General features: G+C 45.6%; 2 protein-coding genes and 1 long non-coding RNA gene across 4 annotated transcripts; 1 reads left to right on the forward strand and 2 right to left on the reverse strand.

The window, feature by feature from the left end:
- Nucleotides 1-1,232: 1,232 nt before the first annotated feature.
- On the reverse strand, nt 1,233-7,398 carry LOC121232901. The gene is made up of 3 exons (XM_041121409.1): nt 7,103-7,398; nt 2,428-3,693; nt 1,233-1,455 (listed from the first exon to the last, which is right to left on the reverse strand). Exons 2-3 carry the CDS (start codon nt 3,547-3,549, stop codon nt 1,267-1,269), a joined length of 1,311 nt encoding a protein of 436 aa, XP_040977343.1. The 5' UTR covers nt 3,550-3,693; nt 7,103-7,398; the 3' UTR covers nt 1,233-1,266.
- A 32,387-nt stretch (nt 7,399-39,785) lies between these two features.
- LOC121232911 lies at nt 39,786-50,265 on the forward strand. The gene is made up of 2 exons (XR_005931759.1): nt 39,786-39,818; nt 48,681-50,265. It is a non-coding gene; the product is annotated as an uncharacterized LOC121232911 (long non-coding RNA).
- Nucleotides 49,797-58,996, reverse strand: LOC121232903 (purpurin-like). Of its 2 annotated transcripts, none has more exons than XM_041121414.1 (6): nt 58,883-58,996; nt 57,854-57,971; nt 55,138-55,274; nt 54,212-54,324; nt 51,978-52,191; nt 49,797-50,290 (listed from the first exon to the last, which is right to left on the reverse strand). In XM_041121414.1, exons 2-6 carry the CDS (start codon nt 57,968-57,970, stop codon nt 50,281-50,283), a joined length of 591 nt encoding a protein of 196 aa, XP_040977348.1. In that variant the 5' UTR covers nt 57,971; nt 58,883-58,996; the 3' UTR covers nt 49,797-50,280. The 2 variants fall into 2 exon arrangements, with proteins under 2 accessions (XP_040977348.1, XP_040977347.1); XM_041121413.1 differs by having other exon boundaries at nt 49,797-50,292; nt 51,980-52,191; nt 54,212-54,339.
- Nucleotides 58,997-71,703: the final 12,707 nt, after the last annotated feature.

The raw sequence follows: 71,703 nt of genomic DNA on the forward strand, positions 1-71,703 counted from the left end.
TACTAGGCCTAGTGTCAGCCTCTGCATCAATTCCCCCCTTTTCTTTATGCTTAGGCGGATTCTTCCGCCTGTCACAGATTTTCATCTTCTTTGAAAGATTCAAAGTATTTCCCTGTTTCTAATTGGTGTCTTATTTTGTTTCGTTTCCAATCTTCATAGCTTTTTACAGTATTTTGACAGTGCCACATAAAGCATTTTATCATGATACAGATCAATACTCCCAATGCCAAAAGGACAATGATCATAACAAAAATTTGCTTTAACCAACCAAAATTAGGCAACCATGATGTTAATTTGTTCCACATCTCTTCAAACCCCCATGTTAGGTCATCTCTCGTTACCTCGTGTAAACTGCAGTTTGTTTCTTAATCTCTTCCAGGTCTGTAGAAATTCTTCCACTTTGATCTATATACATACAACAACTAGCATTTACAATCGTACATACTCCACCTTGGGAGGCTAACAACATATCTAATGCCATTCTATTTTGTAACACGACCTGAGACAGGCTAGATACCTCTAGTTGTAGTGCTTTTATCGCATCTATTGTCCGATTTTCGATGTTCTCTATTACTGCTGATATATTGACAATGGCTTTTTCCAGTTCACTTACTCCCAACCATGGAAGGAACCACCGGGCAAAACTATGGAAGGCAGTGGGCCTTCTTACTAAAGGATTTTCAATATCTCGTTTAGCCCTTAGGAGAGGTGTTCCTTTTAGTGGGGAATTATGTATAGTTATATTTGGAATCACTGCTCCCAAGGTACATGTTCCCATCCAATCTCTAGGTAACACTTTCCGAGCAGTGTCGTTGCATAGCCAGTACCACCCTCTCCCTTCCGGCACTGGCCATGCTGTAGTATTAACAGAGATTGAAGTCCCAATGTCTATTGTCTTATTATAAACGGTATGATTCCCCACATATGTTCCACCAATACAGTCAATCTTCCCTTGTCCCTTAGGGGGATTACATCTCCGTATGCATGTACAGTAAGGTTCCAGTGTCTCAGGGCTAGTTATTTCTAACTTCCAGATCTCATCATTGTTAGTATTCCATGAAGTATTTTCCCAAAGACTCGCCCAGGAATGATCCTTTGGTACCGGAATACCAATTAAAGGGAGTCCTTTTCCTCCGTATTCTGGCAAGTGAGTACATACCCAACAATCAGTTTTGTTCAGAATCCTAGAGATATTCTGGGTTAAAGCGAAATGTGTATTTGAGTACCATCGAGCTCCATTTGAGCCAGGTAATGCCTCCATTACCATCATGATTTGGAGAACCGCAGAGTTGTGGGCCCTGTAGGGACGACCGTCCATGGTTTCTCGGGTGCTTTCTTCACTCTCGAATAGTGGATCCAGGCAGGCTGTTCTTTGATCCTGATAGCAGTGAAAGTCGTCAGTAAGACTTGATAAGGTCCTTCCCACTTCTCCTCCAAGGGTTGTCCTGAAAAAGTCTTTATATACACATAATCACCTGGTTTAAAGGAATGAATTGGTTGATCTAATCCTCTAGCTCTAGCTCCTAAAACTTGCTTGTTTATTTTCTCTAGCTGCTTTTGGAGGGAGATCATATAATTATATATATATCCTGTACCTTGCTGGGTTATGTCCTCCCCTGTAAACTGAAACAAGTACGGTCTTCCATACAGTATTTCAAAGGGACTTGAATTGTCCTTTGTTTTTGGTTTCACCCTCACTCTAAGCAGTGCCAAGGGGAGAGATTGGGGCCACGTTAAGTTAGTCTCCTGACTGATTTTTGCTATTTGTTGTTTGATTAAATGATTCATTTTTTCCACTTGCCCACTTGCCTGAGGTCTATATGGGGTATGCAATTGCCAATCTATTTTTAGGATCGTACTTACTTGTTGTACTATTTTGGCACAAAAATGAGAACCCCGATCAGAGGATATCGTGGCAGGAATTCCAAAACGAGGAATAATTTCATTCAATAATATTTTAGTTACTTCTCTTGCTTTGTTCGTTCGGCAAGGGAAGGCTTCTGGCCAGCCAGAAAAGGTGTCAGTCATGACTAATAGATATCGATACCCCCCTTTTCTAGGGAGCTCTGAAAAATCAATTTGCCACTGTTGTCCTGGATAATTTCCTCTGGCGATCGTTCCCAATTTTACTTTATTGGTCACATTGGGGTTATTACATAGGCAAGTTTCACATTGTTGGGACACCTGTTTCACTATAGTATATAAATTTCGCCCTATCAGTTTCTGATTTAAGCTCTTATACAAGGCATCTGACCCCCAATGTGTTTTATTATGTTCAATTAAAACTGTGGGCCATAATAAGTTAGATGGTATTATGACCCGACCATCTGCTATATGGACCCACCCATTCTCTGCCATTTTACCTTTTAAATCTTCAATTAACTTCAAATCTTCCTTTGAGTAGTTTGGTTTCTGATTTGTACTTACAGTTTGGATTTTACCGTCTGGTATTAAGGATAAAACCTTTTCTCCTGATTTCGCCACTCTCCTGGCTTCATAATCAGCCAGACGATTTCCAATTTCCGAGTCAGTATTTCCTTTCTGATGTCCTCGGCAATGCATAATGGCCACTCTCTCCGGTTGTTGTACAGCCTCTAATAGTCTTAGGATTTCTTCAGCGTGTTTTACTTGTTTTCCTTGGGCAGTCAGTAGTCCTCGCTCTTTCCAAATGGCCCCATGAGCATGTACTACACCAAACGCATATTTAGAGTCCGTCCAGATGTTTATCCTCTTCCCTTTTGCTAGCTCTAATGCCCGAGTTAGAGCAATTATTTCTGCTTTTTGGGCCGAAGTTCCCGAGGGTAATGGTTGTGATTCAATTACCTGTTGAGTTGTTGTGATGGCATACCCAGCCTTACGTTGTCCTTGTTGCAGGAAACTGCTCCCGTCTGTATACCAGGAGTCCTCTGCATCCTCCAAAGGTTCTTCCTTAAGGTCTGGTCGGCTTGAATAAGTGGCTTCCATGGTTTCAATACAATCATGTGTCACTGGCTCATCTAGAGTCCCACTGAGGAAAGAGGCTGGATTGACAATATTAGTAACCACAATTTCTATATCATCTTGTTCTACCAATATTGCTTGATATTTCAGAAACCTTTGGGGTGAGAGCCAATGGCTCCCTTTTTGTTCTAGGACCGCTGATACCGTGTGAGAGACTAGTACTGTTATTTTCTGGCCCATAGTAAACTTTCGGGCTTCTTGGATATTAATTACAACTGCTGCAACAGCTTGAAGGCAGCTTGGCCAGCCTTTGCTTACTTCATCTAATTGTTTAGAGAAATAAGCCACTGCTCGTTTGTAGGGACCAAGTCTTTGTGCCAACACTCCTAAAGCAATTCCTTGTCTCTCGTAGGAGAACAACCAAAACGGTTTGGAGACATTCGGTAACCCTAGGGCAGGGGCCCTCATTAGTTCTTGTTTAAGCTGCTTAAATGCATTTCGTGCTTCACCTGTCCAAACTAATTTCGACTGATTTCCTTTTATCAGTTCGTACAGAGGTTTGACTAACATTCCATAATTGTATATCCAAAGCCGGCACCAACCTGTCATTCCCAGAAAAGTTCGCAACTCCTTTACCGTCTGTGGTTCTGGAGTTCGACAGATGGCCTCTTTCCGTTCAGGTCCAAGTTCCCGTTGTCCTCCGGAGATTTCTAGTCCTAGATAGGTCACGCGTTGTTGGACCAGCTGGGCTTTCTGTTGAGAAACTCGATATCCATTTAAACCCAGAAAATTAAGAAGGCTTATAGTCCACTGAATACAATCTTCCCGAGTTTCTGTAGCTACTAGGAGGTCGTCTACATATTGCAACAAGACTCCCTCTCGGCTGGGCGGTTCCCAGGTTTCGAGCTCCTTTGCCAATTGATTTCCAAAAATGGTAGGGCTATTTTTAAAACCCTGAGGTAATACTGTCCATGTTAATTGAGTTTTTCTTCCTGACTCTGGATTTTCCCATTCAAAAGCAAACAAATTTTGGCTCTCAGTGGCTAGGGTCAGGCAGAAAAAGGCATCCTTCAAATCCAGCATGGTAAACCAAATTTGATTATCTTTTAATTTTGTTAGTAAAATATACGGATTTGCTACCACAGGATGTATATCCTCAGTAATTTTGTTTATTGCTCTCAAATCCTGAACTAGCCTGTAACTCTCTCTGTCAGCTTTCTTAATTGGTAATATTGGAGTATTATATTCTGATTCACATTCTATCAACAGACCATATAGTCGGAATTTGTCTATTATTGGTTTTATCCCTTTTCTGTCTTCTAGTTTCAAAGGATACTGTTTAATTTTGACAGGTTCCTTTCCGCCCTTTAATCTTATCACTATTGGTGCTGCATTCTTTGCTCTTCCCGGGACTTCAGAGGCCCACACGCCAGGGTATACTTGATTAACAATTTCCTGAGGAGTATTTGTATTACATTTCACTTGGGCTTGTAAGAGGGCTAGGCTTAAGACATTAATCAACTGATTTTCCTTAATTCTCAAGACCATATTTCCTCTATCAAAGGTGATTTTTGCGTCTAGGTGTTCTAATAGATCTCGTCCCAATAGAGACTGTGGGGACTCCGGTAAATACAAAAATTTATGTATTCCAATTTGTTTACCTAATTTGTATTTAAGTGGTTTTAAAAAGTATGCTTTTGTTTGTCGTCCAGTAGCCCCTCTTACTGTTACGAATTCGGTGTCCTCTGGTATTAACTTTTGATTTAACACTGAGTATGTTGCCCCTGTATCTATTAAAAAGTCTATTTCTTGCTCCCCCATCCCTAGCTTAATTTTAACCAGAGGGTCCGCTAGGGTGGATTCCTCCGGTTCCCTTCATGCTTCGGAGGTAACATTGGCAACGACAGCACGATTCTCTAATTTAGGGCATTCTCCTTTCCAATGACCCGTTTCTTTGCAATAGGCACATTGATCTGATTTTAAAGGCTGTCGAGCACCCCTTCGATTCCCGTTTCCTTGACCTCTCCCATGAAGCAAGTTACCTTGTCGTCCCAGTGCAGCCACAGTGGCTATGGCAATTGCCGTCCCCAGTTTCTGTTTCTCATCCCTTTTCCTGTTTCGATATGCTTTCCAGGCTTCCTCCATTAATCTCTCTAAGTCTCTAATATCCGGCTCTTTTAATTTTTGGAGTTTTCTTCTTATGTCCTCTGAGGATTGCCCAAGAAATAAGGACACTAATTGCTGTCTCCCCACGTCAGATGAGGGGTCTAAAGTGGTAAATTTTCGCATGGCTGCTCTTAACCGATCCAAAAATTCTGTTGGGGTCTCTGTCTGACCCTGTTTTACGGCATACAGATTCGACCAATTCACTGCTTTTGGTATTGCATTTTCAATACCTAATTTTATCCATTCTTGGTATCTTTTCAAAAGCTGATAATCAGTATTATCATTCGGGTCCCAATTGGGATCCGTTCTGGGCACATGATTATCTACTGTGCCTGGTAAGGTTCCAGCAGTGATTTGAATCTGAACTTGTGTTTGAGCTGCTCTTATTACTAGTTGTTTTTCGGTCTCGGTTAGAGCATCCAACATTAAATCGATGTCTTTCCAATCTGGGTCCTGATTTTTAACAATCAGTTCAAATCTTTTAGCAATCCCTTCAGGATCATCACGGTATCCTTTTACCACTTCTTTCCATGAATCCAAATCATTCATAGTGAAAGGTATTTTAATTCTAGTGGGGCCTGCCGTTCCCATTGCTTGTCTTAAGGGGGCCAGAAGCACCGGTCTCGTCTTACTCTGAGTACGAGCTGTAATCGGAGTAGAACCCCGGTCTTCAGAGTCCTGTTCGATGTTACCATTGCCCGCACTTGCCCATGCCCCTTCTCCTTCTCCTCCAGGAGATCCTTCCATTATTGCCGGGACTGGAGGTGGTAATGGTGGGGAAACAAAATCCTCCATTCTCTCCTCAATTTCTCTTAGTTTTAAACACCTCTGCCCTATGTTACAGGCTGAACAACATCTCTTCAATTTCTCAGAATCTCTTTTTTCCTTTTCCATTGCTAGCACAAGTGGGTCTTGCGGAGCTATATTAACTCCGCACTCTCTTTGCCATTCTGGATGATTTCTCAAAGTGAAAAACATATCTGCATATATAACTTCATCCCATTTTCCCTCCCGCCTTAAAAATAACATCAGCTGTAGCAATGTGTTATAATTCAAAGTTCCATTAAAAGGCCACACTTCGCCACTGTCCAGTCTATATAAAGGCCACCACTGATTGCAATATTTAATTAAGGTCTTTTTGTCCACGCTTCCGCCTGGAGGTCCCCCGATTTCCTTCCAATGTGCCAGGATACAACCTAAGGGGCTCTTTTTCAATATTCCACCGCTCTGTTTCCCTCCCATATTACTCGCCCTGATTTCTGTCTGCCCAACCACAAATTATTTCCACTACGTACGTAGCTCTCTCCCTCTTGTCCCAGGAAGTCCAGACCCAACACTTAGGGCAGTCAATATCCTTTCCACAACCTATTTGCAACCTTTGTTTACACCACACACACTCCAGGATATATATAGATCTACACTCGTTTCCCGGATGCAAAAGACACCATTCATATATCCACATTTATATAATACACCAAACAGGGAATTTCTTACAATAACAACACCACAAGACAAGTAAGACAATCAAACTCAGACTTATAACTAAAATAATAATGTACGAGTTCACATCCCAAACCATCAGTGAATCAATCACACCTCATTCGTCTCCGGCCGTACCTCCCACGGAGTTACGAACTGCGGATCGGAATTTCACACACTCCCTGCAGCTGCTTCTCACTCACTCACTCATTCAATTTACCGTTTCGACACAGTTTTAACTCAGAACTCACAAACGATATCCATAATCCAATTCCGATGGTTGTTTACCACATTCAGTTAGCCGAAAGATCAAAACCAAAAGTACATGAGTGGGCACCAAACCAAACCTAAAGCGCACAAAGTGCACAACAAAAGTGCCCAAACACGTATCAAACCAAATGCATACCAAGAGCATCGGCTACCTGGCATACGCTGTCCTGCATAAGTTAGTCTTATGACTTATGGATAGCTTTACAAATGACCGGTCCCAAACCCAAAGATACAAAATAAAGAATACCTCACACTCCTTTAGATGGTGTCCTTGTCTGCTCCCGCAGTGATCCGAGTGAGGCGAGGAGTCCCTCCGGGAAAATCCCGGGGGTACCCTAGGGAGTCCTGTTCTCAGCGGGTCCTGCAGCCGAGCAGAGCAGGTCCCATCTGGGTCGCCAGATTGTTTCACAAATTGAACATTCGGTGATGGAGTTCAGTATTCTTTATTGCAGCGCTGGAAGCACGGGGGATCGCTCCTCCAAACGTGCTTAACCACGAGCTTAACTGTATGGGTTAAATACATGCCTTACATACATATTCACTAGATTTCCGAGAAATGTTATGCATAGTCATTAGTTATCCGAAAAGCTATTAGCATATGTAAATGTCCTTTACGCAAGTGCACTGGAGGTCTCTGGTGGTCGTCCGGAGTCCTCTGGTGGTCGTCCATAGTCTTCCTCACTTGTCCACTGTTTGACCCTTGTTGTATGAGTTTGCGCAGTATGCTCCTCTTCTGGGCCTCACAAACAACTTCTCTGCTTATCTCCTAACTTTAGCTCAGACATCACAAAAGACAGAACATCTCCCCTTATCACACAGGATACCTCCACAAACAAGACATATCATTACATACACAGGCTTATGTCCTTGGCTTGTCTACGTAAATCAACTTATGAAGACAGTTGTTAATCTTCTAACAAATTCCGAAGTCCTTTATCTGACAATACACTGAGTCAAAGCATACGTTCTATTTCTGCATCTACTAGGCCTAGTGTCAGCCTCTGCATCACCACTGAGCAGAAACACCTTGAGTGGAACAAGGAGACCGAACGAGCCTTTGAGCTACTGAAAAAGGCTTTGATGTCAGCCCCGGCCTTAAGACTCCCAGATCTTCTTTTCTCAGCAGGAACACAGGAGAACCGGTACATCATGACTGTTTGGAAACCATCGAAGCAACATACGCAAGCCGCCCAGACCTGAAAGACAGCCCCATGGAAAACGGGGAAACTTGGTTCACAGACGGAAGCAGTTACGTCCTAAATGGTAATCGACATGTGGGATACGCCATCACCACCAGCCAAGAGACTCAAGATATGCTTTTGGAGCTGTACATGCACATGGAGCAATTTGGAAGGAGAGAGGACTATTGAATTCCCAGGGGAAAAATATCAAACACGCAGAAGAAATTCTGAAGTTACTGGAAGCTGTCCAGCTCCCTGAGAAAGTAGCAATTATGCATATTAAGGCACGCCAGAAAGTGAGCTCAGATTTGGAAAAAGGGAATGAACTGGCAGACAGAGAGGCAAAACAAGTGGCCAAAAGAAAGGTAAAAACAGAAGGGGCTTTAATTCCGGATAGGCAGATCTCCCTAGAAGGTAAGCCAGAATACACCAGGGAAGATCAGAAGCTTATTACAGGTTTAGAAGGGTCATATAATGAAGAGGGGCGGGCTCATACCCCACAGGGAAAACTAATCATTCCCTCTTGCCTACTGTGGCATTTGATACGGGAGGAGCATAGGAAAAGTCATTGGGGAACAGAGGCTCTGTATAATCATTTGATAAGAGAAATTGGTGGCTAGAAATTTATATACCACGGTGAGACAGGTGACTCAACAGTGTGATCTTTGCCTTCAGACTAATCCTAAGAATACCCCCAAACTAGAAATGGGCCAGATTGGAAAAGGCAATGGGCCTGGACAACAATGGCAAATTGATTTTACAGAACTTCCAAGAAAAGGGGGGTATCGATATTTATTGGTATTAACTGATACCTTTTCAGGTTGGCCAGAAACATTCCCAACAAGAACGGCTAAAGCTCGGGAGGTAACTAAAATATTAGTGCAAGAGATAATACCACGTTTTGGGGTTCCAGCAACCATGTCATCTGACAGAGGACCACATTTTGTCTCAAAAATAGTACAACAAATTAGCCGCTATTTGGGTATAGATTGGCAGCTTCATACTCCATATCACCCCCAGTCGAGTGGTCAAGTGGAAAAAATGAACCACTTAATCAAACAGCAAATTGTGAAATTAGGACAAGAAGCAAATCTGACATGACCTCAGTCTCTCCCTTTAGCCCTTTTGCGTATACCAAGGGCGAGGGAAGGACTGAGCCCCTTTGAAATGTTGTATGGACGACCCTATGAAATACAGAAAGGGGTGTCTGTGCAAGCTGGGGATGAAATTGTGACCTCTTACATGGTAGCATTGAGTAAGCAGCTCAATAAAATCAGGAAGCATGTGGCTGGGACTCGAGGGAGAGGTTTGGATGGATGTGTACATAATATACAACCTGGGGATTATGTATATGTAAAGTCTCTTACAGAAAAAAACCCTGGAGCCACAGTGGGAAGTGATGTGCGGAAACGGACTTCACAATCAGTGAGATTGTAAAGTAGGTATGTTTATTCAGCGCTGGGCAGCACGGGGGGTAGTCCCACCAAAGTCGTGCGCGCCCGACTCGGCAGTTAGTTTCAAGTTTATACAGTCAAGTGTTACATATTCACAATACGCCTATACATATGCATGACCTGTCCCCGCTTCATATTAAAATTAGCTCCGAGAGGTCATTTCCATAGTCTCCTCTCAACTGCGCTTGCGCAGTGCCTCTTTATGGTGGTCGTCTGGTGGTCGCAGAGATGAAGATAGATGACTCCTCTTCGTCACCGCTAGTAACCTTTCTTCTTGCGCAGGCTCAGTGATTTCTTGGTATTCACCCAAGCCGCAAGACCAGTCTTAGCTGGCTCTTGGGGCCTGCTCCTGCTTCTTATCAGGAACTGTCTTTACCTTATTGGCTGGTTCTTAGGACCAGCTCTTCTTATCAAGGACTGTCTCTATGTCAGCTAATTTCAACAATGTAAGCGCTAAACATCATCTTTTCATCCCCCTTTATTATGTCTACTGAGATTCTTTTGATTCCCCTTGTCTCAGTCCCCCCTTTTCTAGAAAATAGTAAATCCTTTTACTATATCTAATCCTAGTACTTCTAATACATTATCTCCCTATCTAGCATCTTCTCAAAGTATTTGTTGGTCTCGAGTTTTCGTCGTAACTGATTCTTTTTCCATTCACTGTAAGAGACTCCTGTACTCCTACAGCACAAAAAGCCACATCGAACCACTATGCCAAGAACCACAGACAAGAGAATAATGATTATTATAGTGACAAACAATTGCTTCAACCATGTCAAATCTGGCAACCAGGAGGTTAATTTTTCTAATATGTCTGTCAAGTCCCAAGAAGTGTCATCTTGGGAAGCTTCATGTAGTATTCTAGTCTTTTCCCATATCTCTTCAAGATCTGTTTCAATTCGTTGGTTTTGATTGATATAGGTACAGCAGGTTTGGTTTATAACTACACATAAGCCCCCTTCTTTTGCTAAAAGCATGTCCAATCCCATTCTATTTTGGAGTACTACTTTACTTAGGGATTGTATTTCCAGTTGCAGCCCTTGAATTGCATCAATTGTAGCTTTTTCTATAACCTCTAATGTAGCAGATATATTCACGATAGCTTTCTCCAACTCGCTTACCCCTAAAGAGGGGATTAGCCATCGGACAAAACTATGGTACCTAGTACCTCGAATAATTAGTGGGTTTTCAGTCCGTTTTACACGGAGCCAAGGTGTTCTCAAAAACCCTCGGGGAGGCGAAGCTCCCTCGAATATACTGATCTGAGGTGCAAGGTACCCCCGAACACAGTGTCCCTTCCAGTTCTGGGGTAAACTCTTTCTGGCCCTGCCATCCTCACAGAGCCACCAGTATCCGGGCCCTGTGTTGCATCTTGGACCGAGATGTGTCTCCCTTCTATCTTGTTCTTGCCCCTTCTTTTCTGGCCCCCTCTTTGGTTTCCGGATATAATATAAACTGATAGTTAAGTTCAGTCCAAGACGTTCTAATTTTCCTTTATCAAAAGTTCCCAGATTTTCTGCAAGGCTACAATTATCCATGTCTCCCCAAATATTATCAGTAATATTTAAGCAATGGCCAGTAATTAAGACCTCTTTAGGGTCAGGTACCTCCAGATCAAAGCTGGGTCCCCGCTGGGTATTTCCCTTTCCATAAAGGCATAATCCATTCCTGTCTGGCCCATCTTTAATAAGCGATGTCCAGTTTGTGGTTGGGACTCCTAGAAAGGGGAGTTCCATGTTCCCCTGAGGAAGGGGATTACATACCCAACAATCTGATAAATTTAGTATTTTTGAGATACTCTCTGTCATATTTAAATAAGTATTTCGATCCCAAGCCTGCCCCTTGGGCAAGGTCCAACTGAGGAGCATGACAATCAATGTCTTACAAATTTGAGCTTCAAAGGTCCCTTTTCTTGTGAAGTCCATTGTCCTTTGGGTGCCTTCTTCACCCTGGTGTGATGGATCCAGGCGCTCTGTTCCTTGATCCTAATCGCGGTGAAGGAGGTAAGTAATACTTGAAATGGTCCTTCCCACTGCGGCTCCAGAGTTTTTTCTGTAAGAGACTTTATATACACATAATCTCCTGGTTGTATATTATGTACAGGCCCATCCAAACCTCTCCCTCGAGTCCCTACCACATGCTTCCTGATTTTATTAAGTTGCTTACTCAATGCTACCATGTAAGAAGTCATAATTTCATCCCCAGCTTGCACAGACACCCCTCTCTGTATCCCATAGGGTTGTCCATACAACATTTCAAAGGGGCTCAGTCCTTCTTTCGCCCTTGGTCTTGTTCGTATACGCAGAAGGGCTAAAGGGAGAGACTGAGGCCATGTCAAATTTGCTTCTTGTCCTAATTTCACAATTTGCTGTTTGATTAAGTGGTTCATTTTTTCCACTTGACCACTCGACTGGGGGTGATATGGAGTATGAAGCTGCCAATCTATACCTAAATGGCGGCTAATTTGTTGTACTATTTTTGAGACAAAATGTGGTCCTCTGTCAGAGGATATGGTTGCTGGAACCCCAAAACGTGGTATTATCTCTTGTACTAGTATTTTAGTTACTTCCCGAGCTTTAGCCGTTCTTGTTGGGAATGCTTCTGGCCAACCTGAAAAGGTATCAGTTAATACCAATAAATATCGATACCCCCCTTTTCTTGGAAGTTCTGTAAAATCAATTTGCCATTGTTGTCCAGGCCCATTGCCTTTTCCAATCTGGCCCATTTCTAGTTTGGGGGTATTCTTAGGATTAGTCTGGAGGCAAAGATCACACTGTTGAGTCACCTGTCTCACCGTGGTGTATAAATTTCTAGCCACAATTTCTCTTATCAAATGATTATACAGAGCCTCTGTTCCCCAATGTCTTTTCCTATGTTCCTCCCGTATCAAATGCCATAATAAGCAAGAGGGAATGATTAGCTTTCCTTGTGGGGTATGAGCCCACCCTTCCTCATTATATGACCCTTCTAAATCTGTAATGAGCTTCTGATCTTCCTTGGTGTATTCTGGCTTACCTTCTAGGGAGATCTGCCTATCCGGAATTAAAGCCCCTTCTGTTTTTACCTTTGTTTTGGCCACTTGTTTTGCCTCTCTGTCCGCCAGCTCGTTCCCTTTTTCCAAATCTGAGCGCACTTTCTGGTGTGCCTTAATATGCATAATTGCTACTTTCTCAGGGAGTTGGACAGCTTCCAGTAACTTCAGAATTTCTTCTGCGTGTTTGATATTTTTCCCTTGAGAACTCAGTAGTCCTCTCTCCTTCCAAATTGCTCCATGTGCATGTACAACTCCAAAGGCATATTTTGAGTCTGTATAAATGTTCACAACTTTGCCCTGGGCCAACTCCAGGGCGCGGGTTAGAGCAATTATTTCTGCCTTCAGTGCGGAAGTGTTCATGGGCAAAGCCCCTGATTCTATTACCTCTTGGCTGGTGGTGACAGCATATCCCGCATGTCGATTACCATTTAGGACGTAACTGCTTCCGTCTGTGAACCACGTTTCCCCGTTTTCCATGGGGCTGTCTTTCAGGTCTGGGCAGCTTGCGTATGTTGCTTCAATGGTTTCCAAACAGTCATGATGTACTGGTTCTCCTGTGTTCCCGCTGAGAAAAGAAGCTGGGTTGACAATGTTAGTGACTACAATCTCCACATCATCCTGCTCTACCAATATAGCTTGATATCTCAGGCATCTTTGTGGAGAGAGCCAATGTCCACCTTTTGCTTCCAGTACTGCTGATACTGTGTGAGACACCAGAACAGTCATTTTCTGGCCCAGAGTAAACTTTCGGGCTTCCTGTATATTCAGTATCACAGCCGCAACCGCCCGCAGGCATCCAGGCCAACCTTTTGCAGTCGTGTCTAACTGCTTAGAGAAGTAGGCAACTGCCCGTCGATATGGACCCAGGTTTTGTGCTAATATTCCCAGGGCAATGCCCTGCTTCTCATGGGAGTAAAGAAGGAATGGCTTACTCACATCTGGGAGTCCTAAGGCCGGGGCCGACATCAAAGCCTTTTTCAATAGCTCAAAGGCTCGTTCGGTCTCCTTGTTCCATTCAAGGTGTTTCTGCTCAGTGGCTGTCAACGCATACAGTGGTTTAACAAGCAATCCATAATTATAGATCCACAATCGGCACCACCCTGTCATTCCCAGAAAAGTCCGTAACTCTTTTACTGTCTGAGGTCTCCGAGTTTGACATATTGCCCTCTTTACGGGCCTGTCCCAAAGTTCTTGTCCCGCACTAATTTCATAGCCCAAATAATTCACTTTGCGTTGCATTACCTGTGCCGCCTTCTTGGATACCCGGTACCCCTGGAGTCCCAGAAAATTCAACAGACTCACCGTCCACGTCATACAATCTTTCTCTGTTTTGGTGGCGATCAGGATATCATCCACATAATGCAACAGCTTCCCCTCCTCAGACGGGGCTTCCCAGGATTCTAAGTCTTTCGCAAGCTGATTGCCAAAAATGGTAGGACTATTCTTAAATCCTTGTGGCAACACCGTCCAAGTGAGCTGGGTCTTTCGACCACTTTTGGGGTTTTCCCATTCAAATGCGAATAATTTTTGGCTGGCTTCATGGAGAGGGAGGCAAAAGAAAGCATCCTTCAATCTAAAACAGTAAACCAAGTCAATTCAGGTGTTAATACAGTCAACAGGGTATATGGGTTTGCCACTACCGTGTAAAGATCTTCAGTTATCTTATTCACCGCCCGTAAGTCTTGGACCAACCGATATGACCCATCGGGCTTCCGAACAGGTAATATAGGGGTATTGAATTCAGACTCACATTCTTTTAATAATCCCAATTGCAAAAATTTTTCTATCACCGGCCGGATTCCTTCTCTGTCTTCCTTCTTTAGGGGATATTGTTTAATTCTTACCATCTTTCGGCCTTCCTTGATCCTAACTTCAACAGGTGGAGCACTTTTCGCTCTTCCAGGTGCATTGGTAGCCCATACCCCTGGGTACACTTGGTTTAAGATGTCCTCGTTAATGCTTCCTTCTAGGGGGAGACTGGTTAAGGTTAGGCTCAATATTTGAACATATTGCTGATCTTTTACCTCCAGAGTAATTTCTCCCTTTTTGAATACAATTTTTGCTCCCAATTGTTCCAACAAGTCCCTTCCCAAAAGTGCCTTTGGGGAGTTGGGCATATATAAAAATTTATGAATGCCCCACTGTTTTCCTAATTTATATTCTAAAGGTTTACAAAAATATGCCTTTTCACTTTGGCCAGTCGCTCCTTTCACCATGACATAATCATCTCCCAGAGGCATCAAAGCTTGATTCAGAACCGAGTATGTTGCTCCTGTATCTACCAAAAATTCTACCTCTTGTTGTGTTTTCCCTAGCTTAATTATAACCAGTGGATCCGCTAGGGTAGATTCCCCAGGTTCCCGTCAATCTCCCTTCACATGGGCTACCGTTCTTCCTGTTTGAGCCCTCTGATCCTCCTTGTTCCTTGGGCATTCCTTTTTCCAATGACCGAATTTCTTACACAAAGCACATTGATCCTTGCCGAGTCGGGGCAAGTCTCGTCTAGGCCCTCTTCCTCTTTCTTCCTGGATAACAGCCAGTAATTTCTTTTGCCCTTGCCTATATCCTTCCTCTCTGTTACTAAATACTCTCCATGCTTCATCCAATAATATTTCTAAATTCCTACCCTCTGTAGGGCGTAATTTCTGAAGTTTACGCCTTATATCCCTTGTAGATTGACCCAAAAACAGGGAAACCAATTGTTGTATTCCTACCTCTGACCCAGGATCTAGCGGTGTGCTGCGGCGCATTACATCCCTCAGTCGATCCAGGAATTCAGATGGAGACTCGGAAGGACTCTATTTAACTGCATATAAAGCTGACCAATTTATAGTTTTGGGGATTGCCCTCTCCATTCCTTTTGTAATTCACTCCTGATACCCCTGCAATCTTTCCATATGTGCAGATCTATTAACATCCCACTTTGGGTCTTGGAGAGGGAAATATTCCTTAATGTCCCCTCCTGTGATCTTATGATGATCTTCAGCTAGGTTCCCTGCTGTTTTTAAAATCAGCTGTTTCTCTGTCTCAGTCATATATTCCAGTAATAGCTGTATATCCTTCCAATCAGGGTTATGCTGTTTTACAATAAATTGGAAATGCTTAGTTACACCTATCAGATCACTCCTATAATCTTTTGCAACCTTTTTCCATTCCACTAGGTCAGCAGTAGAAAAGGGTACTTTGATTAACATCGTCCCACCATCCGGCCCCCACCACCCCTCGGAGAGGTGCTTGTAAAGCTGTTGAGGTAGTTTTCTTCCTAGTACGGGAAGATACAGGGCTGTTTGGGGGGGTTGGAGTTCTATCCGAGTCTGCATCCTGTTCCTGTGATCGAGGGGGAGGCTTAAACAAATCAGTTAGATCTTGTTCTGGTACCTGATGGATTTTATTTGCCTTAGTACATCTTTGTCCAATACTACATGCCGAACAACACCGCCTCAGTTTACCTCTAAGCTCCTTGTTGTTTCTCTCGCTCAAGTGCAAGCACCATGGGGTCCTGTGGGGATACCATTCCACAGTACCTTTGCCACTCCGGATGGTTTCGGAGGGTGAAAAACATGTCTGCATACGAAACCTCATCCCATTTTCCTTCTCTCCTTAAAAACAGCATTAGTTGTAATAGAGTATTATAATCTATTGACCCATTAAGTGGCCACTTAGCATCACCTTCTAACTTATACAACGGCCACCATTGATTGCAGTATTTAATAAGGTTCTTTTTACTTTCCGTACCTCCGGTCCCAACAATATCTTTCCAGTGGGCAATTACACAACCCAAAGGACTCTTCCTCAATACTCCTCCTTGATTGTTTCCCATCATAGAAGTGTGGAATTTGGGAAAACACTCAAGGCAGTCTGGTTTCCGTCTGTTAGATGTACAGTATCACCTCCTCCCACAAGATTACACTTCAACAAAACCCAAGCCAGATGCTAATTGCTATTATATAGTCCAGTTGCAAGCCCACATACAAAACAGGGAATCACCCCTATTAAGACGTAAAGACATTCACACATTAACAAACATACATACACCTATAAATTTCAACATATCATTTCCACACACCCACACAAAATCATAAACTTCCAAACATTCACATCATACAATCATCGCTCCAGTTGACAACCTTTCAGCAGCTGCAAAAGTAAACCAAGCGCAATTGCGAGGGGGTCCGCTTACCCTTCTCCTGCCTCTTATATACCAGTCATCGACAGGTCCGTCCTGGCTCCCGATACTGGGATGCAGCGGTCACCCCGGATTTGCTCGATCTACCTCCAAGATCGCTAGCGGCCGCTCTATCGGTCAGCAAATCCCCCCTTTTTTACGATACAGGGTACCCTCCTCCCATACGGGGACTCTGCTGCACGCCAGACGTCTCTGTGCGATTTACCAGCTGCCCCGGCCTGTACCTTTACAGGCTCCCTCTGTGAAACATACCGTTTGGTTCCGCGGCTTCAGGAGGTCATTGTCTGCTCCCGCGGTGAGCGGCTGGCAGCGGAGGCCCCTCCGAGGAAAGTGCTCGGGGCGCGCCGAGGGGCGTCCGCTCCGCAGTCGGTCCCGCAGCCGAGCAGAGAGTCTCCTGGCTGGCTCGCCAAACTGACGTGCGGAAACGGACTCCACAATCAGTGAGATTGTAAAGTAGGTATGTTTATTCAGCGCTGGGCAGCACGGGGGGTAGTCCCACCAAAGTCGTGCGCGCCCGACTCGGCAGTTAGTTTCAAGTTTATACAGTCAAGTGTTACATATTCACAATACGCCTATACATATGCATGACCTGTCCCCGCTTCATATTAAAATTAGCTCCGAGAGGTCATTTCCATAGTCTCCTCTCAACTGCGCTTGCGCAGTGCCTCTTTATGGTGGTCGTCTGGTGGTCGCAGAGATGAAGATAGATGACTCCTCTTCGTCACCGCTAGTAACCTTTCTTCTTGCGCAGGCTCAGTGATTTCTTGGTATTCACCCAAGCCGCAAGACCAGTCTTAGCTGGCTCTTGGGGCCTGCTCCTGCTTCTTATCAGGAACTGTCTTTACCTTATTGGCTGGTTCTTAGGACCAGCTCTTCTTATCAAGGACTGTCTCTATGTCAGCTAATTTCAACAATGTAAGCGCTAAACATCATCTTTTCATCCCCCTTTATTATGTCTACTGAGATTCTTTTGATTCCCCTTCTCTCAGGAAGGACCATTCCAAGTACTACTCACCTCCTTTACTGCAATCAGAATCAAGGAACAGGACGCTTGGATTCATCACGCCAGAGTGAAAAAGACACCCAAAACTCCATGGAAAGTCACCACAAAAACCCGATGGACATTTAGTTTTTACGCGGTAATATGGGGAGTTGTGGGGACTCTGTGTAAGGCATGGGACGAAAACCTGTTTGTCAGATATAACCAGGAGCTAGCAAAAGATATTAATGTATCAAGCTGTTGGATGTGTACCTTAGTACCCAGACAAGGAGAAACCTTCCCGTTTATTGGTGTCCCCCTCAGAACAAACAGCACTAAAAACACTATTGAATAGAACTGCCAACTATACTTGTTTATATGGAAATGGTTCCAGAACTATAGTGAAGTATAAACTTGATCTGGATAGCAGAGACCCACATGATAATGATCGATACAATTGGTCTTGGAGATTAAAAGACATGGAAAGAGGCAGAGGGGGAGACCCCCGTAATGATGCGCCCCCATTATGCCAACACTTCTAGTTTTCTTGGGACACTGAATGGAACTTGCTTTCGATGTAATGAATCACACTCTACAGGGACAGCTAATACCGGATGGGGAAATCTAACAGGGAGTTGTTCTCTTCCTCCTCCTCGGGAGCCGTCCAATTGTAATCTCCCTGACGGGCGTTGGCACCTTTGTGCAAACGGGGAGCCATAAGAGTTTACCTATCGATTGGTGGGGAGAATGCACAGAGGGAATAATAATCCCACAAACACTCCCTATCTTAGGAAAATTACAGGAATATTCCGATCCCCATGGCACCACACGAGGACTAAAAGAACCTCTAACCCTAGGCACCACATTCCACAGTGGTGGTACGATGGCTTTTCCCAATGCTTGCAGTATCTGAATTGGAAAAAGCAATAGTCAATGTATCAGCGGTGGTTGAGACTTTAGCCAATACTACTGCTGACGCTCTAGGAAAATGACAAGCCAAAATTGATTCCTTGGCGAAGATAACGATACAAAATCACCTTGCATTAGATATGTTAACCGCAAAGGAAGGGGGGGTGTGCGTACTTATAAATCAAAGCTGTTGTGCTTATTTAAATGAAAGACAGCAAGTAGAGACAGATATTGGAAAGATTTGGGAAATTTCTAAGGAGTTACATCTTATCACTATGGATGACACATCATGGGGATTTTCTGAGATATGGGAAAAACTAACTTCCTGGTTGCCAAATTTAACATGGCAAAAACAACTGTTTGTGACAGCAATAGTAATCATTTTCTGCTCATAATCTTTTGTATAACAATTCGATGCAGCTTATGGTGTTTCCAAAGCACAGGAGATTCCTACAGCGAATGGAAAAAGAATCAGTTGCGACGAAAACTCGAGTCCAAGAAATATTTTGAGAGAATGCTAGATAGGGAAACAATGCAATTAGAAGTACTAGAGTTGGATATAGTAAAAGAATTTACTATTTTCTAGAAAAGGGGGGACTGAAATGGGGAGCCAAAGGAACCTTAGTAGACTACATGGATGTAGATAAGAACTGTTTAATAATTATCTAGCTTATAATGAAGTTAAAGAAATTTCAATAGAGGTAGACATGGCCCAAGGAGGATGAGAAGTGGTGCTTAACGTTTGCATTGTTGGCCCAAGGGGATGAGAAGTGATGCTTAACGTTTGCATTGTTGAGGCTGGCTGGGGCAGGAGATAGTCCCTGATAAGAAGCAGCAAGTCAACCCCAAAAACCAGCCAGACCGGCCTTGTGACTTTTGGAACTAATTTTAAATATGAAGCAGGGATAGGTCATGCATATGTATAGGCGTATTGTGAAACTCCATGTATATGTAACACTTGATTGTATAATTTGAAGCGAACTGCCTGGGTGGGACTACCCCCCCCCCCCCCCCCCCGCCCCACGTGCTGCCCAGCGGTGAATAAACATACCTACTTTACAATCTCACTGATTGTGGAGTCTGTTTTCCGCATGTCAACCCATTCACCTCAGTTGCCACCCAGGCCACTTAATGTCTTCACCAGCTAATCTGACTTGATCTTCACTAGCAGTGACACCTCACTCACACACCTGCACTCACTTCCATTGCTGGCAACCACAGACCCATGGGCCCTCTGACTTGAGGTCTGACTCAAGCTGGTGGCACTCAGACCCCCATACACACACATGCACACAGAAACAGAGCGCCACTCACCCAGGAAAGAGTTAGAAAGGAATTTAATAAGAAGATAGGACAGACTGCTGATCAGACGCAGGGCATGACCAGACGAGCATACTGACCAGCCAGCTACACTCGACTGGCCCTTTTTATCCCCTTACCTCTCTATTTTCCCACTCTTGTTCCTCCCCAAATCACCCAAACCCCTCCCTTTTCCTGCCCTAACATCCATAGTAAGTCTTGTGTGATCCTGTGAGATCCCAAACTGCTTTTCCTCCCCTGCATCCCATAATGTGTCCCATACTCCTAGGCAGCACCCCTTTAGTTCGAAAGGTGATCCATAGAGCTGCTCCTGATGACTCATGGCATTGATTCACGGCTGGACAATTGGGCTGATGGCTTTGCTGCGCCAGCCCTGGGAGGGGGCCCGGACAAGGTGTTCATTCCTTCATGAGCCCTTGATTTGGGGTGGGGCACCTGTCCCTTTTTATCTTGGATAAAAGTTTTATCTATACTACTTCCAGGGTTACTCAAATGCTTGTCTTATTTAATTTCATTTTGTTGCTATGTCTTTTCTTAACCCCCTAACAATGTATCTGAAATGGAACAAATAGAAATTGAAATGATTGCCTTAAAATTAAGTTCAAGTTTTATTAAAAATTATACACATAGTTATAGTTCAATAAAACCCTAAGAGCCTATTGTTATAGACGCTCGTGAACAAATTGGGAGGAGCCAATCTGTATTAAATAAAAGATCGAATTTATTAGCAAGCGATAAAAGAGCAAAACAGCGCTGGGCGGGCCGGGGAGACAGTGCTCCGCCACAAGCTCGCACCCAAACAGGGGAAGAGCCTCTTTATTTATACAGTCTTTTTAGTCCCTGGTAGTGATGGTTGGCTTGGTATCTTCTGGTATCTTGTGCCATCAGGTGTTAAGTGGTCGTAATTTGCCTTTAGGTGGTTGTTGGGATGAAGGGCCGAAGTCTTCCTCAGCTGTTCTTTAGGTGACTCAAGTCCCATTCATGCTCTGTAAACGTCGGTACTCATGGTCTTAGATAAGTGAAGAATATTCCTTCCTCCACAATGCGATTTCATGAACAAAGTTAACCCGTTCATTACAATCCCCCCTTTTCTATTTTATCCTGATTTTTTTCATTAAATCGATCTAATACTTCTTTTGGCCCCGCCCGAGGATAGGATTAATTCCTTCATCCTCTATTTGTTCATATTGTTTTTCGTAACAGCATTAAGTGTGCAGCTTCTAAGCGCCCTTTAACAATAGTGATCAACTTATTAAAAAATGCAATGGCCCGAAAGTCAAAAATAAGATCAACAAGATAAGGGGTCCTAATAGTTGACAATGGGTGGTTAACCAGGGTGAATAATTAAACATAGACTCATACAGCTCTGTTGTGCTTCCCTGTCTTTCTTCCGTTTTTCTAACCCCTCCCGTAGCTTGGCCATTGTATCTCTAACTACTCCAGTATGGTCAACATATACACAAACACTCCTTCCCGTAGGGGGCCACATAACCCCCCCTGCTGCATGAACATTAGGTCTAAGCCTGTCTGTTTTGAATACTACTTCTGATAAAGACCTAACAGACTGTTCTAGGGCTGTATGGCTTTTTCTATCCTAGCCAATCTCGTCGACTGCTATTCTTAAGTTGAAATTTTTGATTTTGTTGTTACGAGGGAGGTTATTCCTGTACCAGCTCCAGCAGCTCTGACTGCTATGAGGGTTGCTACCGTGAGGGCTGTCAAGGGCTCAACGTTTTTGTATGTGATGGGCCTGAGTAGTTTGATAGTCATAACAAAATTCGGGATGGTAAATAAGCTAGGTATTACAGCTACTTGTATACAATATCAGTTATCCTAATTAAAACCTTTAGGGATATACAAGTGTAACCCAGTTTGGGAACAAATCCACTTAGTATTACTCTGCAGGAATTAACCACTCAGCTGTTATTTCTCTTGATTTGTGAATTGTGTTACACAGGTGTGTTTGTCTTTTGGGACATTCCCTATACATCTTCCTTTTCCTGATACTTGGGACATTGTTATCCCTTGCTTACGTCCAGTATCCTTATTCCCATAAGCACTGAGCTGGGTTTGTTCCATTGCCTTTTTTAAATTCTAATGTCCACCCCAATAGCTTCATAAAGGGTGCTGACGAATGCTGTAACATAACCAACAATGCTCAGTTATATTAGGGTAGGTGGCATATCAGTACTGATAACTGGCTTGGAGAGCATATCCCACCAATGGGCTGACTTCGGGTGTAGAAGAGTCGAGGGTTTGATTTTTGTTGATATGCCTGGGGTGTTATTTTCAGTTGATGTTTATATTAGGAGAGATTGTAACATTATGTACAATACTGTTACTATCATCTTCCTCTGCTATGACTGGATTTGGTCCTACACCAGAGGGTTCATTGGGCACCGGCTCCTTTTTTATTAAAATTATTCCCGCTGTATCAGTGCCTGGTCCCAAAACCTGATTCCCCAAGTTCTCCCTATAGTCCATCCTAGATCTTCAGGTTTCGAAACGTTAAGATAAATATGCAACATGTGCTCTCGAAACCGAACCCTGAGGTCCATAGGTGGGTTTTGACATCCTGGCGGTCCATCCTACAGTTAAAATTGGTTTTCCCTCCCCCTGTCCCCAAAACCACTTTCTCACCCCCCTCCACCCCTTCCCCCGCATCCTCCCACAGTATGTAGGGGTTTTGTTTGGGCAGGACCAGGACGGTTAGCAGATCCTCTGGTGTTAACTAGCAAGTGGCTTCTGCTAAATTTGTATCCCAATGCTTCCACGCCCCATTGCCTAGCGCTCTCAACATAGTCTTCAACAGTCCATTATATCTCTCAATTTTTCCAGATGCTTGCGGGTGATAGGGTATGTGGTACCACCCACTCAATGCCATGTTTCTTTGCCCAGGAGCTTATGAGGTTATTTCGGAATGAGTCCCATTGTCTGATTCAATTCTTTCTGGGGTACCATGTCGCCATAAAATTTGCCTTTCGAGGCCTAAGATGGTGTTTCGGGCAGTGGCATGGTTTACAGGGTACGTTTCTAGCCAACCAGTAGTTGCTTCCACCATCGTGAGTATGTAGCGCTTGCCTTGGCGTGTTCGTGGCAGTGGTCCAATGTAGTCAATTTGCCAGGCCTCGCCATATCGAAACCCAGCCAGCGCCCTCTGTTCCAGGGAGACTTTACTCTGGTGGCTCGTTTGATTGCAGCACATGTTTCACATTCATGAGTGACCTGTGTGATGGCTTCCATGGTCAGGTCCCACCCTCGATCACAAGCCCATCTATATGTTGCATCTCTCCCTAGATGTCCCGATGTCTCATGGGCCATCGAGCTACAAATAGCTCACCCTTACGCTCCCAGTCCAGGTCCACCTGAGCTACTTCTATTTGGCAGCCTTGTCTACCTGTTCATTATTTCGATGTTCTTCAGTGGCACGGCTTTTGGGCATGTGAGCATCTACATGACGTACCTTTAAAGTCATGTGTTCTACATGGCAGCAATGTCCTGCCACAATGCTGCTGCCCAGATGGGTTTACCCTGCGTTGCCAATTGGTCTTCTTCCATTGCTGTAGCCACCCCCATAGGGCATTAGCCACCATCCAAGAGTCGGTATAGAGGTAGAGTACCGGCCACTTTCTCGTTCAGCAATGTCTAGGGCTAGTTGGATGGCTTTCACTTCTGCAAACTGACTTGACTCGCCTTCTCCTTCAGTGGCCTCAATGACTTGTCGTGTGGGACTCCACACAGCAGCTTTCCACTTCGATGGTTTCCCTACCACACGACAGGATCCATCAGTAAACAAAGCATAACACCTTTCGTCTTCTGATAACTCATTATATGGTGGTGGCCTCTTGGGGCACGAGGTACCTCCTCAGGCGTTGCTCCAAAATCTCTGCCTTCTGGCCAGTCCATGATCTCTCCAGAATTCCTGGGCGGTTAGATTTTCCCAGTCGAGCCCGTTGCGTGATCAATGCTATCCACTTACTCCATGTAGCGCTGGTTGCATGATGTGCAGAGGGGATGTTTCCTTTGAACATCCAGTGTAGCACAGGCAATCGTGGTGCCAAGAGGAGATACGCTTCTGTACCAACAACTTTGGAAGCGGCTCGAACCCCCTCGTATGCTGCTAGTATTTCTTTTTCAGTCGGGGTGTAGTGGGCTTCTGATCCTCGGTACCCCCGGCTCCAAAACCCTAATGGTCGACCTCGGGTTTCTCCTGGAGTTTTCTGCCAGAGGCTCCAGTTGAGACCATGCTCCCCAGCTGCAGTGTAGAGTACATTTTGTACATCTGGTCCTGTCCGGACAGGCCCAAGAGCTACTGCACGAGCTATTTCCTGTCTGATATGCTCAAAGGCTTGTTGTTGTTCAGGGCCCCATTCAAAATAGTTCTTTTTCCGCGTTACTCGATAGAGAGGGCTCACAAGCTGACTATAACCTGGAATATGCATTCTCCAGAACCCCACAAGGCCTAGGAAAGCTTGTGCTTCCTTCTTGTTAGCTGGTGGAGACATAGTTGCTATCTTGTTGACCACATCCATAGGGACATGACGGCGTCCATCCTGCCATTTTATTCGCAAGAAACTGAATCTCCTGTGCAGGTCCCTTGACCTTGCTTTTCTTTATGGCGAAACCAGCTTTCAGAAGAATCTGAATTATTCTTTTTCCCTTCTCAAACACTTCTTCTGCCTCGTTGCCCCACACGATGATGTCATCTATGTATTGTAAATGTTCAGGGGCATCGCCTTGTTCCAGTGCCGTTTGGATTAGTCCGTGACAAATGGTAGGGCTGTGCTTCCACCCCTGGGGCAGTCGATTCCAGGTGTATTGGACACCTCTCCACGTGAAAGCAAACTGTGGCCTGCACTCTGCTGCCAAAGGAATGGAGGAAAAATGCATTGGCAATATCAATTTTAGCATACCACGTGGCTGCCTTGATGCCAGTTCATATTGGAGCTCTAACTGTCTGGTACAGCAGCACTCAGTGGCGGTGTCACTTCATTCAGGCCGCGATAATCTACTGCTAACCTCCACCCTCCATCAGACTTTTGCACTGGCCATATAGGACTATTAAAAGGTGAATGAGTCTTGCTGATGACTCCTTGGCTCTCTAGTTGATGAATCAGCTCATGGATGGGAGCCAGGGAGTCTCGGTTTGTCCGATATTGCCGGCGGTGCACCGTCCTGGTAGCAATTGGCACCTGCTGTTCTTCAACTTGCAGCAATCCCACAATGAAGGGATCTTCCGAGAGGCCAGGCAGGGTAGATAGCTGTTTGATCTTCTCTGCGTTTACAGTGGCTACACCAAAAGCCCATCGGTACCACCCTTTGGGTCCTTGAAGTACCCTCTCTTGAGGTAGTCTATGCCAAGGATACAAGGGGCCTCTGGGCCGGTCACAATGGGGTGGCTTTTCCCACTTGTCCCCTGTCAAGCTCGCTTCAGCCTCCAATATAGACAATTCTTGGCATCCCCCTGTCACTCCAGAGATCCAGATGGGTTCTGTGCCCCTGTACCCTGATGGCACCAGCGTACACTGTGCACCAGTGTCTACCAAAGCCTTATACTTCTGTGGGTCTGATGTGCCAGGCCCATCGAATCCACACAGTCCAGTATATCCGGTCATCCCTTTCCTCCTCCTGGCCGAAGGCAGGGACCCTCTATTGCTGTTCCTCGTCAGAGTATTCACTGTCTGACCCTTGCGGTGCCAGACCAGAAGTCCCCTCACCAGAATCAAGGGAGGTGGTTTCAGTTCTTTTATGCCTGGAGGATCGCTGATTGCTTTCTTGGGCCTCTACAGCAACTACGCTGACAGCCTTCTTCTTGGGTGACCCCTTCTTAACAGCTGCCCTCCCTCTCAGTCACGTACGTGGGCTTCCAGCTTAAAGGTGGGTTCACCATCCCACTTCCTCATGTCCTCCCCTTGGTCACACAGGAAGAACCAGAGCATACCACATGGCATACGCCTTGGGCTCCCTTTCCCTCTGACTGGGGCAGGAGAGGACTGATTTCTTGGAGCATCCCTAACAGCCAAGGCACTGTCCTGTAGGGATGAGGAGACACAGAGATTTTCTTCAAAGTTTTGGAGCCAAGATGACACTTTCTCCACAGTTGGTGTTTCCATATCTGGGCAATACATTGCTGCCAAGCTGTTAGAATACGACGCTGGGGCACCTTGAATCACCTTTCTCCACATGGCCCGTGTGCACAGGACATCCTCTGGATCTTTTGAGACTTCCTCATCATCTAGATCACTGTAGATGACTTCCACCATTGCTAACTCTCTCAGGTACTGGATGCCTTCATCTGCGGTAGTCCACTTTTCCGAGGAATTCACAAGATCTTCCTTGAATGGATATCTTGCCCTCACACTTGAGAGGAGCCGGCTCCAGAGACTGCAAATTGCTCCTTCTTTTCCAATTCCTCTTTCAATTCCCCGGTTTCTAGCGAGGGATCCCAGCTGTTGGGCTTCCTTGCCTTCCAGTAGCTGACTGTCGGCCCCATTATCCCAGCATCGGAGCAGCCAGGCAGCGATCCGCTCACCTGGCTGGCGGCTGTAGTCTTTCCGCAAGTCCCGAAGTTCTGAGGACGTCAGGGACCGGGTAGTTTCCGCTTCCTGTTTAAGTTCCTTCACTCCTTCCTCCAATTTCTTTATTGAAGGACCAGGTTCTAAATTAAGGCTTTCCTCTTCTTCTTCTTCCCTTACTAATCGATGGTATGGACCTGTTGATCTCCTTATCCATTGTTTCCTTTTCACTACTGGGGCAATTACTGTGGTGGTTGTTGTTGTTTGGGTCCCTATCTCAAGCATGGTGTCCTCAGATGCAGTCTGGGTCCCTGCCTCAACCGTGGTCCTCTGAGAGTGTTGAACTATGGCTCGGTAGGCATAGGCCAAGCCCCAGTACAGTGCGAGAAGCTGCTGGTTTTCATTGGGATAGGCAAGGCACCCTTCTATCAGCTGGCGCGCCAGTTTGCCAGGGTTACTTGCCTGTTCAGGTGTAAAGTCCCAGATTATGGGAGGTGATAACCGTCCTAGGAATCTGCCCAAATCCTTCCATATACCCTGCCACCCAGGGACCGGTCGCTTGAGGGCACATTTCAGTATTGCCTCACCCGAAACTTGTCTTCTCTTATACCAGGATGAGACCAGATTCCACAATACCCATAATACACCACCAGTATTAATTATTAGTATTGAACAACTCACATAAGGGTGAACAAGGACCTCAGGAGCCTGCATAATAAAACCATTCACATCAATGCCTGGTAGGGAGAGGGAGATGTGTTCCCTCATCTCCTCCACAAGATAGCTTCCACAATACAGCAAATCCATCAGTGCCAGGACAAAGCACATAGATATTATTTGAATTAGCATGTTCCCGAGTTCCTTCATTCTCCCCACAAGATAGCTCCCGCAGCACAAAAAAAACCATCAGTGCCAAGGCAAAGCACACAGCCATTATTTGCATTACCATGTTCCCAAACTCAGCAAGATAGAGATAAGCAAGCAGCCAACAAGCTCCGTGACCTGCACAGGAGCTTGCCACTTAATAACTAGCTAAGGCACGCTTAATGCAAAACTGCCGTTGTCTTGCCCCACGTTGGGCGCCAAAAAAGGACTGTGGTGGGTTGACCCTGGCTGGGTGCCAGGTGTCCACCAAAGCCGCTCTATCACTCCCCCTTCTTAGCTGGACAGGGGGGAGAAAATATAACAAAAGGCTCGTGGGTCAATGTCGTGGTTTCAGCCCAGCCGGTAACAAAGGACCACGCAGCCGCTCGCTCACTCCTCCCGCCCCCTCCGGTGGGATAGGGGGGAGACGGAGGAGAGAAAAGAAAAAAAAACTGGAACCTCGAGGGTTGGGATAAGGGCAGTTTACTGGGACAACGCAAAAAAGTTACAACAACAACAACGGTACTAATGAAAGAGTATACAGAAAAGAGTGATGCACAGTGCAACTGCTCACCACCCGGGACCCGACGCTCCGCCACTTCCCCCACCGAAAGTCGAGAGCAGGAGAGCCCTCCCCCCGGCCCACTCCCCATGTATATACTGAGCATGATGTCACATGGTATGGAATAGCTCCTTGGCTAGTTCAGGTCAGCTGCCCCGGCTATGCCCCCCCACCTCCCAGGTTCCTGTAAAAATTAACTCTATCCCAGCTGAACCCAGGACATTATCCACCCCTTATTCTATACCATTTACATCATGCCCAGATCCTACATTTTCCAATCAACCGCTACCACTTTCCTTGTCTTATATATAGATATATATGTATATGGACACCCCCCCACACACACACACACACATACAAATAGTATTCCCTTAGTCAATGGGTTATCCCTCCAATGTGTCCATCAATTTTATTTAGTCCATGACTTTGAGGCTCCACCTGTTGTAACACTTCTACAGGATAAGAGAGATGGTGTGAGGTGTTGGGTTGTTGTATGCTGTCTCTGGAACTTCTGGCTGGTACATTTGATGCAACCCACACCCTTGGTCTGCAAGTCGAAGATGTTGATCTTGAGGAAATTGCTGGGCGCCAGTTCAAGTTCTATCACTGTTGTTCTTGGCTCAGTTTCAAAGTCCATTCTTCAGTCATTTGGGTAATTCTTACAGTAATACCCTTGATATGGCATATAGACACTATAGATACAATGACATACATTGGCAGGTTATTTAGCAGTTAAATATCATACAGCCTAGTTCACTGGCTATTCTCTCCCAAAATCAAATCTCCCTGAGGTACACATCGAACTTCCCCATCCTTCTGCATCACCCACCAGGTGTACCCAGGTCCCTGAGCAAAAACCACCCCTTGGATGGGTTTGTCTCTGCGTGAGGGAGGACTAACCCAGACTGTCTTTCCTAACATACTCTTCAAGCGCACTACAGGAACTTTATCCCCTTCTACAGTATGTGGAAGTCTTGGTTGGGCGGGGCCCGCCCGATTGGTGGATCCTCTAGTATTAACTAACCAGGTGGCTTTTGTTAAATGTGTATCCCAATGTTTGAAAGTTCCACCCCCCATTGCTCTCAATGTAGTTTTCAGCAGTCCATTGTATCGTTCGATTTTTCCGGAGGCTGGTGCGTGATAAGGGATGTGATATACCCACTCAATGCCATGTTCTTTGGCCCAGGTGTCTATGAGGTTGTTTCGGAAGTGAGTCCCGTTGTCTGACTCGATTCTTTCTGGGGTACCGTGTTGCCATAAGACTTTCTCTTCAAGGCCCAGGATAGTGTTCTGGGCAGTGGCGTGGGACACAGGATATGTTTCCAGCCATCCAGTGGTTGCTTCCACCATTGTAAGCACATGGCACTTGCCTTGGCGGGTTCGTGGGAGTGTGATATAGTCAATCTGCCAGGCCTCCCACTGTTTATATTTCAGCCATCGCCCTCCATACCACAGGGGTTTCAGTCGCTTGGCTTGCTTAATTGCAGCACATGTTTCACATTCATGGATAACCTGTGCGATAGTGTCCATGGTTAAGTCCACCCCTCGATCGCGAGCCCATCTATATGTTGCATCTCTTCCCTGATGGCCCGAGGTATCATGGGCCCACTGAGCCATAAATAGCTCACCCCTACGTTGCCAGTCCAGGTCCACCTGAGACACTTCAATCTTGGCGGCCTGATCTGCCTGCTGGTTGTTTTGATGTTCTTCAGTGGCCCGACTCTTGGGTACATGAGCATCTACGTGGCGTACTTTTACCACTAGCTTCTCTATCCGAACAGCAATATCTTGCCACAGTGCGGCAGCCCAGATGAGTTTACCTCTGCGCTGCCAATTGCTCTTCTTCCATTGCTGTAGCCACCCCCATAGGGCATTTGCCACCATCCATGAGTCGGTATAGAGATAGAGCACTGGCCACTTCTCTCTTTCAGCAATGTCTAACGCTAGCTGGATGGCTTTCACCTCTGCAAACTGACTCGATTCACCTTCTCCTTCAGCAGTTTCTGCGACTAATCGTGTAGGACTCCATACAGCAGCCTTCCACCTCCGATGTTTTCCCACAATGCGACAGGACCCATCAGTGAACAGAGCATATTGCTTCTCATTTTCTGGCAGTTTATTATACAGCGGGGCCTCTTCAGCCCGTGTCACCTCCTCCTCTGGCGACATTCCAAAATTTTTGCCTTCTGGCCAGTCCATGATCACTTCCACAATTCCTGGGCGACTGGGGTTTCCTATGCGAGCCCATTGTGTGATCAGTGCGGCCCACTTACTCCACGTGGCATCAGTTGCATGATGTGTAGAGGAGACCTTCCCTTTGAACATCCAGCCCAGCACTGGCAGTAGGGGTGCTAAGAGGAGCTGTGTTTCAGTACCAACTACTTCTGAGGCGGCTCGAACTCCTTCATATGCTGCCAATATCTCTTTTTCAGTTGGAGTATAGCGAGCCTCGGATCCTCTGTATCCCCGACTCCAAAACCCCAGGGGTCGACCTCGGGTCTCCCCAGGTGCTTTCTGCCAGAGGCTCCAGGTAGGGCCATTCTCCCCAGCTGCAGTGTAGAGCACATTTATAACATCTTGTCCTGCCCGGACTGGCCCAAGAGCTACTGCATGAACAATCTCCCGCTTAATTTGTTCAAAAGCTTGTCGTTGCTCAGGCCCCCATTTAAAATCATTCTTCTTCCGGGTAACTTGGTAGAGAGGACTTACAATTTGACTGTAATTTGGAATATGCATTCTCCAAAAGCCCACAACACCTAAGAAAGCTTGTGTTTCCTTTTTATTAGTTGGTGGGGACATAGCTGCTATTTTGTTGATCACATCCATAGGGATCTGACGACGCCCGTCTTGCCATTTTACTCCTAAGAACTGGATCTCCTGTGCAGGTCCCTTGACCTTACTTTCTTTTATGGCAAAACCAGCCATCAAAAGGATTTGGATTATTTTCTTCCCTTTCTCAAAAACTTCTTCTGCCGTGTTGCCCCATACGATGATGTCATCAATGTATTGCAGGTGCTCTGGAGCTTCACCTTTTTCCAGTGCAGCCTGGATCAGTCCATGGCAAATAGTGGGGCTGTGTTTCCACCCCTGGGGCAGTCGATTCCAGGTGTACTGGACACCCCTCCAAGTAAAGGCAAACTGTGGCCTGCACTCCGCTGCCAAAGGGATGGAAAAAAATGCATTAGCAATGTCAGTTGTGGCATACCACTTAGCTGCCTTTGATTCCAGTTCATATTGAAGCTCTAACATATCTGGCACAGCAGCACTCAGAGGTGGCATGACTTCATTCAGCCCACGATAGTCTACTGTTAGTCTCCATTCCCCATTAGATTTCCGCACGGGCCATATGGGACTATTAAAGGGTGAGTGAGTCTTGCTGATCACTCCTTGACTCTCCAATTGGCAAATCAGTTTATGGATGGGGATCAGGGAATCTCGGTTGGTGCGATATTGCCGCCGGTGCACCGTCGTGGTAGCAATTGGCACCTGTTGTTCTTCAACCTTCAGCAACCCCACAACCGAAGGGTCTTGAGAGAGACCAGGCAGGGTAGTCAGCTGTTCAATCTCCTCCGTCTCCAATGCAGCTATACCAAAAGCCCAACGGTACCCTTTTGGGTCCTTGAAATATCCCCTCCTGAGATAATCTATACCAAGGATGCACGGGGCCTCTGGGCCAGTTGCAATGGGGTGTTTATGCCAGTCATTCCCGGTTAGACTCATTTCAGCTTCTAATACGGTTAGCTCTTGGGATCCCCCTGTCACACCAGAGATACAGATGGGTTCTGCCCCTTTATAACTTGATGGCATTAGGGTGCATTGTGCACCAGTGTCTACTAGAGCCTTATATTCCTGTGGGTGTGATGTGCCAGGCCATCGAATCCACACTGTCCAGTAGACTCGGTTGTCCCTCTCCTCCACCTGGCTGGAGGCAGGGCCCCTCTAATCCTGGTTAGAATATTCGTTACTCACTTTTCGCACCCGTGAATCAGAAGTCCCTTCAAGAGGATCAGAAATGTGATCAGCCCATCTACTGCATCTGGGGGACTCCTCACAGGAAACTGGAGCAGCAGTTTTCCAAGAAGAATCCTCTTTCCTGGTTGCTTTTTCTCGCAACTCCCGTACCCGTGCATCCAGGACTGAGGTAGGTTTTCCATCCCACTTCCTCATGTCCTCTCCATGGTCACGCAGGTAAAACCACAGGTTAGCCCGTCGTGTGTACTTTCTCTCTCCTCTCTCTTGGGCAGAGGAATGCTTACTCCCAATAGCTGCGATGCGGGCCTGTACAGGTGGGGAGGAAGACATATCCACTTTGAATTGCTGGAACTCTCGGGACAATTCCTCTACAGCCGAGACACAGGCCCGTAGGGAGGAAGAGAGACTTCCTTCGTATTGCCGGAGTTGGACAGCCAATTCATCCACCGTTTGTCCATGGCCTTCTTTCCAGGACATTACTGCCAATGAGTTGGCATAGGTTGGTGGTGCACTTCGTAGAAACTTCCGCCACATGGGTTGTGTGCATTGGACATCATCTGGGTCTATGGGTGACTGCGCATTTTCTGGATCATTATAAATCACCTCCAGCACGGCTAATTCCTTCAGGTACTGGATACCTCTCTCCATGGTGGTCCACTTGCCTTGGTGACATGTAACTTCATCCTTGAAGGGGTATCTTTCCTTTACACCTAACAGAAGTGGCCTCCAGAGGCTGAGGACTTGTGTTTTTCTCCCAATTGCCTTGTCGATGCCCCCTTCCCTAGACAGAGATCCCAACTGCTTGGCTTCCTTACCCTCTAATTCCACACTACTAGCCCCATTATCCCAGCATCGGAGCAGCCAGGTAACAATGTGCTCACCTGGGTGGCGGCTAAAATCTTTTCGCATGTCACGCAACTCACTCAGGGATAGAGATCGGGTGATTATTTCAGGTTCTGCCTCTTCCTCCTGTTCTCGTGATGACCCTGGTTCATCTTCATCTCTCACTGAGCGAACTGATTTCTTTGTGTGTTTCTTTTTCTGTACAGGGGCGACTGATACTGGCACAGGTTGGTTCTCTGGTTTAGCTGCAGTATCTGTCACTGCGGTTGGGGTAGCCGCGCTGCCTGTTGCCGGGGTAGGGGTAGCCACGCTGCCTGTTGCCGGGGTAGGGGTAGCCACAGTGCCTGTTGCCGGGGTAGGGCTAGCCACGCTGCCTGTTGCCGGGGTAGGGGTAGCCACAGTGCCTGTTGCCGGGGTAGGGCTAGCCACGGTGCCTGCTGCCCTGTTTTCCATCTTTTCCCCCTTTTCTCCCTGAGGGTGCTGCATAATATCAAGCAGTGTTTGGTAGATACTGGCCAGGGCCCAGCACAGTGCAGCGAGTTGTACGTCTTTGGAATAGCCACAGCATTTTTCTTTCAAATATTCTACCACTTCATGAGGGTTCTGTAGTTGTTCGGGAGTGAACTTCCAAGCCACTGGGGGTGAGAAGTTCTCTAGATACCTGCCCATATCCTCCCACATGCCGTGCCACCCATGAATATCCAGCTTTGGGGCAGATCTCTGGGTGGTACTCTTAAAGAGCCTTTTTGTAGCCCTAAACAAGACCTGAAACATATTCAGGAGGCATAGCACTAACAGCACACTGGCTTGTGCATCCCAAGGATATTCAAAGGTCTCAAAAGCTGTTGTAATTAGTCGGAAGGAGAAAAGGGAGGCGAACGGACGGGGGGAAGTATCCCCCCCTAACTCCCCCATGGATTGGCTGTAATTACCAATAAAATCCGATAGAAGGTGCCCAAAGTATGGAAATGATATCACTGCCTCATACAGATACCAGCTTAACCTCATGACCAGTGATGTAATCATTTCACAAGTCGACATTGCCCAGTACAGCAAAATGATAATCCCAATCACTCTCCCAGAGGTGAGAAACGTAACTACAGGCAATACATAGAGCATATAAGGACCTACAAAACGCCACCATGTAAACAAATTAATCAACATTGTGACTAACATCTATTTATCTAATATAAGGAATGCGTATGACAAATTTGTTTCAACACGCTCTGGCCAGATCTGTCGTTATCTCAACCCTTCTTGCCCCACGTTGGGCGCCAAAAAGGACTGTCGTGGTTTCAGCCCAGCCGGTAACAAAGGACCATGCAGCCGCTCGCTCACTCCTCCCGCCCCCTCCGGTGGGATAGGGGGGAGACGGAGGAGAGAAAAGAAAAAAAACTGGAACCTCGAGGGTTGGGATAAGGGCAGTTTACTGGGACAACGCAAAAAAGTTACAACAACAACGACGGTACTAATGAAAGAGTATACAGAAAAGAGTGATGCACAGTGCAACTGCTCACCACCCGGGACCCGACGCTCCGCCACTTCCCCCACCGAAAGTCGAGAGCAGGAGAGCCCTCCCCCCGGCCCACTCCCCATGTATATACTGAGCATGATGTCACATGGTATGGAATAGCTCCTTGGCTAGTTCAGGTCAGCTGCCCCGGCTATGCCCCCCCACCTCCCAGGTTCCTGTAAAAATTAACTCTATCCCAGCTGAACCCAGGACAGTCAAGATAAGGACAGTTTAATAAAATGAAAGCAAAGGTCGCGCGCGAAAGCAAAGAAAAACAAATGATATTATTCTCTACTTCCCATCAGCAGGCGATGTCTGGCCACTTCCTGGGAAGCAGGGCTTCAGTACGCGTGGTGGTTGCTCCGGAAGACAAAAAAATGCCTTCCCTTCCGCCTCCCTTTACTTAGCTTTTATATCTGGGCTGACGTCATATGGTATGGAATATCTGTTTGGTTAGTTTAGGTCAGCTGTCCTGGTTATGTCCCCTCCCAAGATCTTGCCCTGCCCCAGCCTGCCATTGAGGGAGGGGGCAAAAATGTTGGGGAGACAGCCTTGATGCTGTGCCAGTGCTGCTCAGCAGTAGCCAAAACACTGGTGTGTTATCAACACCTCTCTAGCTACTAATGGAGAGCACAGCTCTATGAGGGCTGCTATGGGGACTATTAACTCCATCTCAGCCAGACCCAATACAACAGTCAAGTGTTACATATACATAGAGTTTCGCAATACGCCTATACATAGGCATGATCTATCCCCACTTCATATTAAAATTAGTTCCAAGAAGTCATTTCCCTAGGTTCTTCCCAACTGCGCCTGCGCAGTGCCTCCTTGTGGTGGTCGTCGGGGGTTGTGAAGATGAAGGCTGTATGTCTTCTTCGAGGTGAACTCTTAACCTTCTGTCCCTGCGCAGACTCAGTCGCTCCTTGGCATTTATCCAAATCACAAGGCCGGTCTTGGCTGGTTCTTGGGGTCGACTTCTGCTTCTTATCAGGGACTATCTCCTGCCCCAGCCAGCCTCAACAATGCAAACGTTAAGCACCACTTCTCATCCCCTTGGGCCATGTCTATCTCTACTGAAATTTCTTTAACTTCATTATAAGCTAGATAATTATTAAACAGTCCCTATCTACATCCAGATATCTACTATATCTACTAAGGTTCTTTTGGCTCCCTGTCTCACTGGGAGGACATTCACTGATATGTGAAGGGCAAAATTTTTGCAGGATTCCTCCTGCCACTGAGCAGTCAAAGCCACTCTGTGAGCACCTCAGGACCATCTGAGGACAAAATAACAGTCCTCATTTGTAAATAGCTTTCTCTTTTCTTTGTTAGTGGAAAGTTTGTGCAAGGTCAAGGAGTGTGAGTTAGGACCTACATATACACTTAAAGCCAGGAATGTCAGCTTGATTCATCCAAGCTAAGATGGCAAAGTAACATCTGAACCAGGGTTGTAATATGCTTAACCACCTCAGAAGGCAGGTAGAAGAACCTGTGTGTGTCTGCCCCTAGACACACCCTATTTACACATCTAACTCAATAGTATGAGACAAGTGTAAAGCAGCAGAATATATGCCCTAGCTGCCTGTCCAACTCTAGTCTCCTGAGATGCCTGAAGTCAATAGAGAGAAATGGAGATCAACTAATTAGTCTACACCCATTGACTCACCAGATCACATGGTCTACTGTAAAGGACTGAGATAAGAACTCTCTTGCCATTGCCTGATTAATGTTGGCTCTGCCTACATGCTCTGTGTCGTGGTTTAAGCCCAGCTGGTAACAAAGCACCACGCAGCTGCTCACTCACTACCCCCCCCCCCCCCAGCCATGGTGGGATGAGGAGAAAATATAAAGGCAGGCTCGTGGGTCAAGATAAGGACTGGGAGGGATCACTCACCACTTATGGTCACGGGCAAAAGACAGGCTCAACTTGGGGAAGAAACAAAATCAATTTAATCTACTACAAATCAAATCAAAACAAGGACACTGAGAAGTAAAACCAAATGTTAGAACAACTTCCTCTCACCCCTCCCTCCTTCCCGGCTCAACTCCACTCCTGGTTCTTTCTACCTCCTCCTCCCCCCGGGCGGCGCAGGGGAACAGGGGATGGGGGTTGGGGTCAGTTCACCACACTGTTGTCTCTGCCACCCCTTCCTCCTCAGGGGGAGGACTCCTCACTCCTCCCCTGCTCCACCGTGGGGTCCCTCCCACAGGAGACAGTCCTTCACAGACTTCTCCAACGTGAGTCCTTTCCACGGGCTGCAGTTCCTCACAAACTTCCCTGGCGTGGGTCCTTTCCGTGGGCTTCAATTCTTCCTGAACTTCCCTGGTGTGGGTCCTTTCTGCAGGCTGATCTTCAGTCACAAACTGCTCCAGTGTGGGCTTTCCCATGGAGTCATGGCCATCTTCAGGACCCTCCGCTCCACCATTCACCTCCATGGGCTGGGGGGGGACAGCCTGCCGTCTCACCACAGGCTGCAGGGGCATCACCTCCTCCGATGTACCTCCTCCCCCTCCTTCTTCACTGACCTCGGTATCCGCAGAGGTGTTCCTCTCACATTCCAATCCCCCTACTCACTACCGGTTCCCCTTCTTAAATATGTTATCCCAGATGTGCTACCACTGTCATTGATTGGGTCGGCCTTGGCCAGAGGCGGGTCCGACTTGGAGCCGGTGGAGCTTCTAGCAGCTTCTCACAGGAGCCACCCCTGCGGTCCCTCCCCTGCTACCAAAAAAAATGCGCCACACAAACCCATAACACTCTGGCTGGCCTTGTGATGGGAAGATAAGCAGCAAAAAACAGGCTTATCCTTGAACAGTCACAATGATAACGGCAGTGATTTGTGAACAGCCTAATTTACGCCTGCAAGATTGGAGGTCAATTGGTGTGCATGGCACTTAGAGGGGGATCTGGCACCTAAGGACCCCCTAAACGAGGTGTCCACATGGGAAGCCTCCAAGGCGGACGTGCCGTTACCATGTCTGCCTAGTTTGAGCAAAACTGCTGAAAAGCAACCGTAAAGCCCACTGGCGGGACTGCTTAAAAACAGGTACTAGACAAGCACGGGCAGAGCTCTCCCCACTGAAGAAGAGGATCAAGGGGACGCCGCTGGATCCATGGTGATGACTGTCACTTGCTTTTCTTAAGGAAATCTCTGCTTCTTTTCCCCCTTTTCTATAATTTCCCTCTTTTCTCTTTTTGTAAGCAATAAAATTAATTAACCTTTGAATATCAACATTTGACCTCGTTTGTGTCTTAATCTCACTTCGGGTGTATCCGACTCTCATCCCCCCCCCCCGTACCTTCGGAATGGGACATCTACTTGCCATCCTTGAGGGGAAGCTTCCTCCCACCTCTCCAAGAATAAATCAGCTTGCTGGGTCCATTCTCCCTGAATCACCACTCCCATCCTGTGGTCCTGGCCGTAAAAGCTTGCATGGCAGAATGGAGTTCAGCATTTAGCTCTCCTACACAGACTACACCAAGCACTATAAAGATGTTAGCATGTAGTTCCTGTTTGCTGGAACTCCCAGCTGTTCTAGTCATACAGATATTAGGTGATAACTGTGGGCATTAAAAATCCCAGTTCTCTAGAACTAGAGGAATGTCTTGGCCTATGGCCAGGGTCCCTCAGCTAGGGTTTAATGGCTAATTAATTGTGATACAAGCTTTAAGTTCACAGAACTCCACCTCCATGCTCCCTCATGGATGCAGTAGCGGGGGGGGGGGTATCAGTTGGTGTACTAACCTTGCACTTAGTCCTGCACAAAAAGCTAATATTTTTACAACACTTGTGTGTGGGGTGTGACCTTGGCTGGCTGCCAGATGCCCATCCAGCTTCTCTCTCACTGCTCCTCCTCAACAGGACAGGGGGAGAAAATAAGATGGAAAAGCTCATGGGTTGAGATAAGGACACGGAGATCACTTACCAGTTACTGTTGGATAAAAAAACATCAACTTGTGGAAAATTAATTTAATTTATTGCCAATTAAAAATAGAGAAGGATGGTGAGAAACAAAGACAAAAACTAAAACATGTCCCCCCCACCCCCTTCTTCCAAGGCTCAACTTCAGTCCTTCATTCCCAACTCCTCTACCTCCTCCCTCTCTGAGGCAGGGGGGATGGGGAAAGGGGGGGGTGCAGTCAGTTAATAACAGTTCTCTGCCACTCCTTCCTCGTCATGCTTGTATTGGGTCTGCCTGCAATGGAATTAACTTTCTTTTTCATCTTATTTTCTCCCCCCCATCCTGCTGAGGAAGGAGAGTGATAGAGCAGCTTGGTGGGCACCTGGTGGCCGGCCAAGGTCAACCCACCACAGTCCTTTTTGGCACCCAACGTCACGATCCTGGGATTAAGAGTCCCATGCTCTTCCGACTGAGCTAGTCAGACTGTGGGGGATTGACCTTGGCTGGATGCCAGGTGCCCACCAAGCTGCTCTATCACTCCACCTCCTCAACGGAACAGGGGAGAGAAAATATGATGAAAGGCTCTGTTACGGATGCACAACTAACCAAATCCAACAAGTGTTAAAGCTCAGATTTATTCTTTAGCAAAAGTAAGTTAGAAGTCCGGTAACATTTTATAAACCCACAGGCTCAATGATGTAAAGGGAATTAATACTACACGGCCAACTTAAGAATCCCCAAGATTTAAAGTGATGGCTCAAAACGTGCGTATCACTCACCTAAAAGCTGAGGGCTCTCTCCCTCGAGGAGTTACCTCGGGCGGTGCCCCAGCCCGAGGGGGAGTCCCAAACTGCAGACCCGCTGCTCCGAGGAGGACTGCCAACGTGTCCTCCGGTGGGACCCCTTTTATACCCCTGTCGAATCTGACCTGTGGTCATTTAATTCTATTGGCTAGGAGGGTCACCTCGGTGTACCTGGCGCATCTCGATTGGCCAGTTCAAATTTCAACCTGCAGCCTCCAGGGTTTCCTTCCCCTTCTCCCTTCCTGGAGAAGTTTTGTTTCCTGCTGGCAGGATGGGGGGGCGGGATGTACTGCCACAGGCTCATGGGTCGAGATAAGGACAGGGAGATCACTCAACCAATTACCACCATGGGCAAAACAGACTCGACTTGGGGAAAATTAATATAATTTATTACCAATCAAAATCAGAGTAGGATTAATGAGAAATAAAACCAAATCTTAAAACACCTTAGCCCCACCCCTCCCTTCTTCCCAGGCTCAATTTCACTCCCAAGTTTCTCTGCCTCCTCCCCCTGAGCAGGGCAGGGGAATGAGGAATGAGGGTTATGGTCAGTTCATCACACATTGTCTCTGCCACTCCTTCCTCCTCACACTCTTCCCCTGCTCCAGTGTGGGGTCCCACCCATGGGATACAGTCCTCCATGAACTTCTCCAATGTGAGTCCTTCCCATGGGCTGCAGTTCTTCACGAACTGCTCCAGCATGGGTCCTTTCCACGGTGTGCAGTCCTTCAGGAGCACATTGCTCCAGCGTGGGTCCCCCGTGGGGTCACAACTCCTGCCAGAAAACCTGCTCCAGCATGGGCTTCCCTCTCTCCATGGGTTCACAGATCCTGCCAGGAGCCTGCTCCAGCGCAGGCTTCCCACAGGGTCACAGCCTCCTTCAGGCATCCACCTGCTCTGGCATGAGGTCCTCCACAGGCTGCAGGTGGATATCTGCTCCACTGTCCCCCTCCATGGGCTGCAGGGGGACAACCTGCCTTGCCATGGTCTTCACCATGGGCTGCAGGGAAATCTCTGCTGCAGCACCTGGAGCATCTCCTCCCCCTCCTTCTTCACTGACCTTGGTGTCTGCAGGGTTGTTTCTGTCACATTTTCTTTACTCCTCTCTTCTGGCTGCTGTTGCACATCAGTTTTCCCCCTTCTTAAATATGTTATCATAGAGGCACTACCACTGTCACTGATTGGCTCAGCTTTGGCCAGTGGTGGGTCCATCTTGGAGCTGGCTGGCATTGGCTCTATCAGACATGGGGGAAGCTTCTAGTGAGATGTCCTGGGTTCAGCTGGGATAGAGTTAATTTTTACAGGAACCTGGGAGGTGGGGGGGCATAGCCGGGGCAGCTGACCTGAACTAGCCAAGGAGCTATTCCATACCATGTGACATCATGCTCAGTATATACATGGGGAGTGGGCCGGGGGGAGGGTGCTCCTGCTCTCGACTTTCGGTGGGGGAAGTGGCGGAGCGTCGGGTCCCGGGTGGTGAGCAGTTGCACTGTGCATCACTCTTTTCTGTATACTCTTTCATTAGTACCGTCGTTGTTGTTGTAACTTTTTTTTGCGTTGTCCCAGTAAACTGCCCTTATCCCAACCCTCGAGGTTCCAGTTTTTTTTCTTTTCTCTCCTCCGTCTCCCCCCTATCCCACCGGAGGGGGCGGGAGGAGTGAGCGAGCGGCTGCGTGGTCCTTTGTTACCGGCTGGGCTGAAACCACGACAGTCCTTTTTGGCGCCCAACGTGGGGCACGAAGGGTTGAGATAACGACAGATCTGGCTAGAGCGTGTTGAAACAAATTTGTCATACGCATTCCTTATATTAGATAAATAGATGTTAGTCACAATGTTGATTAATTTGTTTACATGGTGGCGTTTTGTAGGTCCTTATATGCTCTATGTATTGCCTGTAGTTACGTTTCTCACCTCTGGGAGAGTGATTGGGATTATCATTTTGCTGTACTGGGCAATGTCGACTTGTGAAATGATTACATCACTGGTCATGAGATTAAGCTGGTATCTGTATGAGGCAGTGATATCATTTCCATACTTTGGGCACCTTCTATCGGATTTTATTGGTAATTACAGCCAATCCATGGGGGAGTTAGGGGGGGATACTTCCCCCCGTCCGTTCGCCTCCCTTTTCTCCTTCCGACTAATTACAACAGCTTTTGAGAACTTTGAATATCCTTGGGATGCACAAGCCAGTGTGCTGTTAGTGCTATGCCTCCTGAATATGTTTCAGGTCTTGTTTAGGGCTACAAAAAGGCTCTTTAAGAGTACCACCCAGAGATCTGCCCCAAAGCTGGATATTCATGGGTGGCACGGCATGTGGGAGGATATGGGCAGGTATCTAGAGAACTTCTCACCCCCAGTGGCTTGGAAGTTCACTCCCGAACAACTACAGAACCCTCATGAAGTGGTAGAATATTTGAAAGGAAAATGCTGTGGCTATTCCAAAGACGTACAACTCGCTGCACTGTGCTGGGCCCTGGCCAGTATCTACCAAACACTGCTTGATATTAGGCAGCACCCTCAGGGAGAAAAGGGGGAAAAGATGGAAAACAGGACAGCAGGCACCGTGGCTACCCCAACCCCGGCAACAGGCACTGTGGCTACCCCTACCCTTACAGCAGGCACCGTGGCTACCCCTACCCCGGCAACAGGCACCGTGGCTACCCCTACCCCGGCAACAGGCAGCGCGGCTACCCCAACCGCAGTGACAGATACTGCAGCTAAACCAGAGAACCAACCTGTGCCAGTATCAGTCGCCCCTGTACAGAAAAAGAAACACACAAAGAAATCAGTTCGCTCAGTGAGAGATGAAGATGAACCAGGGTCATCACGAGAACAGGAGGAAGAGGCAGAACCTGAAATAATCACCCGATCTCTATCCCTGAGTGAGTTGCGTGACATGCGAAAAGATTTTAGCCGCCACCCAGGTGAGCACATTGTTACCTGGCTGCTCCGATGCTGGGATAATGGGGCTAGTAGTGTGGAATTAGAGGGTAAGGAAGCCAAGCAGTTGGGATCTCTGTCTAGGGAAGGGGGCATCGACAAGGCAATTGGGAGAAAAACACAAGTCCTCAGCCTCTGGAGGCCACTTCTGTTAGGTGTAAAGGAAAGATACCCCTTCAAGGATGAAGTTACATGTCACCAAGGCAAGTGGACCACCATGGAGAGAGGTATCCAGTACCTGAGGGAATTAGCCGTGCTGGAGGTGATTTATAATGATCCAGAAAATGCGCAGTCACCCATAGACCCAGATGAAGTCCAATGCACACAACCCATGTGGCGGAAGTTTCTACGAAGTGCACCACCAACCTATGCCAACTCATTGGCAGTAATGTCCTGGAAAGAAGGCCATGGACAAACGGTGGATGAATTGGCTGTCCAACTCCAGCAATACGAAGGAAGTCTCTCTTCCTCCCTACGGGCCTGTGTCTCGGCTGTAGAGGAATTGTCCCGAGAGTTCCAGCAATTCAAAGAGGATATGTCCTCCTCCCCACCTGTACAGGCCCGCATCGCAGCTATTGGGAGTAAGCATTCCTCTGCCCAAGAGAGAGGAGAGAGAAAGTACACACGACGGGCTAACCTGTGGTTTACCTGCGTGACCATGGAGAGGACATGAGGAAGTGGGATGGAAAACCTACCTCAGTCCTGGATGCACGGGTACGGGAGTTGCGAGAAAAAGCAACCAGAAAAGAGGATTCTTCTTGGAAAACTGCTGCTCCAGTTTCCTGTGAGCAGTCCCCCAGATGCAGTAGATGGGCTGATCACATTTCTGATCCTCTTGAAGGGACTTCTGATTCACGGGTGCGAAAAGTAACGAATATTCTAACCAGGATTAGAGGGGCCCTGCCTCCAGCCAGGTGGAGGAGAGGGACAACCGAGTCTACTGGACAGTGTGGATTCGATGGCCTGGCACATCACACCCACAGGAATATAAGGCTCTAGTAGACACTGGTGCACAATGCACCCTAATGCCATCAAGTTATAAAGGGGCAGAACCCATCTGTATCTCTGGTGTGACAGGGGGATCCCAAGAGCTAACCGTATTGGAAGCTGAAATGAGTCTAACCGGGAATGAATGGCATAAACACCCCATTGCAACTGGCCCAGAGGCCCCGTGCATCCTTGGTATAGATTATCTCAGGAGGGGATATTTCAAGGACCCAAAAGGGTACCGTTGGGCTTTTGGTATAGCTGCATTGGAGATGGAGGAGATTGAACAGCTGTCTACCCTGCCTGGTCTCTCTCAAGACCCTTCGGTTGTGGGGTTGCTGAAGGTTGAAGAACAACAGGTGCCAATTGCTACCACGACGGTGCACCGGCGGCAATATCGCACCAACCGAGATTCCCTGATCCCCATCCATAAACTGATTTGCCAATTGGAGAGTCAAGGAGTGATCAGCAAGGCTCACTCACCCTTTAATAGTCCCATATGGCCCGTGCGGAAATCTAATGGGGAATGGAGACTAACAGTAGATTATCGTGGGCTGAATGAAGTCACGCCACCGCTGAGCGCTGCTGTGCCAGATATGTTAGAGCTTCAATATGAACTGGAATCAAAGGCAGCTAAGTGGTATGCCACAACTGACATTGCTAATGCATTTTTTTCCATCCCTTTGGCAGCGGAGTGCAGGCCACAGTTTGCCTTTACTTGGAGGGGTGTCCAGTACACCTGGAATCCACTGCCCCAGGGGTGGAAACACAGCCCCACTATTTGCCATGGACTGATCCAGGCTGCACTGGAAAAAGGTGAAGCTTCAGAGCACCTGCAATACATTGATGACATCATCGTATGGGGCAACACGGCAGAAGAAGTTTTTGAGAAAGGGAAGAAAATAATCCAAATCCTTTTGATGGCTGGTTTTGCCATAAAAGAAAGTAAGGTCAAGGGACCTGCACAGGAGATCCAGTTCTTAGGAGTAAAATGGCAAGACGGGCGTCGTCAGATCCCTATGGATGTGATCAACAAAATAGCAGCTATGTCCCCACCAACTAATAAAAAGGAAACACAAGCTTTCTTAGGTGTTGTGGGCTTTTGGAGAATGCATATTCCAAATTACAGTCAAATTGTAAGTCCTCTCTACCAAGTTACCCGGAAGAAGAATGATTTTAAATGGGGGCCTGAGCAACAACAAGCCTTTGAACAAATTAAGCGGGAGATTGTTCATGCAGTAGCTCTTGGGCCAGTCCGGGCAGGACAAGATGTTATAAATGTGCTCTACACTGCAGCTGGGGAGAATGGCCCTACCTGGAGCCTCTGGCAGAAAGCACCTGGGGAGACCCGAGGTCGACCCCTGGGGTTTTGGAGTCGGGGATACAGAGGATCCGAGGCTCGCTATACTCCAACTGAAAAAGAGATATTGGCAGCATATGAAGGAGTTCGAGCCGCCTCAGAAGTGGTTGGTACTGAAACACAGCTCCTCTTAGCACCCCTACTGCCAGTGCTGGGCTGGATGTTCAAAGGGAAGGTCTCCTCTACACATCATGCAACTGATGCCACGTGGAGTAAGTGGGCCGCACTGATCACACAACGGGCTCGCATAGGAAACCCCAGTCGCCCAGGAATTGTGGAAGTGATCATGGACTGGCCAGAAGGCAAAAATTTTGGAATGTCGCCAGAGGAGGAGGTGACACGGGCTGAAGAGGCCCCGCTGTATAATAAACTGCCAGAAAATGAGAGGCAATATTCTCTGTTCACTGATGGGTCCTGTCGCATTGTGGGAAAACATCGGAGGTGGAAGGCTGCTGTATGGAGTCCTATACGACTAGTCGCAGAAACTGCTGAAGGAGAAGGTGAATCGAGTCAGTTTGCAGAGGTGAAAGCCATCCAGCTAGCGTTAGACATTGCTGAAAGAGAGAAATGGCCAGTGCTCTATCTCTATACCAACTCATGGATGGTGGCAAATGCCCTATGGGGGTGGCTACAGCGATGGAAGAAGAGCAATTGGCAGCGCAGAGGTAAACTCATCTGGGCTGCCGCACTGTGGCAAGATATTGCTGTTCGGATAGAGAAGCTAGTGGTAAAAGTACGCCACATAGATGCTCATGTACCCAAGAGTCGGGCCACTGAAGAACATCAAAACAACCAGCAGGCAGATCAGGCCGCCAAGATTGAAGTGTCTCAGGTGGACCTGGACTGGCAACGTAGGGGTGAGCTATTTATGGCTCAGTGGGCCCATGATACCTCGGGCCATCAGGGAAGAGATGCAACATATAGATGGGCTCGCGATCGAGGGGTGGACTTAACCATGGACACTATCGCACAGGTTATCCATGAATGTGAAACATGTGCTGCAATTAAGCAAGCCAAGCGACTGAAACCCCTGTGGTATGGAGGGCGATGGCTGAAATATAAATATGGGGAAGCCTGGCAGATTGACTATATCACACTCCCACGAACCCGCCAAGGCAAGTGCCATGTGCTTACAATGGTGGAAGCAACCACTGGATGGCTGGAAACATATCCTGTGTCCCACGCCACTGCCCAGAACACTATCCTGGGCCTTGAAGAGAAAGTCTTATGGCAACACGGTACCCCAGAAAGAATCGAGTCAGACAACGGGACTCACTTCCGAAACAACCTCATAGACACCTGGGCCAAAGAACATGGCATTGAGTGGGTATATCACATCCCTTATCACGCACCAGCCTCCGGAAAAATCGAACGATACAATGGACTGCTGAAAACTACATTGAGAGCAATGGGGGGTGGAACTTTCAAACATTGGGATACACATTTAACAAAAGCCACCTGGTTAGTTAATACTAGAGGATCCACCAATCGGGCGGGCCCCGCCCAACCAAGACTTCCACATACTGTAGAAGGGGATAAAGTTCCTGTAGTGCACATGAGGAGTATGTTAGGAAAGACAGTCTGGGTTAGTCCTCCCTCACGCAGAGACAAACCCATCCAAGGGGTGGTTTTGCTCAGGGACCTGGGTACACCTGGTGGGTGATGCAGAAGGATGGGGAAGTTCGATGTGTACCTCAGGGAGATTTGATTTTGGGAGAGAATAGCCAGTGAACTAGGCTGTATGATATTTAACTGCTAAATAACCTGCCAATGTATGTCATTGTATCTATAGTGTCTATATGCCATATCAAGGGTATTACTGTAAGAATTACCCAAATGACTGAAGAATGGACTTTGAAACTGAGCCAAGAACAACAGTGATAGAACTTGAACTGGCGCCCAGCAATTTCCTCAAGATCAACATCTTCGACTTGCAGACCAAGGGTGTGGGTTGCATCAAATGTACCAGCCAGAAGTTCCAGAGACAGCATACAACAACCCAACACCTCACACCATCTCTCTTATCCTGTAGAAGTGTTACAACAGATGGAGCCTCAAAGTCATGGACTAAATAAAATTGATGGACACATTGGAGGGATAACCCATTGACTAAGGGAATACTATTTGTATGTGTGTGTGTGGGGGGGGTGTCCATATACATATATCTCTATATATAAGACAAGGAAAGTGGTAGTGGTTGATTGGAAAATGTAGGATCTGGGCATGATGTAAATGGTATAGAATAAGGGGTGGATAATGTCCTGGGTTCAGCTGGGATAGAGTTAATTTTTACAGGAACCTGGGAGGTGGGGGGGCATAGCCGGGGCAGCTGACCTGAACTAGCCAAGGAGCTATTCCATACCATGTGACATCATGCTCAGTATATACATGGGGAGTGGGCCGGGGGGAGGGTGCTCCTGCTCTCGACTTTGGGGGAAGTGACGGAGCGTCGGGTCCCGGGTGGTGAGCAGTTGCACTGTGCATCACTCTTTTCTGTATACTCTTTCATTAGTACCGTCGTTGTTGTTGTAACTTTTTTTTGCGTTGTCCCAGTAAACTGCCCTTATCCCAACCCTCGAGGTTCCAGTTTTTTTTCTTTTCTCTCCTCCGTCTCCCCCCTATCCCACCGGAGGGGGCGGGAGGAGTGAGCGAGCGGCTGCGTGGTCCTTTGTTACCGGCTGGGCTGAAACCACGACATGAGACAAGGGGAGTCAAAAGAATCTCAGTAGATATAATAAAGGGGGATGAAAGATGATGTTTAGCGCTTACATTGTTGAAATTAGCTGAGGCAGAGACAGTTCCTGACAAGAAGCAGGAGCAGTCCCCAAGAGCCAGCCAAGACTGGTCTTGCGGCTGGGGTGAATACCAAGAAACCACTGAGCCTGCGCAAGAAAAGAGGTTACTAGCGGTGATGAAGAGGAGTCATCTATCTTCATCTCTGCGACCACCAGACGACCACCATAAAGAGGCACTGCGCAAGCGCAGTTGAGAGGAGACTATGGAAATGACGTCTCGGAACTCATTTTAACATGAAGCGGGGATAGGTCATGCATATGTATAGGCGTATTGTGAATATGTAACACTTGATTGTATAAATTTGAAGCGAACTGCCGAGTCAGGCGCACACGACTTTGGTGGGACTACCCCCCGTGCTGCCCAGCGCTGAATAAACATACCTACTTTACAATCTCACTGATTGTGGAGTCTGTTTTCCGCACGTCACTAGCATCTTCTCACAGAAGCCACCCCTTTAGACCCCCCCCCGCTACCAAAACCTTGCCATGTAAACATAATACAATGCTCTTCCCCTGCTCCAGTGTGAGGGTCCCTTCCATGTGATACAGTCTTTCACAAACTGCTCCAGCATGGGTCCTTCCCATGGGGTACAGTCCTTCAGGAAAATAACTGCTCCACCATGGGTTCCTCATGGGCTGCAGTTCTGCCAAGAAACCTGCTCCTGTGTGGACTCCTCTCCACAGGCCAGAGGTCCTCGCAGGAGCCTGCTTCAGTGTGGGCTCTCCACAGGCTGCAACTTCCTTCAGGGCAAATGTACCTGCTCCAGCGGGGGTCTTCCACGGGCTATAGTGTGGGTATCTGCTCTGGCGTGGTCCTCTTCATGGGTGTATGGATTGTCCGGCTCATAGTTCACAAACGAGTTTCACCATGTCTAGAGCACACAGGCGACTCATGGGGGATTACAGAAGTGACCCAGCCTTGGGTTGCCTTGAGGCCCTGTCGCTCTGCAGAGATGACTCACTCACGGGGAGCTGTGTAGACAGCTTAGCCCTGGGTTGTCTGATAAACCCTAAACTAAACAGGGCAGTGGCTGCACCATTCAAAGAACCAAAACCTGAAATGAGCCTTGAAATCCCTTAACAAATAGTATGCCCTGAGTCTCAATCCAACCACTATTCAGTTGCTGAGGAAGCAAGGAAAAAAACCCCAAAACCTGGAGGGTTTCAGCTTCAGTTTCAAATGACAACCTTGTGTATTCAAACAATCACAGACCAACAAAGGAAAGATAAGGGGAAACTCCACTCAGATATACATAATCCACTCAGGCATATATCATAATCCACTCAGGCATAGTCATACAGACCATTCCACAAGTCAGGGGATAAAAACTCTAAGATTCAGGTTGGAAATGGGGGAGTCACTTCTCCAACTATACAGTTGGCTTGTGAAGGAAACCCTTCCCCCCCTTGATCGGGATGCCAGTCAAGGTAGCTTCCCTGGGATTGAGAGCCCTTACCTGGAGGGGTAAGTGAATATTATTTATGCTTTAAGTTTGTAAACGCACGTGTGCTTGTGGTTGTCTGTGAATCGCTTGTGGTTGTAATAATGTACTACTCTTGCCTTAAAAAATTGCAATAGCGCATTCCTCCATTGTATCTGTAAAACCTGCAATAGTGGTGTGTTAAGTCTGTAAGTGAAGTTCAAATAAATAATTTGCTTGAACCTTGCAGTTAAGTCTTTTTCTGCCACAATGGACTGCAGGGAAATACCTGCTTCACCATGGTCTCCTTCATGGGCTGCAGGGGATTCTCTGCTCAGGTGCCTGGATCACCTCTTCCCCCTCCTCCTTCTTATCACAGAGGTGCTACTGTTGCTGATTGGCTCAGATTTGGCCAGCAGCAGGTCCGTCTTGGAGCCGGCTGGAACTGGCTCTGTCTGGCACGAAGGCAGCCCCTGGTGTCTTTTCACAGAGGCCAACCCTGCAGCTCCCTGCCCGCGCTACCAAAAACATAAACCCAATAAACCTTGATAGTCTTTACCTAAAAGGTTTTCCTTTTGAATTTCCTGCTGCTTTTCTGTTTCTGTCCTTAGCTTGATATGGTGACTGACACTTATCTTACTTTCTGTTTAAGGTAGCTTTTCTAGACTTGGAAAGCAAATAACACCTCTTCCTAATAGTCTTCTCTGTTGGCTGATAGGCTGAGGAGTCTTGGATGGGAATCTTGGGAAAAGTAAACTTATCTTGAAGGAACTCCCTGCATCTCTGGGATACTATTGGTAGCCCTGGAGAACAGCCTTTGCTCAGCATTTTATATGCTCCTTCGAACAGATACAGTAGATAATGATTGGCAGTAGATAACAGATTATGCAAGCAACTTGTAGAGGCTGCCTTATGATCTTGCTACTCTGAAGCTCTTCACTCAGGGCTAATATTGTGCCACACATTTTGCAAATGCCCCAGGGGCCAGGTCTGTACAGTCTGGTTTTCATTGTACCATCAGTAATTATGACCTGAAAAACCCTGTGTTGTTGACAAACTGTAGGGTTCAATATAGTGTTCATTATGTGATTCTGGACTGGTAGTTTTATTCATAGGAAACCATTCAAAGTGAATGTGATTGTCTCTTGAGGAATGTGAAATATATGGCTGAAAAATGCTTATCTAGATCCCCCTTTTCTTACAAGTAATCTTCTAGGTCATATTCCTTTGGTTCCCCCTACATCTGTGAAATTCTTAGCCACAAACCCTATCACCTCTGTATTGCTCAGCTATTGAACTTTGGAGGAAGGCAGCGGGGAATAAATTACTACCTAGGCCACAGGACAATGTAAGTGGGAGCTCAGTTAAAGCAGTGGGTTATTGAGAGAACAAGTTGCTTTGTTGCATTCTTGATTCAGCTCTATTTAGTTAGTTAGTTAGTTATGATACTAGCTTGATAATTTGATTAGAAATACTCAGTGCAGATCTTTGGACATTAACATGTACCAGAAATATAGCATAGTAAGATATGTAGCAAAGAGCACATTGTCAGTCTCAGCTCAGAGTTATTGTTCAACAGGTTTTTATAACTTCAGAATTAAAATAGAAATGCTGGTAAAAGAGGCATACTGTATGTAACAAGAAACAGTTGAAGAATTTTTTTTAAAAAAACATTTATTGACAAATGCCTTATTAGGTATTCCCTTGAAAATTCAGTTATCAATAATGTATTACACACAAGTTACAAACACAATCTTTTTCTTGTTTTTCAGGAGTAAAACACTAGTCTAAACTATGATTTTCTTTTTTAAAAGTGAATGACAGCTTCAAGACCAAGAAGTCTGGTTTCAATGCTTAAAGATAGAACCGGAAGTATATTTATTAGCATGCCCCGTAAAGAAAGAGAAAGTGAACTTTAGTCCATGCAAATGAATTTGCAAAGCCATCCCAGTGCTTTAACAGCATTTTTAGTCCTCAGTGAAACTGTAGCTACAGCCATCCTAGGGCACTCCTGAACCACAGTACAAGATTAAGTCAAGGGGACTGTTTGTATTGTTCTGTGCCTGTTGGACAATTTCGAGTTCTGTTTGCCTTCACCAGTCACAAAGAGTCATGAGTTTTTAGCTTACTCTAACACCTAGACACTCAGCCCACAAACCAGTTACCCTTTCTCTGCTACAGGAAGCAATACAGAGTGCAAGGAACAGGGATCCCTCTACCAGCTCTGTGACCTTACAGGATGCCCACATGTGCTCTGTAGCTGAGAACTGGCTCACACAATGACATGCCATTCAGAGATTTTTAGCGGCTACTTCCTGTCCAACTAGGCCTAACATATATGCTAATGAGGCAATCCCCCAGTCTAGGTCCTCAAATCTGGTTTAGTTAAGGGCCCATCTCCAGCGAAGTTGGTGTGCATATAGAGAGTGTGGGAGCTAAGCTGGGATCATTCTACCAAAAAAGTGGAGTTCTTGCCTCCAGCATAACACTAGAAACTTATATCATCATCTCAGGGACAGCAGATGAGCTGGAAGATGAGCTTCCATAACTCCAGTCAAAGGTACTCTCAAAACAGCTGTGAGACCTGGCAAAAGAATCTGTTGATCCACTTGTATTTCTGTGGAGCAACAGCTCACTCCCACTGTCACCAGACACTGGCAGAACTGCTGCTCATAGCCCCTCAGTCTCTGTAGTTTCTGTTACACAGGAAGTCTAGGGATCAAATCATGCTGACAGCTAGGAAGGATGAGTGTGTTCCTTATTGAAACTGACTTTTCCTGTAGGGAACAGTGCTCAGAGTGAAGGTAATGCAATGTTATCCAAGCGGCCATGCCAAGCATTTCCAAGTTCATAAACATCTTATGTCTAGGCCCTTGTATGTATCTATTGTGATATATGAGGAGAGCCTGACAGAACTGGGCTTGTTCAACCTTAAGAAGAAAAGGCTAAGGATGAGGGATTGGAGGGGTGATCTTATTGCTGTCTACAACTACCTAATAGGGGGATGTAGAGAAGATGAAGCTAGACTTCTCGCACTTGCACAGACAAGAGCCAATGGACACAAGTTGCAACATGGGAAATTCTGACTCATTATAAGGAAAACCCTTTTTCCCCACGAGGGTTGTCAGACACTGAAACAGGGGCCCAGAGAGGTTGGAACATCCTTGGAGATGTTCAAACCTTGACTAAACAAGGCCCTGAGCAACCTGCTTTAAGTTAGCCTTGCTTTGAGCAGGGGGCTAGACCAAAGACTTCCAGAGGTCCCTTTCCACCTAAATTATTCTGTGATTCTTTTGGGATAACAAAGACATTCTTCCTTTCATAGTGTGCTAGCTTCAGAGCACAGGATTGCTATAAAGGAAAAATAAAGGTTGCAGAACTACCCTAAATCTGACTCACTCTCCCTTCCACAGACTTTGCTTTGCAGCCACATTCTTATTAAATATGACACTACAAAAAATGTTTCTGAAAGAGTAAAAATTAGTTTGCAATGGCTCTTGCATTTACAGCAAGTGCAATTGCCTGGTCCTACAAGCTGCCAATGCAGTCACTCCAATGCATTTAAGTCACTGAAAGTACCTGACTGCAGCACAGGCTGGAACTGGCCAGACATGCAGATTTCCTCCTGCTTCTGACGCAAAATGCGTTGAATGGCTGGGGGAAGGACATGAGGGTTGCGTGAGAAGATCAGGGAGTAGCCATCATCACAGGAGCCATCCTCTTTCAGACTACGGCAGGCATAGGTAATAGCATAGTTATCATAGTCGGTGTCAATCACCCAGTAGTTGTCCCCTGAAACATCAAATCAGATGTGTTTGTCATGGTGGAAAACACAAAGCAAAGGCATGCATGTGCTATTCTAGCAGATGGAGACTTTACTATAATACATGACAGGGACATCTTCCCAAAGGACAGAAGGTCACCTCTAATTGTTTAGCTTATGTCTACACTGTGAGGTGAAGAATGGGGCAAACACGGTGTGCCCTGAATCCACCATGTTTCCCATCGTGTTGTTATAGCACATGGCAGCTGTGCTGAGAAAGTGCCAATGATGGGTGACTCCCTATGGGCTGAGCTTGGCCCTGTTGCTGTCTGGTCTCTACCACACAGACAAGAGTACAGCCAACACCAAGGCATCAAACACATCCATGCTCTCTCTATCAGAGAGCTCCAGAGCTTGGATTGAAGCACAGGCCAGAGAGTTACAAGGTGGATGATGGGAAAGTGTGATCTTGAGAACAGGCTCAATTTCATTGAGATGATAGAAATAGCCATGAAGTTCTTAACACAAAGGCTGGGTATCTCTACAAGATAGACTCTTGTCCAGCCAAGATTTGAACTTTTAGTGCATTTTCACATTTGGTTTCTGTGACTAAAGGTGTTAGCTGGACCACATCTCTTCAGGTTTTAGGTGACAAAACCTCTTTATATTTCCTGTCTAGGTGGGTGTATTGAGACAAAGGGCAAGCAGATCATATTTCTTATTGTCGTGGTTTAACCCCAGCTAGCAACTAAGCACCACACAGCTACTCACTCACTCCTCCCCCCACCCAGTGGGATGGGGGAGAAAAATCGGGAAAAGAAGTAAAACTCATGGGTTGAGATAAGAACGGTTTAATAGAACAAAAAAAAAAAGAAACTAATAATGATAATGATAACACTAATAAGATGACAACAGTAAAAATAAAAGGATTGGAATATACAAATGATGCACAATGCAATTGCTTACCACCCGCCGATCGACGCCCAGTTAGTCCCCAAGCGGCGATTCCCCCCCCCGCCCCCACTCCCCTCCAGTTTATATACTAGATGGGACATCACATGGTATGGAATACCCCGTTGGCCACTTTGGGTCAGCTGCCCTGGCTGTGTCCTGTGCCAACTTCTTGTGCCCCTCCAGCTTTCTTGCTGGCTGGGCATCAGAAGCTGAAAAATCCTTGACTTTAGACTAAACACTACTTAGCAACAACTGAAAACATCAGTGTTATCAACATTCTTCTCATACCTAACTCAAAAACATAGCACCGTACCAGCTACTAGGAAGACAATTAACTCTATCCCAGCTGAAACCAGGACACTTATATGAATAGTCTCAGTAAAAGATGGCTTCTGTTTTCCAGCCTTGTTCTTCAGCTGAGTACTTTTTAGTGTAGTTTATCTGCCAGTATGGAAGGAATGTATTTTGTCATGCACTAACAAGTTGAATCCCAACTGCCCAACTTCCAGAATTAGTCTCTCTGGCAACCTAACAGCTGCAGGGGATTCAGAAAGGAATTACAGGGTATGAAGGCTGCATAAATGAGGTGTGACACAAGGAATTTCTGTGAGATGGACTTAAGGTAGTGCTGCAAACTTCTGCCATGCCTGCCTGACATGATCAGTGCCTTGTTGATGGGATGAAGATTTGGATTCATGTATCATGTCCTACCAGTTATGAGGAATTCAGGGAGTCCAGGAAGAATTGCTTCCCTAGGTTCAGCACAGTGCTCAGCTGTACAAAGCCTATTTGCAATGTCAGCTATCTCTAAGCTGTGTCTTCCTTGTTAACTAAACTGGTGGATAGGTAGGGTCCCTGGGGAATTTCTGGATCCTATCCCTTCTGTGGAGATAAAAAGCTTCCTGGGGAATTTCTGAATTCTACCCCTTCTGTGGAGATAAAAACCTTGGAAAAAGCTTCCCCCTCCAAGGATGCTTTGTCTCCATTTGGAACAATTTGAGCTTAGCTGTTTTGACTGCTCATATACTGAAATACACAAGTTTTGGCAACCATAAACTATAGACTGACCCCAGGGGGATGAAGAAATTCACTCACCACCACTGGACAGGTAGCTAGCCAGGCCCTGGTATGTCATATACATTTTTGCTGGAGTGGTTGGGTCAGGCACTGTGTACTGAGCAGCCATATCAGCACAAATCACCCAGAACCTGTAATGACATCCACTGAGATCCTGCATGATTTCCGAAGAGGCCATTCAGAAATACACAACTATAATTTGAGTATTCTTCCCACATACATTGTATGTCATATCTGTTCAACTTCATTTTGCCTTGTCTCAAAATATCCTAGAGTGCTTTGCTATTAAACCTAAGGTTCAGGGCAGCCTGCTTTCCTCCATTATTCACCCAGTTAAATATTTTGGTTAGTTAACACTGAATAGCAGCAGAGTTAGTATTAACCTGTAAAAGGTCTCTGTTTTTCTTCTCTATCTATACCCAGAAAAACCACTTAATCCCTTCACATGTTGTAATCCCTTACGGTAGCCATCACCAAGGGACTTCCATCTGTCTATTCAGGTCTCATAAAAGTATCCAAGAGCTAACTGAGTATTTTCCAAAGAAGTCTAAACAATATCACATTGAAAGACCCACTAATGTAACACTCATTTACACTCATTTTCTTCCCTCAAACCTGTTGAGCTACTCACTTTCTCACAGGCTATACTGGCTCCCCTCTTTTCATTCCAATTTATTTGCTTTACCAGCCTATCATTAAAGATTTTACTTTATCATTGAATTGGCAATTATACAATAGTTTTATCATAGGCCTAGACCAGAAATAGAATGAGAACTAACCCAGGACTCAATCACCTTTGGCCTCTAAGGTATTAATTTTATTGAGCTTGTCTTGTTGATAATAGCAACTCAGTCATGTTGTGCACTCAGGATAAATCACCATTCACACCATCTCTTTAGTATATCATGTTATTAGCTAGAGTTAGAAGTTAGGCACACACTTACCCAAAAAGCTTCACTCGGCCTTTGGAAGATGCTGTCATTGTGCCATCTTCCTCAATGCTGTATTCAGCAGAGATATTGTCCTGAAGGAAAAGACCTTCTGGATCCTTCTTGGCTAGAGCATACCATTTCCCTGCATACTGAAATGAAAGATTATTGTTGTGGTGGGTTGACCCTGGCTGGACACCAGGTGCCCACCAAGCCGCTCTATCACTCTCCCTCCTCAATGGGACAGGGGAGAGAAAATATAATGAAAGGCTCATGGGTTGAGATAAGGACAGGGAGAGATCACTTGCCAATTACTGTCATGGGCAAAACAGACTCGACTTGGGCAAAATTAATTTAATTTATTACCAATCAAATCACAGTAGGGTAATGAGAAATAAAACCAAATTTTAAAACACCTTAGCCCCACCCCTCCCTTCTTCCCAGGCTCAATTTCACTCCCAAGTTTCTCTACCTCTTCCCTTCCAGCAGCACAGGGGGATGGGGAATGGGGGTTGCAGTCAGTTCATCACACATTGTCTCTGCCGCTCCTTCCTCCTCACACTCTTCCCCTGCTCCACCGTGGGGTCCCTCCCACGGGAGACAGTCCTCCACAAACTTCTCCAATGTGAGTCCTTCCCATGGGCTACAGTTCTTCACGAACTGCTCCAGCATGGGTCCTTTCCACGGTGTGCAGTCCTTCAGGAGCACATTGCTCCAGCGTGGGTCCCCCGTGGGGTCACAACTCCTGCCAGAAAACCTGCTCCAGCATGGGCTTCCCTCTCTCCATGGGTCCACAGATCCTGCCAGGAGCCTGCTCCAGCATGGGCTTCCCACGGGGTCACAGCCTCCTTCGGGGGCATCCACCTGCTCTGGCGTGGGGTCTTCCATGGGCTGCAGGGGAATCTCTGCTGCAGCACCTGGAGCACATTCTCCCCCTCCTTCTTCACTGACCTTGGTGTCTACAGGGTTGTTTCTCTCACATATTCTCACTTCTCTCTCCAGCTGCTGTTGAGCAGCAGTTTTTTCCCCTTCTTAAATATGTTATCACAGAGGCGCTACCACTGTCACTGATTGGCTCAGCTTTGGCCAGCAGTGGGTCTGTCTTGGAGCTGCCTGGTAACTTGCTATCTCCAACATGGGGACAGCTTCTAGCATCTTCTCACAGAAGCCACCCCTGTAGCCCCTCCACTAGTAAAACCTTGCCATGCAAATCCAATACAATTGTCTTGATTAATCACCGCTGCAAGACTAGCCACTGCCTGGCCTATGGTAAAAGTCTGAGTTTGCGTGGGTATGTACCACACAGGTTCTGCTATACAGTTCAACACTCACCTCTATGCTCTTTTGTGAGGTAGGCATTAAAAGAAATAGTTCTAGGAAGTCTGAATTTCTGTATGTATTTACTCTTTAGCACTTGAGACTTTCATGGAGTGGTGGCGCAACACTGTAATCTTCTCTGAAATGCCATCCTGAAATGCTTCACCCATAACTCAGGATTTACTGCTGTGAATCATTTCAGTTATTCTCTGTTCCCATTTAAACCTTGGTTTCTTTGTGAAGGATGTCAATAAAGAGACCAAATCATAGCCACAAAGCCATAATCAAACTGTCTGGAGCCACTAGCCAGTTTCTCCTGTTGTGGCTGACAGGCTAAAGTCAAGCTTTTGCTCATGATCTCTGATGGTGTAAAGTGTCTATACAGAGAAGCAGAAAATGCTGACTATGTCCATGACAAAGAAAGAGTGTGTTAGGGTGACTAGCAATAGGGGGAACTGAAATGAAATTAAGAAGAATGAAATTCCTAGAAAAAAGTGACCTTGAAAATTTAAAACCAATATGTGCTGAAATCAAAATAGGGTACAAGCAAGTGATTGCATGACTGGGAGCACCTCAAAAATTACCTGTATCAGTAGAAATAATGGGGGAAGCAAAACACAGCACTGATCAACTGAACTCTTCAGTTAAAGTGATGAAATCTGTCTGGGAAGTTACATGCTTAAGGAAGATTGAGATAGAATTTGCAACTTCCGAATACATGAGGCTAAGAATAACACTGCTTTATCAAAACACTGGAGTTCTCAAAGCATTTTCTCCCCAGGAATATGTTTGTTTTCAGCAAGGCCAATTTTGTAGGAAAAAAGTTCTGGAACCCCACACATTCTGGATGTGGCTGGAAATGATATGATGGCATATTCTGTAGATAACCAGTCCAAACAGGTACTGGCACACCATTCTGGACCAATCCAAAACAAAGTTAGCCCTGGTTTTCTGTTCAGAGGCAGACAAATAAGACACCCTATTTAGAAGTTAGACAGTCTTTGTTTAGGATACCCAGCTTAGTTAAAAATTTGTGTTGACCTAAATCCCAAGAATGGACAGCAGTGGATCTAAGTCCTCCAGGGTACTTGTTTGACCTTTCCTTCTATTGATAATCTAAAAAGTGTTCCATTCATGGATTCCCCAAAACTGAGAGCCAGTCTGAACTTGAGCTAATAGAAGATTATGTCAAATATAATAGTCTAGCATCCCCAACATTTCTGTGGTCTGTGTTACCATAATGTCCACTAGCAAGAGTGAACTGCAGAAACATGTTCCAGAGACATTATATATAAAAAGATAACATTCTAATGACAATGTTTACATTAATACATCCTATACACTGGGAAACCAGTTTATACAGTGAAGCTTCTCCTGGTATATTATGTTTAGTAGATGAAGTAGTCATAATTACCCTCTTCGGATCAAAATTGTCTTTCACAGAGAAAGACTCCACTGTACAGGTCTGAGCTAGGCTATATTCAACAGCAGAGAAGAGCAATGCCAGGAAAACATACTGTGCATATTTCATCCTGCAAGAAAAAAATAAACATGCAGAGTCTTATTTCTTGTAGCACATATGAATAGCTAGTTCTGTGCCTACAAATACATTCCTCCCATTTTAAAACTAGTTTCATTCCATGCTGAGCACAGTACTATTTCACTGAGAAACCTGGATAAATGCTATGCCCGAATCCAGCCAGATCTGTATCCCTGACCACCAATGACAATTACTTTGACAGAGTATTTTGCTTTCCATTAGCAATAGTGCAGTTCACATAATTTTTACATTATAAATCAAGACAGACTCTGGATAAGGTTGATAAAAGTTGATAAAATTAGAAATGAATTGAATTTTTGTTTTGACAACAACAACAAAAATGTTCTGATGATCTCTGGCAAAACCTTGTTGGTTGGAAATACATAGTTTCTAAATTTTTCATGGTGTTTATTCACTTTGCTTTAAAACTGGCAAAACTGTATTCTTTATGTCCAGTTTTCATCACCTAATCAGGCATTTTGTGGCTGTCTGCTCTAACAGCAAAATACATTTTAACAATAGTCTCAGTTAGATCATTTCCTCTACAAATTTAACAGATGATATTCAGTCTCTGGAGGCTTGATCTGCCATTATAAACACAGCCGCAAGCTGGCCAAGGTTGTATTTATCTCCTAGTCTATGCCAGCTCACCCATATTCCAATATGCTTGGTCTCAACACTTTGGGAGAAGAGAGCACCTACCTAGATGCTCTTGCAGAATATTTATGCCTGAATATCTGTTCTGATGCCAAGTTAAAACAAAAATATTTAAAACTGAGCTGAGTCCAACCCTGGACTTCCAAACTCCCAAGTAGCTATTCTGTTCCCAACTGCAGCCACAAGCTTCAGTTTTCTGTTTTAGGAGATGCTAACCTGATTCTTCTCTGCTGAATATTGACCTACCTGTTGGGACAGAGATGCTGGAGGTCACTGAGACTACTCTGCTACAGTCTTTGAGCTGTAGTCAGCAGGAGAGTTTTGTGTGAATTGCCCTCCATCTGCCTTTAAATAATGGGTCTGCAAAGTTTCTAATTGGTTATTTTTGCTCATGTGCCTGAATAAAACGCTTAATCTTGGATAATCCATTATGTAAAAACCAACAGTAATCCCCATACTGGTGGGTCTGACTGCTGTACTAATACAAACACAGCTTTTGCATAATGGAAAAAGCAGCCCAGAAAGCTAATAAGCCTGCTGAAGTGCCTGTACCATGCTCTTGTCTCATTCAATTCTTCCTGCTCCTTACATGTTAATCAGAAACTCATGGACCAGACGTAAGACGTATGCATCTGCATAGGCATGTTTTCACATTTGCTCATTTGCCTTGGGTAGATCTAGCATAAGCACTTCCAATACTTGCATCATCAAATTAAGGTGATCCTCCTGCAGGAGCTGATAGATGTTACACGTTATCTGCTGAATGAAAAACAAGATTTTGCCTCCAAGTCCACATCAAAACCTTGGAGACTCAAGTTCCCCTATGCATCAAAACTTCTCCATACACATTCTACCCAGGTTGTCTCATCAACATTTCCAGTTGCACAAATGCTATAGCTCTCCTTCCCCAGATGTTCCTGCTAGAACCCTTCCATGCAGGTACAATAAAGCACAAATTAATAGGAAGCCAGAAAACACTTGAAAAAACTTTTTGGTAGTGAACTGTAAACACCTTCCTTATTTAATTTCTTTGACTGCCCAGAGAATTTCTCTTCTGCACAGGCTATCCATGTACCCAGACTTTTTCTACCCAGAATTCTTACCTGGGTAGAAGTTAAAAATGCAGGAAATTTGTCCAGGACTTGCCAGCTTTGACAGTTACTTCTCCAACTGGGCCGCTGGGCATCCAGAAGTCTTGGACATATCCATTAGGGATGACTCTACAGTTCCTACAGAGTAAACCTAGGGAGTCCTGAACCTTTTGGTACTGCTTCAGCAGTCTGGACATTCACAGTAAGTCTGAAGCTTTCCGAACATGTTGGACTTCCTGCGACCACTTGTCCAGGAACTCTGGAACAGAAACATGCAACCTGTCCCCATGTGTGCAATGTGTTGCTTTCCAGACAATTTGTTTAGGATTGCTCATTATATGGGAAAGACAATGTTTGCTGCCAGGGGAAAATCTTATTTGAGCTGCCTCTGTGCAGATTCCACCTACATTTTACAGGCACTGATATCCTGCATGTGCATGTCTGGGGGAAGGACTTAATGTAATCTGTTCTTTCAAGTGTTCAGAGTAAAACTGTCTTTTGGTGGTTGTTTTGCATGCAAACCCTTCACAAACAACACCCTAAGTAAAAAGGCAGAAGCTTGCTGAGCATAGAATTGCTGCTCCCCTCTCACTCCAAAAGGCATTGGCCCATTGGTCATGATAGCTGGCTTGAACAGTACTTATTTGCACAGGATATTCCAGGAACAAAGCTCTCTGGTGTATCAGAGCTGCAGGGGAGAAGTTACACATGGGGGAGTCAGATGGTTTTGCTCATTGTAAGGACACTAAGAGCCTAGAATAGGAGCCCTTTGGAATTTTAATGTAGGGATTTTTTTAATTTTTGTTTTTTTTTTTTAAATCAGCCACATCAAAAAGTAAGTACCCTTGTGGCTACTTCCTCACAGCAACACCTCAGAATCTACATTTCCATAGAGCTCAGTGTACTCAGTAAGTGGCTTTCTTTGGGGAAGATGGAGCACTTTAATGCTGTCCAGCATTATACTGCTGGTCCAGGAAGATTTTTTGGGAAATACCAGAGGTCCCTTAAGAGAGAGCTCCACTTCTTACCCCACCTGCAGGTCTGTCAAAGCAATGTCCCCTTCTCCCTGGGCATTTGGATGGTCTTACCTGGGGACACCAAGACCTGGAAGTATAGGGAGATAAAATATGCTCAGCTGCTGTGACCAGTTCCTGGGTGCTCCATGCCCTGGGCGATGTGGATCTACCTTGTCCTGCTTGAACCCTTGGCCTGTTTTTCTAGAACGATGCCAAATGGCCATTCTCTGAGATGAGATCCAGAGATCAGCAGGGTGCTGAAGGGATTGCACAAGGCTGACAGCTTTCCACACGGAGTGCCAAGATAACAAACTCTCTTAATTCAGGCACAATTTTTCCTCATGTATACACTATACCAGCTACCTGTTTGGCTCCCCTGGGCAGCATCCCTTTTCCTCGCATTTCTCACCAACAGCATTTACTTTGTTTAGGAGTGAAAGGAAAACCAACTAAAGACCCATTTAATTTCTTTTACATTGTTCTTTAAATGAGCAAATAATGTGAAGTGCTTTTTGAGGTCTGGATGCCCATCAACTTTTCAAAGGATTCTCACCTGAAACAGAATCCAAGTGCAAAATGGTTCCTTTCCAACACAAAATGAACGGTGATTTGAGAGAGGCTGAATTGCAGCATTTTCTGTAAATTAGAAAGGCTTCAAAACACTTATCACTTATTCTTTTTTCAACAAAACAGCTTAGTTTAGGTCCCTGTGAAACATAGGTGACACTTGAAGCCACACTTAGGTGACCAGTTAATCCCAAAGGGATTATACACATGCTAATAATAGCTAATTACAGCACAAGATTTTGGTTCGTGGCCATAACATCTGTCACTGCATGATTTTGCAGCAAGAAGGAAAAAAAAAATTGCACTAGCACTTCAGTTTCACAGTATTATGGTAGTTCATGTTGGGCTTAGAAAAAAAAAGAGAGGATTCTAGAAAAACATCAAAGTATATTTCTGAATCAGTTAAAAGTGATGTAACATATACATGAAATGACCCTTCCAGAAACAAAGGGGTGCAGGATGAGCTGGCTAAAGAAGAGAAGTGCCAAGGGCCCTTTCCAGGCCTGCCCATCAAGATGCATCTCTTCAGATCAAGACTGAGACCAACTGTTGTTTTTCTGAAAAAGGTGGTCTGAACAAACAAAACGTATGTTCCATTTACTGGACCCAGCACAGGTGTAATCAGTAGATTTAACAGTCTGCAGTAAAACATATATTCAGACAAGATGCTTTAGTGATACGTTCTGCCCTATCCTATGAGACATAGGAAAAGGAATTTTGGTCTTGGAATAAGCATTGGGTAAACTGCTCTGGGATTTACTGCAATTGCTCTGCCAGTTTAGATTTAGCAATCTGTGCTAGTTCAGCAACATATGGAACATTGAGAGAGCTCTAAATAGCCTCTCCCATCAGGCAATAAATTCCCTGTTGTTCAGCTAGCAATCAAATGGTGTGCTTATTTACTAGGGTTCTTGGTTTACTAGAGGGAAGGGAGGAGGGGGAAGGAAGAGGGGGAGGGGAGGGGAGGGGAGGGGAGGAGGGGGGGAGGGGAGGGGAGGGGAGGGAAGGAGGGGGGGAGGGGGAGGGGGGAGGGGAGGAGGGGAGGGGGGAGGGGAGGAGGGGGGGGTCCATTGCAATTAGCCTGTTTAAATCACCTGTGGTGCCAGATGCAGGCTCCGCCCCTTGCTGGATTGTCCAATCAGCGGGTCTGGGCTCAGCTGGTTGGGGGATACTCCCTGTTCAGCTGAAGTCTCTCCCTGTCTGCATGTATCCCTCATGTGTCTCTCTGCTGCTTGCTGCTGCTGCTGCTCCTCACACTGCTTTTGATACCGAAAAGCCGGTCGAAGAAACTCTCTAACACTCGTTTTGGAGTTTTAGAAAGCAGGCATTCTTTATTGCAGCACTGGATGCACAGGGGATAGTTCCACCTAGCGTGCATACCACAGCTTCAGCACTAACAGGTTATATAGAATAACTAATTACATATTCATCAGATTAGTATACATATACATAAAAATGATTATAACTGATTATCATAGTACTGCCTACATCCGATCATGCGCAATGAAGGATCCATTTGAGTCGAAGGGCTGCTTTTGTGACCACTGACCCATTTGAAGTTCTTGTTGGCTGTCCTTGAAGTCTTTATTCTTGTCCTTGTTCTTTGATCTTGAAACTTAACGCAGTTTCAATCACGTGGTCAGTTTCAACTTTGTTCTCATCTAGTGTACAGGAACATCTAGTCATAAGAGCAAAGAACTGCAAAATTTATGAATAATTACTAGTTAATCAATTGACTACACTTTTGTAATTATCTCCCCAGCTACCCTTTGTCTATTGTTTCAACCATAATGTTAATATATGATCATTTATCAAATCTCACTTATACAGTTATCTAGCAGCAAACCAGTTTCCACGGCTGGTACAAAATATTAAAACCATCAAAATATTTAGACATACCATACAGAATGTATGGAAATATGCTATCACTTTGGCATCCATTGCAATCTCTTAGATGCATAAAGCTTGCATTTGAGGATAGTTAATGTACAATGCCCAGCATAAGTAGGTGTCACGTTAAAGAGTAAAGGAATTTGGCAGAAAATAAACCCCCTTGCGTTCCAGCTTATCCTCAGATGTCAGAGGGGCTGGGGGTGGCTAGGTTTAATTTTTCAGTGATGTTCAATTCAATGCTATATGTCTGGTCACATTCAATATGCTGAACTATCATGATGATGGATGCACTTATAGCACACTGCACTCTTGGCTTAGCCGCATTCAATGCACGAGAATTACCAGACTTAGGGAGTTTGGTTGCATTAATGAACTATCATGACTAGATTAATGAGCAGCACAGGTTCTTTTGGATTTCTGGTGGTAAATACACTATCTGCAAAGCACGTGCAAATGATAATACAGTCGACTACAAACGCATAAAATTATGAAAGAAAAGAGCTCTAAAGAATTCTAAGTTTCCCGGGGAAGCACTCGGTACAGACGAGTGTTCAAATCTCACCCAATAGGCATCCCTATGGGGGGAAGAGTGGGTCAGCCCGTCGACTAATCCCAGAAGTCAATGAGGTCCTCCTGACTTGTCTATGATGGTGTCTTCCCTAATAGTCTTCCTCCTTTTGGGTCTTTTTATCCTCTTTTTCCTTTTAGGTGGAGCTTGAGTGACTCTAGTCATACATACCTTTACTTTGATTGGTATAAAGTTCTCTCACTTTGCTTTTAAAGGTATATGCTGGAGAAAATTCAGAGCGCATGCTCCGTGGGGGGGTGGTTGCACCTTGGAAGTGGATAGCTTTTGGGATGGACGTGCGGAAACAGACTCCACAATCAGTGAGATTGTAAAGTAGGTATGTTTATTCAGCGCTGGGCAGCACGGGGGGTAGTCCCACCAAAGTCGTGCGCGCCTGACTCGGCAGTTCGCTTCAAATTTATACAGTCAAGTGTTACATATACATGGAGTTTCACAATATGCCTATACATAGGCATGGTCTATCCCCGCTTCATATTAAAATTAGTTCCAAAAAGTCACAAGGCCGGTCTTGGCTGGTTTTTGGGGTTGACTGCTGCTTCTTATCAGGGACTATCTCCTGACCCAGCCAGCCTCAACAATGCAAACGTTAAGCGTCACTTCTCATCCTCTTGGGCCATGTCTACCTCTATTGAAATTTCTTTAACTTCATTATAAGCTAGATAATTATTAAACAGTTCTTATCTACATCCAGATATCTACTAAGGTTCCTTTGGCTCCCCATTTCAGTCCCCCCTTTTCTAGAAAATAGTAAATTCTTTTACTATATCCAACTCTAGTACTTCTAATGCATTGTTTCCCTATCTAGCATTCTCTCAAAATATTTCTTGGACTCGAGTTTTCGTCGCAACTGATTCTTTTTCCATTCGCTGTAGGAATCCCCTGTGCTTTGGAAACACCATAAGCTGCATCGAATTGTTGTACAAAGGATTATGAGCAGAAAAATGATTACTATTGCTGTCACAAACAGTTGTTTTTGCCATGTTAAATTTGGCAACCAGGAAGTTAGTTTTTCCCATATCTCAGAAAATCCCCATGATGTGTCATCCATAGTGATAAGATGTAACTCCTTAGAAATTTCCCAAATCTTTCCAATATCTGTCTCTACTTGCTGTCTTTCATTTAAATAAGCACAACAGCTTTGATTTATAAGTACGCACACCCCCCCTTCCTTTGCGGTTAACATATCTAATGCAAGGTGATTTTGTATCGTTATCTTTGCCAAGGAATCAATTTCGGCTTGTCATTTTCCTAGAGCGTCAGCAGTAGTATTGGCTAAAGTCTCGACCACCGCTGATACATTGACTATTGCTTTTTCCAATTCAGATACTGCAAGCATTAGGAAAAGCCATCGTACCACACTGTGGAATGTGGTGCCTCGTTCTATAAGAGGGTTAGAGGTTCTTTTAGTCCTCGTGTGGTGCCATGGGGATCGGAATATTCCCTGTAATTTTCCTAAGATAGGGAGTGTTTGTGGGATTATTATTCCCTCTGTGCATTCTCCCCACCAATCGATAGGTAAACTCTTATGTGCCTTCCCGTTTGCACAAAGGTGCCAATGTCCGTCAGGGAGATTACAATTGGACGGCTCCCGAGGAGGAGGAAGAGAACAACTCCCTGTTAGATTTCCCCATCCGGTATTAGCTGTCCCTGTAGAGTGTGATTCATTACATCGAAAGCAAGTTCCATTCAGTGTCCCAAGAAAACTAGAAGTGTTGGCATAATGGGGGCGCATCATTACGGGGTCTCCCCCTCTGCCTCTTTCCATGTCTTTTAATCTCCAAGACCAATTGTATCGATCATTATCATGTGGGTCTCTGCTATCCAGATCAAGTTTATACTTCACTATAGTTCTGGAACCATTTCCATATAAACAAGTATAGTTGGCAGTTCTATTCAATAGTGTTTTAGTGCTGTTTGTTCTGAGGGGGACACCAATAAACGGGAAGGTTTCTCCTTGTCTGGGTACTAAGGTACACATCCAACAGCTTGATACATTAATATCCTTTGCTAGCTCCTGGTTATATCTGACAAACAGGTTTTCATCCCACGCCTTACACAGAGTCCCCACAACTCCCCATATTACCGCGTAAAAACTAAATGTCCATCGGGTTTTGTGGTGACTTTCCATGGAGTTTTGGGTGTCTTTTTCACTCTGGCGTGATGAATCCAAGCGTCCTGTTCCTTGATTCTGATTGCAGTAAAGGAGGTGAGTAGTACTTGGAATGGTCCTTCCCACTGTGGCTCCAGGGTTTTTTCTCTAAGAGACTTTACATATACATAATCCCCAGGTTGTATATTATGTACACATCCATCCAAACCTCTCCCTCGAGTCCCAGCCACATGCTTCCTGATTTTATTGAGCTGCTTACTCAATGCTACCATGTAAGAGGTCACAATTTCGTCCCCAGCTTGCACAGACACCCCTTTCTGTATTTCATAGGGTCGTCCATACAACATTTCAAAGGGGCTCAGTCCTTCCCTCGCCCTTGGTATACGCAAAAGGGCTAAAGGGAGAGACTGAGGTCATGTCAGATTTGCTTCTTGTCCCAATTTCACAATTTGCTGTTTGATTAAGTGGTTCATTTTTTCCACTTGACCACTCGACTGGGGGTGATATGGAGTATGAAGCTGCCAATCTATACCCAAATAGCGGCTAATTTGTTGTACTATTTTTGAGACAAAATGTGGTCCTCTGTCAGATGACATGGTTGCTGGAACCCCAAAACGTGGTATTATCTCTTGCACTAATATTTTAGTTACCTCCCGAGCTTTAGCTGTTCTTGTTGGGAATGTTTCTGGCCAACCTGAGAAGGTATCAGTTAATACCAATAAATATCGATACCCCCCTTTTCTTGGAAGTTCTGTAAAATCAATTTGCCATTGTTGTCCAGGCCCATTGCCTTTTCCAATCTGGCCCATTTCTAGTTTGGGGGTATTCTTAGGATTAGTCTGAAGGCAAAGATCACATTGTTGAGTCACCTGTCTCACCGTGGTATATAAATTTCTAGCCACAATTTCTCTTATCAGATGATTATACAGAGCCTCTGTCCCCCAATATCTTTTCCTATGCTCCTCCCGTATCAAATGCCACAGTAAGCAAGAGGGAATGATTAGTTTTCCCTGTGGGGTATAAGCCCACCCCTCTTCATTATATGACCCTTCTAAATCTGTAATAAGCTTCTGATCTTCCCTGGTGTATTCTGGCTTACCTTCTAGGGAGATCTGCCTATCAGGAATTAAAGCCCCTTCTATTTTTACCTTTCTTTTGGCCACTTGTTTTGCCTCTCTGTCTGCCAGTTCATTCCCTTTTTCCAAATCTGAGCTCACTTTCTGGTGTGCCTTAATATGCATAATTGCCACTTTCTCAGGGAGCTGGACAGCTTCCAGTAACTTCAGAATTTCTTCTGCGTGTTTGATATTTTTCCCCTGGGAATTCAATAGTCCTCTCTCCTTCCAAATTGCTCCATGTGCGTGTACAACTCCAAAGGCATATTTTGAGTCTGTATAAATGTTCACAACTTTGCCCTGGGCCAATTCCAGGGCACGGGTTAGAGCAATTATTTCTGCCTTCTGTGCGGAGGTGTTCATGGGCAAAGCCCCTGATTCTATTACCTCTTGGCTGGTGGTGATGGCGTATCCCGCATGTCAATTACCATTTAGGACGTAACTGCTTCCGTCTGTGAACCAAGTTTCCCCGTTTTCCATGGGGCTGTCTTTCAGGTCTGGGCAGCTTGCGTATGTTGCTTCAATGGTTTCTAAACAGTCATGATGTACCGGTTCTCCTGTGTTCCCGCTGAGAAAAGAAGCTGGGTTGACAATGTTAGTGACTACAATCTCCACATCATCCTGCTCTACCAATATAGCTTGATATCTCAGGCATCTTTGTGGAGAGAGCCAATGTCCACCCTTTGCTTCCAGTACTGCTGATACTGTATGAGACACCAAAACAGTCATTTTCTGGCCCAGAGTAAACTTTCGGGCTTCCTGTATGTTCAGTATTACAGCCACAACCGCCCGCAGGCATCCAGGCCAACCTTTTGCAGTCGTGTCTAACTGCTTAGAGAGGTAGGCAACTGCCCGTCGATAGGGACCCAGGTTTTGTGCTAATATTCCCAGGGCAATGCCCTGCTTCTCATGGGAGTAAAGAAGAAAACAGCTTACTCACATCTGGGAGTCCTAAGGCCGGGGCTGGCATCAAAGCCTTTTTCAATAGCTCAAAGGCTCGTTCGGTCTCCTTGTTCCACTCAAGGTGTTTCTGCTCAGTGGCTGTCAACGCATACAGTGGTTTAACAAGCAATCCATAATTATAGATCCACAATCGGCACCACCCCGTCATTCCCAGAAAAGTCCGCAACTCTTTTACTGTCTGAGGTCTCTGAGTTTGGCATATTGCCTCTTTACGGGCCTGTCCCAAAGTTCTTTGTCCCGCACTAATTTCATAGCCCAAATAATTCACTTTGCGTTGCATTACCTGTGCCGCCTTCTTGGATACCCGGTACCCCTGGAGTCCCAGGAAATTCAACAGACTCACCGTCCACGTCATACAATCTTTCTCTGTCTTGGTGGCGATCAGGATATCATCCACATAATGCAACAGCTTCCCCTCCTCAGACGGGGCTTCCCAGGATTCTAAGTCTTTCGCAAGCTGATTGCCAAAAATGGTAGGACTATTCTTGAATCCTTGTGTCAACACCGTCCAAGTGAGCTGGGTCTTTCGACCACTCTTGGGGTTTTCCCATTCAAATGCAAAAAATTTTTGGCTGGTCTCATGGAGAGGGAGGCAAAAGAAAGCATCCTTCAAATCTAAAACAGTAAACCAAGTCAATTCAGGTGTTAATACGGTCAACAGGGTATATGGGTTTGCCACTACTGGGTAAAGATCTTCAGTTATCTTATTCACCGCCCGTAAGTCTTGGACCACCCGATATGACCCATCGGGCTTCCGAACAGGTAATATAGGGGTATTGAATTCAGACTCACACTCTTTTAGTAATCCCAATTGCAAAAATTTTTCAATCACTGGCCGGATTCCTTCTCTGTCTTCCTTCTTTAGGGGATATTGTTTAATTCTTACCAGCTTTCGGCCTTCCTTGATCCTAACTTCAACAGGTGGAGCACTTTTCGCCCTTCCAGGTGCATTGGTAGCCCATACCCCTGGGTACACTTGGTTTAAGATATCCTCGTTAATGCTTCCTTCTAGGGGGAGACTGGTTAAGGTTAGGCTCAATATTTGAATATATTGCTGATCTTTTACCTCCAGAGTAATTTCTCCCTTTCTGAATACAATTTTTGCTCCCAATTGTTCCAACAAGTCCCTCCCCAAAAGTGCCTTTGGGGAGTTGGGCATATATAAAAATTTATGAATGCCCCACTGTTTTCCTAATTTATATTCTAAAGGTTTACAAAAATATGCCTTTTCACTTTGGCCAGTCGCTCCTTTCACCATGACATAATCGTCTCCCAGGAGCATCAAAGCTTGGTTCAGAACCGAGTATGTTGCCCCCGTATCTACCAAAAATTCTACCTCTTGTTGTGTTTTCCCTAGCTTAATTATAACCAGTGGATCCGCTAGGGTAGATTCCCCAGGTTCCCGTCAATCTCCCTTCACATGGGCTACCGTTCTTCCTGTTTGAGCCCTCTGATCCTCCTTGTTCCTTGGGCATTCCTTTTTCCAATGACCGAATTTCTTACACAAAGCACATTGATCCTTGCCGAGTCGGGGCAAGTCTCGTCTAGGCCCTCTTCCTCTTTCTTCCTGGATAACAGCCATTAATTTCCTTTGCCCTTGCCTATATCCTTCTTCTCTGTTACTAAATACTCTCCATGCTTCATCCAATAATATTTCTAAATTCCTACCCTCTGTAGGGCGTAATTTCTGAAGTTTGTGCCTTATATCCCCTGTAGATTGACCCAAAAACAGGGAAACCAATTGTTGTATTCCTACCTCTGACCCAGGATCCAGCGGTGTGCTGCGGCGCATTACATCCCTCAGTCGATCCAGGAATTCAGATGGAGACTCGGAAGGACTCTGTTTAACTGCATATAAAGCTGACCAATTTATAGTTTTGGGGATTGCCCTCTCCATTCCTTTTGTAATTCACTCCTGATACCCCTGCAATCTTTCCATATGTGCAGATCTATTAACATCCCACTTTGGGTCTTGGAGAGGGAAATATTCCTTAATGTCCCCTCCTGTGATCTTATGATGATCTTCAGCTAGGTTCCCTGCTGTTTTTAAAATCAGCTGTTTCTCTGTCTCGGTCATATATTCCAATAATAGCTGTATATCCTTCCAATCAGGGTTATGCTGTTTTACAATAAATTGGAAATGCTTAGTTACACCTATTGGATCACTCCTATAATCTTTTGCAACCTTTTTTCATTCCACTAGGTCAGCAGTAGAAAAGGGTACTTTGATTAACATCGTCCCACCATCCGGCCCCACCGCCCCTCGGAGAGGTGCTTGTAAAGCTGTTGAGGTAGTTTTCTTCCTAGTCCGGGAAGATACAGGGCTGTCCGGGGGGGTCGGAGTTCTATCCGAGTCTGCATCCTGTTCCTGTGGTCGAGGGGGAGGCTTAAACAAATCAATTAGATCTTGTTCTGGTGCCTCATGAATTTTATTTGCCTTAGTACATCTTTGTCCAATACTACATGCCGAACAGCACCGCCTCAGTTTACCTCTAAGCTCCTTGTTGTTTTCTTGCTCAAGTGCAAGCACCATGGGGTCCTGTGGGGGTACCATTCCACAGTCCCTTTGTCACTCCGGATGGTTTCGGAGGGTGAAAAACATGTCTGCATACGAAACCTCATCCCATTTTCCTTCTCTCCTTAAAAACAGCATTAGTTGTAATAGAGTATTATAATCTATTGACCCATTAAGTGGCCACTTAGCATCACCTTCTAACTTGTTTATATGGAAATGGTTCCAGAATGGAACTTGCTTTCGATGTAATGAATCACACTCTACAGGGATAGCTAATACAGGATGGGGAAATTTAACAGGGAGTTGTTAATCTTCCTCCTCCTCGGGAGCCGTCCAATTGTAATCTCCCTGACGGACATTGGCACCTTTGTGCAAACGGGAAGGCACATAAGAGTTTACCTATCGATTGGTGGGGAGAATGCACAGAGGGAATAATAATCCCACAAACACTCCCTATCTTAGGAAAATTACAGGGAATATTCCGATCCCCATGGCACCACACGAGGACTAAAAGAACCTCTAACCCTCTTATAGAACGAGGCACCACATTCCACAGTGTGGTACGATGGCTTTTCCCAATGCTTGCAGTATCTGAATTGGAAAAAGCAATAGTCAATGTATCAGCGGTGGTCGAGACTTTAGCCAATACTACTGCTGACGCTCTAGGAAAATGACAAGCCAAAATTGATTCCTTGGCAAAGATAACGATACAAAATCACCTTGCATTAGATATGTTAACCGCAAAGGAAGGGGGGGTGTGCGTACTTATAAATCAAAGCTGTTGTGCTTATTTAAATGAAAGACAGCAAGTAGAGACAGATATTGGAAAGATTTGGGAAATTTCTAAGGAGTTACATCTTATCACTATGGATGACACATCATGGGGATTTTCTGAGATATGGGAAAAACTAACTTCCTGGTTGCCAAATTTAACATGGCAAAAACAACTGTTTGTGACAGCAATAGTAATCATTTTTCTGCTCATAATCCTTTGTACAACAATTCGATGCAGCTTATGGTGTTTCCAAAGCACAGGGGATTCCTACAGCGAATGGAAAAAGAATCAGTTGCGATGAAAACTCGAGTCCAAGAAATATTTTGAGAGAATGCTAGATAGGGAAACAATGCATTAGAAGTACTAGAGTTGGATATAGTAAAAGAATTTACTATTTTCTAGAAAAGGGGGGACTGAAATGGGGAGCCAAAGG

The sequence above is a fragment of the Aquila chrysaetos genome (genome assembly GCF_900496995.4).
Source record: "Aquila chrysaetos chrysaetos chromosome W unlocalized genomic scaffold, bAquChr1.4 W_unloc_1, whole genome shotgun sequence".
NCBI lineage: Eukaryota > Metazoa > Chordata > Aves > Accipitriformes > Accipitridae > Aquila > Aquila chrysaetos.

Bases quoted from the DNA above. Each gene is read 5' to 3' on its own strand.
- LOC121232901 (XM_041121409.1), bottom strand. From the start codon at position 3,549: ATGACAGGTTGGTGCCGGCTTTGGATATACAATTATGGAATGTTAGTC. The intron at 1,456-2,427 runs GTAAGTACAAAT...GTGTATATAAAG, and splicing joins CAGACGGTAAAATCCAAACT to ACTTTTTCAGGACAACCCTT.
- LOC121232903 (XM_041121413.1), bottom strand. From the start codon at position 57,970: ATGAAATATGCACAGTATGTTTTCCTGGCATTGCTCTTCTCTGCTGTT. The intron at 55,275-57,853 runs GTAATTATGACT...CTTTCATTTCAG, and splicing joins ACAATTTTGATCCGAAGAGG to TATGCAGGGAAATGGTATGC. The intron at 52,192-54,211 runs GTGAGTGAATTT...TTGATGTTTCAG, and splicing joins TAGCTACCTGTCCAGTGGTG to GGGACAACTACTGGGTGATT.